The 72,089-nt window shown below is 30.1% G+C and overlaps 5 protein-coding genes and 1 long non-coding RNA gene across 9 annotated transcripts in view; 2 read left to right on the forward strand and 4 right to left on the reverse strand.

The window, feature by feature from the left end:
• Window positions 1–7,320: 7,320 nt before the first annotated feature.
• Window positions 7,321–38,943, reverse strand: LOC132941186 (sodium-dependent serotonin transporter). The gene is made up of 12 exons (XM_061009124.1): window positions 38,783–38,943; window positions 31,012–31,283; window positions 26,903–27,037; window positions 19,696–19,909; window positions 19,358–19,496; window positions 18,350–18,484; window positions 18,053–18,281; window positions 17,892–17,990; window positions 17,516–17,661; window positions 11,694–11,894; window positions 10,411–10,581; window positions 7,321–9,984 (listed from the first exon to the last, which is right to left on the reverse strand). Exons 2-12 carry the CDS (start codon window positions 31,277–31,279, stop codon window positions 9,859–9,861), a joined length of 1,863 nt encoding a protein of 620 aa, XP_060865107.1. The 5' UTR covers window positions 31,280–31,283; window positions 38,783–38,943; the 3' UTR covers window positions 7,321–9,858.
• A 10,276-nt stretch (window positions 38,944–49,219) lies between these two features.
• On the reverse strand, window positions 49,220–53,229 carry LOC132941056 (vacuolar fusion protein CCZ1 homolog). Its single transcript, XM_061008909.1, has 10 exons — window positions 52,959–53,229; window positions 51,685–51,782; window positions 51,507–51,600; window positions 51,206–51,418; window positions 50,909–51,084; window positions 50,377–50,514; window positions 50,134–50,294; window positions 49,780–50,065; window positions 49,560–49,687; window positions 49,220–49,491 (listed from the first exon to the last, which is right to left on the reverse strand). Exons 1-10 carry the CDS (start codon window positions 53,025–53,027, stop codon window positions 49,436–49,438), a joined length of 1,419 nt encoding a protein of 472 aa, XP_060864892.1. The 5' UTR covers window positions 53,028–53,229; the 3' UTR covers window positions 49,220–49,435.
• A 201-nt stretch (window positions 53,230–53,430) lies between these two features.
• Window positions 53,431–63,989, forward strand: LOC132940866 (uncharacterized). Of its 3 annotated transcripts, none has more exons than XM_061008663.1 (11): window positions 53,431–53,628; window positions 53,741–53,832; window positions 55,281–55,519; window positions 55,600–55,817; window positions 55,891–56,083; window positions 56,159–56,345; window positions 56,538–56,713; window positions 60,041–60,352; window positions 60,444–60,676; window positions 60,741–61,010; window positions 62,947–63,989. In XM_061008663.1, exons 3-11 carry the CDS (start codon window positions 55,283–55,285, stop codon window positions 63,746–63,748), a joined length of 2,628 nt encoding a protein of 875 aa, XP_060864646.1. In that variant the 5' UTR covers window positions 53,431–53,628; window positions 53,741–53,832; window positions 55,281–55,282; the 3' UTR covers window positions 63,749–63,989. The 3 variants fall into 3 exon arrangements, with proteins under 3 accessions (XP_060864646.1, XP_060864645.1, XP_060864644.1); XM_061008662.1 differs by having other exon boundaries at window positions 53,781–53,832; XM_061008661.1 differs by having other exon boundaries at window positions 53,431–53,832.
• Window positions 56,762–59,857, reverse strand: LOC132940868 (testis-specific serine/threonine-protein kinase 2-like). Its single transcript, XM_061008666.1, has 3 exons — window positions 59,527–59,857; window positions 57,289–57,674; window positions 56,762–57,208 (listed from the first exon to the last, which is right to left on the reverse strand). The coding sequence occupies exons 1-3, from the start codon at window positions 59,855–59,857 to the stop codon at window positions 56,762–56,764; spliced, it is 1,164 nt and encodes a 387-aa protein (XP_060864649.1).
• Window positions 63,963–72,089, reverse strand: part of LOC132940867 (uncharacterized) — a 9,094-nt gene continuing 967 nt past the window's right edge. For both annotated transcript variants that reach the window (XM_061008664.1, XM_061008665.1), the window contains 10 exons: window positions 71,828–72,030; window positions 71,496–71,649; window positions 70,690–70,725; window positions 70,425–70,598; window positions 69,874–70,056; window positions 68,369–68,497; window positions 67,434–67,547; window positions 64,533–64,643; window positions 64,257–64,466; window positions 63,963–64,188 (listed from right to left, as the gene is read on the reverse strand). In XM_061008664.1, coding sequence (XP_060864647.1) covers window positions 63,986–64,188; window positions 64,257–64,466; window positions 64,533–64,643; window positions 67,434–67,547; window positions 68,369–68,497; window positions 69,874–70,056; window positions 70,425–70,598; window positions 70,690–70,725; window positions 71,496–71,649; window positions 71,828–72,030 — 1,517 coding nt within the window. In that variant the 3' untranslated portion in view covers window positions 63,963–63,985. The remainder of the gene's footprint in view (window positions 64,189–64,256; window positions 64,467–64,532; window positions 64,644–67,433; window positions 67,548–68,368; window positions 68,498–69,873; window positions 70,057–70,424; window positions 70,599–70,689; window positions 70,726–71,495; window positions 71,650–71,827; window positions 72,031–72,089) is intronic.
• The window catches only part of LOC132940869 (uncharacterized), a 3,372-nt gene continuing 365 nt past the window's right edge, over window positions 69,083–72,089 (forward strand). Inside the window, exons 1-2 of the long non-coding RNA XR_009664106.1 lie at window positions 69,083–69,803; window positions 69,870–70,064. This is a non-coding gene — a long non-coding RNA (uncharacterized LOC132940869). The remainder of the gene's footprint in view (window positions 69,804–69,869; window positions 70,065–72,089) is intronic.

A 72,089-nucleotide genomic window follows, 5' to 3' on the forward strand; every position in this document is an offset into this window, starting at 1 on the left:
AATTTTTAAACTAACGGAGCTAAACATGTTCTGTATAATTTGTTATGTTACGCACTTGTAAGACTGAGACAACAAATTTCGGTGTAACGTCCTTTTAAGAGGATGTCAGTGTAATATTTGTTCTCTCTTCAGACCCACGCGTAAAATAGATAAAACTCTTTCACCTAAAATATTTTTTATGATTTTTGAGTACTCTTGGAGTAAAAACACCTAATAAAATAAAATATAATAATATTTTTTAGGGTATAACATTCTGGTTTTACATTTTATTATAATTTGAGTTTGTGATCGACTTTCAAAATAAAAAATGTGGAAGTGATTGTTACTCTGCTGTACAGTATATTACAAGTGACCAATGGATCACTGAAATGGATGGTGTTAAATTTTAATTCAATTATATAATATAATTGTATACGAAAAACGATTCTGAATGAAGACAGTCTGTCAGCCTATAATATTATTGTGAATAAAGTAATCCATTTTGGTATTAGACATTAGTATCTATCTACTACAGTTGGTTAAATTTATTTTTGTCAAAAAAATTACATTTCAAAACATTGTAGGCACCATAATAATATACTCTAAGAGTTTCATGTATCCACGATGAAAAATATTTTTAAAGTTCAACAAAATAACTAAAACCGTTATTCCTAGTTTTAATATGTAATTTCGTCCAAACTTAAACATTTAAATAACTATAAAAAAACTACGTTTATATATTTTTAGATTTTTGGTTACAGTATAGACTACTTACGTGGAACCTTGTATTATATTTTTAATTCTTAGCTATAAAAATTGAACATTTTATACATTTTTAACTGCAAAATAATTTGTAAATGTTGTTAATATGATAAGTTTTGTAAAAATTTAAACTTTATATGCTTGTAAAAAAAATCTTGCATATGTATTTTTAACATTTTTAAACTAATATTGTAACAATTTGTGAGGAACTTTGTATTAAATTTTCACGCTTTTTTACTCAATAAATAAAATGTTATTAAAAACTAAAAAAATTTTAATTTTAAATGGTCCGTAAAGGCGTAAACATCTCAAAACAAGTCAAAATATTTTCAAAATTTAATCAAATATAAGAATTGATAAAATAAAAATATGGTATAAATTTCATGTATCTACAGTTATTGGTTTTTGAATTACACAATTTTTGGTGGTATTTCCTTAACTTTAATTTATGTTTTTCCTTGCGCTTTTGAAAACTACTGGGAATTTTGACTTTTCACCTCTCAATGTACCAACTAAATTAAATTTCCTATCAGAAAAGATGCTGTTGAAGAACGTCTAAGCATGTCCTAAAAGGTGATGACAGACACAAAAAAATAAAATAAAAAAACACACGTAGTTGTAAAATCAATAAATTTATCGCTACGCCCAGAATCTAAAAAAAAAAACTGTAATTTATATGATATCTAAATTGTTTTGAGACAATATTTAGATAAATTGATTAGTCATACTCTCAAAAATATTATACTCTATCGTTTATGTAATGGGTTACTCTAAGATTACTCAAAAACATAAAAAAAAAAATGGTTCTGCGTAAATGCGTTTTTTGTATGTCGTGCGTGGACCGGAGAGAGAAAACAAACAGTGCGCTGACATTCTCTTAAAATATTATGCAGATAACGTGTTTACAGTAGTTCTAGGACAATAATATTAAAAGAAGCGTAATTAATTTTCCAGCGCAAATATTTTTCCAACGATTCTATTGGTAATCTCTGGAAAAATGTTTCCGTGTGTCGACGTATAATAATATTAACTGTTGGTATTTTTCAGTAGCCCTCGGTTAAGTAAATAGCAATACAGAAAATGTCATGCCGTGACAAGTCCATGACAATATTAAGTATTCAATTAAATCAATATTGAAAATAATGTGTATAATATATAGACACCCGCCATCTATAGTTCTCGCTGAAGAAAACATATTTTACCAATTCCAATTTAAATGCGCCGTTTACTGGTAGAGTACTCCACTGGTAGATTATTTAGTAACTCGGTTGCGTTTTTTATATTAAAACCAATGAGAGAAATACAAACCTGGCGTTAATAAAAATGACAATATATTATTTTTTTATTATTGTATTTTATCGTACTGATAAGTAGTGTCAAAATGGAATAATTAATTAACAAACTTTGGCTGTATTTAACGAAATATATAATTGGAAAATAAATGTTTGTTAGGATCGAATACTCAGTGGTTTGCCTTTTTTTAAATATCCACTTCTAAAACGTCAGTGTTTCTGTGTAATGTTCATAAAACAAATTCTCTCCTCAGACCTCAGTTGTTATGTTAATTGTACAAACAATGTCAAAAATACATTAGAATTATCTTCACAATAACTAATAAGCAAATAATATTATAATCAAACCATGGTAGGTATATAAATAAGATATACATAATATATAGCCAAATAACAAATATTATAATATCTGATATTGTATTATTTTATAAATGAACATTATATTTTTGGATATTTTATCACTGCGCGGACAACTCGTACCAGTATCACTTTATATATTGTTATGGCCGTTATGTGAATCCATTTTAATCCATACTAAAATAAATAGCCATCATTTTTATAACTAGTATATACTTATTAGTTGTTATCCTAGTACATATTCCTATAAAAAGAACAGGGGCGGATTTACCCATAGGCCACCAAGGCACGTGCCTAGGGCGCAATATTTTTTGGGGCGCAATTTTTTAGTTAATTTTTACTTTTTAGTTTTTCATAATTTCATAATTATATTTGCCTAAATTTATATTATATATTAATTTTTTTTTGTATACAACTATTGCATGAAACTGGAGAATGGCTCACGAAATCACGTCCCAGGAACGTTTTAATTTATAAGCTTTAATAACCTTGGCGGTTGAGTTGCCGCTAGAGGATCGACATCGACCACTCGACGAGGCAGTCGCCGGCGTTACCTATGTTAATGCATGGGAGGTGGTATACGGGTGTGCGGCTTAAACCCATACAATATTGTGTATGGCGCATGCGCATAACGCCAGCCAAGGCAGTCAAATATACTGCCTCGGGCCACCGCGCCGGGTATATTGTATATAGCCGCTCTACTATAGCTAGGTGGGGAATTAATTCTGGAAATCAGATGTCTTGATAAAGTAATTAATAATAATGAACATTGCGACGTTGGCACTGTCGCCCGTCTCCTGCATATGTGTGCAAAATTGTATTAAGAGGATGTCAGCGCACTATTTATTTTCTCACTCTGACCCACGCACAACGCATAGACAAAACGCATTTGCGCCGAATCGTTTTTCCCATGTTTTTAGGAAAATTTTAGAGTAAAATCACCCATCACAAAAAAGATAGAGGATAATATTTTAGAGGGAATGACACATAGGTTTTATATTTTATTGTTATTTGACTTTGTATTCGACTTTCAAAATAAACAAAAAAATGTTGTAAATTTAAATTATGTTTAAATCGTTTTGAAACAATATTTAGAGCTTAAAATATTATCCTCTATCTTTTTTGTAATGAGTGATTTAACTTTAAGATTACTTAAAAACATAGAAAAAACGATTCTGCGGAAATGCATTTTGTATATGTTGCGCGTGGGCTAGAAAGAGAAAACAAATAGTGCGCTGACATCCTCTTAATATTTATTAGTTTAGTTGGTATGTATAAATATAAAAATGCCTAAATATAATTTTTATAGTTTTGTTTTATTTCACGGAACATTACCCCCCCCCCCCTGTGGGAGCACGCCAATGTACGGGGCACTAGTGTTGTAATGCCTAGGGGTGGACAAATGGTAAGTCCACCCCTGATCATTGTATGTAATTATTTGTTTAGCTAAATCAATTTTATATTATTATTAGCCAATGCGTAATTATTATTATTTTTATTGTTATTAATTAACATCAGCTACAATGGCCATTAGTTACAATTTTTTTTTTTAGATTTTATTATACAGTTTGATTTTTTGTAAGAATGTAAGAATTTGTGTGGTGGTGTCTGCGTCTGGTCCGAGTGCTGCGTCTGTAATTATTATTGTCTGTTAGTATATTGCAATAGATGTTCGTCACAATACTTTAAGGACTACCTAATTTTACTATATTGTTAGTCACCGGAACAAATTTAACCGGAAACCTAAAATCTAATAAATGCATAGGTTTATAAAATATAATATTTCAATATGAAGAATAAATATCTCATGGAATTATTGAACTATTCCAAGTTCTAACTGCAGATAATAGATAAACGATGGCAGGGTAGGTAAAAATAAATTTCAATATAAATCTCTCAATGGGCTCCGACTAAATACAATTTCGTGTCAGAAATCACCCTTGTCCCTTAGAATTTAAGATTGAATCATTTTTTTACTATAAAACTTGTAAGCATACACAAAAAAACACACACCATTGTAAAATCAATACACCCATTGTTTCACTCAGAATCTAAAAGACTTAACGTGAAAGTATAAAATGAGCACTGCAGTTCTGCAGTGTATAATACGAATCGAAACACAAATCCTTGTTCAAATATTATAACTACGCGTATATATCATTAATAATGGTCTTGGAAAAATAAACGGGCCCGAAATCCTAACGATTGTTGATTAGAACACATACTGTGTACCCATCGTCTGGGAAATGTTTGAATTTTTCGAGTAAACTGATTTTGTATCGAACTTTGAGTTCATTTGCAATTAAACGTCTGGCCTGAAAAAGTGAAAACACCAAAATTCGAAATGGCCACCGCTAGTGACTTCGCAGAAGAAATTGTCATGATACATGTTGTTGAACGCGTCGATACATGGATTATGCCAATAGAAGATGAAGAACCACTAACACTAGAAGTCAAAGATTTTGAACCAATACTCGAGGACGATGAGGACGAAGATGCTATACTACAGGACATTATTTGATTATTTGGTGAACATGGCACGGTTGCCGAATGCATCGCGATCGAGGAAGGCAGCGGTGACGCATCAGGCTCCTTCAGCGGGATTACCGGCGCTTGGGTCAGCCAACGTACTGCAGCCGGCCGGCGATAGCGTGCAGGTGGAGCATGAAAAGGCAGACACACAATTCCGTCTGTGGAAGAAATGAGGGACACAACTACACTGAAATGGAAGACAGAACCGGGGACAACCACTGCAGCAGTTCCGAGCAAGACACGTGGTAAGACAAGGCGGTTTTTCGCCACCACGTGGAAGGGCGCAAAGCGCCTACTGCTGTGTGGTTGTTGCCGGAGAGCTTGAAGCCGGCAGTGTAGTACTCCCCTCCCCCCAGATGAAGAGACCTAGACAAGACGGCGGCGACGGGGGAGTGGTACGTGAAAGAGCACTTTACAGTGTCCGGCTGTAAGTCACCCTATACGTTTTCCGGCCACCCACAGAAAGACGAGATCGCAGTTGCCAGCGTCGTGCGCTCGCGGTTGACGACACGCGAGACCATCAAGACGACTCGGCGCGGAGTCGGCTGCTTCAGTCACACCAGGAGCGGTGGTCGACGACGGCGGCGGCGGTGGCTAGCTGTACCGGCGCGGGCAACGATACCGCCCCGACGGTACCACGACGAGGGCAGAGTGCATGAAGACGACTCGCAAAGGCGACGGCGGCGGATACTGCAAAACACAACGGGTGAGCGATACAGCTGAGCTAGGAACAAGGACGTCAGCATCGCCGGACTCGTGGGAACGGATAACGTTTCAGGGTACGGCGATGCGCGACTCCAGGACGGCCACCGGATGGTCGAGTCAGGGCGAAAATCACGTGGAGAGGATCAGGACCTTTGCAGCGCGGTCCGACGATCCACACCCATTTTTGCCCAGTGGCAATGGGTCGAGTCACGTCTCCGGTCGCCGACGGTTCCGTAGCACCAACCGTAGCTGCCTTTGCTCGCTCAGTGTTTTAGGTCTCCGTCGTCACGCATCAGTCGTCTTCAGCACCTGCACATCGTCGATGCGCACAACATCGCACTCTAGCCGCTCGCCGTCAAATCGTCTCATCGCTTCCGTGGCCGTCGCGGTCGGGACTTCACCCGCCGTCTTGATGGTCGTCACTCGCGAGCAAACGCGCTGGCGATTGCAATCGTCCACCTGCGGGATGTGCCGCGAGAACGTATAGAAGAGGTGACCAGTAGCCTTATTATTGCTTTATGCAAGCACCTCGCCATCACGTACCACTCCCCCTGCTTATTGTGTCTTGTCTGGTGTTTCCCATTAGGCCACTTTGAGCCATTTATTATATTTCAAAAATTATAAAAAATTATAAAAAAAAAAACGATAAAAATAATAAAAAAAAAAAATAAATAAAAATGTAAAAAAAGGCCACTTTGAGCCGTCAATCTATTTATTTTTTTGGTTGTACTTAATATAATAAATGTATTCCAAAATTAGATTTGTTGTTTGTTAATACACAATAATAATACCTATAAGAAAACATCAATTACAATATTAAATATTAAACATGGGAGCACGCCAATGTACGGAGCACTAGTGTTTAAATGCCTAGGGGCGGAAAAATGGTAAGTCCGCCCCTGATAAAGAACGTTAAAAATATATATACTTTCAATAGTTTGATATAAATTATGACGTTACTTTTAACAATATCCTAAGTAATGTGATATTTTATTTAGTACAATCATACAATTATCGTAAAGTACCTATAGGTACCTACTTACAATTTCAACTAGTCATAGTATTGATTATAAGATAAAACCAAATCAGATGACGAAAATAGTTTTGAAAACTAAAACATAGTTATATCTTATTCATGTATGAAAAGCAACTAGATGCTATAATAATGCATTTTTTACTAATTTAAGTTATATAAACTTAGAACTTTTGAAGTAGGGTCATTGGACCCCCCCCCCCCTTCTATCACGCCGTCCCATCTTGTATACTTGTATCCCCCATATTACCCATTGTATATATTATTACAGATTGTCTATATTCTTGTCTTATAATAAAAAAGAAAAAAGAAATAAATAAACTTAGAACTTAGTTATAAATTCGTAAAACTCATTTATTTATTTTCTTGTTTAAAATTTAAAAAAACTATTCTAACTATGTGGCTAATAATTGTATTGTTAAAATAAGAGTAAAAATATTATTTAATACAATTTTTGCATTAGATTAATTTATGTATGAATTAATTAAAAATAATATATAATATGTATCATATTATTGGTTCACTACAAAAATGGATTTAACTTATTAGAGTGCAAACGTTAAAAGTAGATATAATATACTATCAAAAATATTTTATATTTTTTCATACATAAGATAACCAAGAAATATCAAGGAACTGAGAAGGATTTTCATTAGAAGACATTTTGAAAACACAATATTAATTTTATTATTATTAGCAATCGGCTATAATCGTTTACAAGCTATTACCAAGCAGTAAAATATTCATGGACTTGGCGATATGATGAAATTATTGTTAATATAATATTAATTAATAATAATAATTATAATAGTTATAATAATAATAAATATTAAGTGTCAGACCATAGTAACATAATTTAATGAGTACCTATCAATTATTATTATTAGTAGTAGTAGTAGTGGTAGTAGTATAATTACTTAAGTACTACGTTTTAATAATATTAATATATTTATAAATGTATATAATTATAAGAGGGTCAAAATGTTACAACATTAGCAGTTTAAAATCTAACATAAGAAGGTAAATCAAAACAAATTCAATAGATTCGTCGTGAACTGTCTAAGAGCGTGGTGTAAAATATAAATACGTTTGATAATTTTATCCTGTCCGTGCGAGAAAAAAAAATTGAACCCAAAATGAGACGATTATTATAATAATTCTAATCTACAATCTAATCTATACTAATCTATAATTCTGTTTTGCTTACTGGAGAAATGTGATTGAACTGGGTATTTATTTATTTATTATTGTTAAATACGGGCTTGGCCCAAAGTACAGTAGTAGGTATTTACAAATAGTATGAGTTCTGCAGTAGAAGTGAAAAGGAACTATAGATTACAAAACCAGATCACAAAAGAAATGAAGGTTGGGTGTTGGTTAGACACATTAATCGGTCAATTGGATTATTCTGACTAATTAGTAGAGCGTTTAGAAATATCAAATGGAGCAATGTATTGAGAAAATGACTCGAAAATGGCAATTGTTTAGCGTATATTATATGAATTGCATTCGATGTGATTTAATATTTATTGAACAATTTATTGATATAATTGTGATTATGCTTAACATAATATATTAATATTAATAAAAATAATAGTAGTGTATTGTGTTACAATATTATGTTTGATAGTGTCAGACCACAAACATACAATATTATAAATAAATTTATATTGTAACCTGTTTTATGTCGCAATAACGATAGTATTAAAGAAATGTAAATTAATTTGGGTATGTTTTAAACTTGATAAAAATACCTGAAATAGGTATCCGATATATAATTTTAAATTATATCGTGTCCGAATCGTGTCTTCTTAACAAACGACTCTGTCGAAAGAAATTCACTATTTTTCGAACACGATTTTATAAAGCTCCTTTCACTACACGGTAACGTTCCGTTTGGACCTAATAATGTACCTATATTTAAGACTTTAAAAACATATTCTACGATACTATGGAAAATACTAATATACACGTTATTATAGTCAAATTGCAGCAGTAAATGTATACACACGTGACTATAATACGATACATTTATGACTAGAAAACAATATACTTGTTACCGCCGTTTGACGATGAAAATATAAAAAAAAATTTAATTTTAGTATCTACCATAATACGATCATATTGTGTATGATCAAGTACTAACATACCTACAGGCATAATTATTATTGATATAATGACCTGGACTAAACGATTACGATTATAATATTCATTGTCTAACGCTTGATAAATTACGTAAAAAATTATACATCACAAAAAGTAAAAAATAATATTATACATAAACTATTATTAATATTATACTCATTTGTACAACACGTCAGATGGTAATAATATAATTTGATCAGAACATTTTGTTTCATAAGACTTAAAATAATTATACAATATTTTGTTATTAACATTATAATAATAATATAATATAGTACCTACGACTATGTTCTATAATAAATAATTAATAACTGTATAATAATAATATTTTGTATTGTAATAAAAACGCACTAGAACTACGCCGTGTGTCAGCAGCACGCATAGTTTCCTAAAAATATGACCAGACATCATATCAGCACTACATTTACGCACGTCTCGTCTCGTCCACGGCTAATTATTATCATTATAATACTATTATCTCACACTGCTAAATTATGTGTCTACCGCGGGTTCGTCACCACGTCTACATACCTAAAACAAACCGCTTAAATCGCGGTCATCGTCCTACAACTACATCTGTTTCACACTCTATGACTACGTTACAATAATAATACTATTTATTAATAACACTAAATTTAGAGCACTAGCTGCTATATTATATTATAATATTATTGTACTACACTACGTACACGGTGGATCGCCACCTGTCGAGTCGCACACGACTCGTCTTCGTCTGTCGTCGTCGTCATATATTATTATTGACCGCGCGGTGGTAATGATATGATACGATTATTGTGATAATAGTCGTCGTATCCTACGGGACAAGCCATATCCGGTATACTTCCGGTGGCAGACGTCACCGACTGTTTATACTTATTTTATATGATAATTATTTTATTAATATTATAACATATTAATATTTATGCGACAGAAATAACCCGACTTGACGTCGCATTTCGGTTGGCCACGACTTTTGCGGCTGTTGATTTTTTATTGTTGTTGTTGTTGTTGTTGTTGTCGTCGTGGTCGGCCGGGTCAGACGAGCCATTCCAATCAGACGTGCGTGCCGCCGCCGCCCCCGCCGCTGCCGCTACCGCCTCCGTGCACAGCCGACGCGATTGCCACGATGCCCCGGTCGTCCGGTTCCGGATCTTCCGGTTTCATGGCCAATCTGATCCTCTGAAAGAGTCAACGGAAAGACAGATTTATTCGATTATCAATATTTATGACTAATATTATTATTGGTGTTGTTAATGCTACAACGTGAATTTAATTTTCAGAAGAAAAAAATCCGCTGACAAATAATACGTATGTTTTAAACATTTATTACTAAATAAGCATCTACTTCAAAATAATATAACGAAAAAATGACAATAACGGCTAATGCTATTGTGTGACGTTGAATTAATATCCGTACAAAATATAAATTTTAAAACTGAATACACCAAAAATATATTAAAAATAAAACAATATACATATACATATTATATAACAACAGAAAATAATTAATTACTAACTAAACAACATTAACCAATATAATTTCATTATCAATGAATCCTGTTTAGTATTTAGTATTTTCCGCGTGAAAATAATTAAATAACGAACCTGCATGAATGAACCCGGTGTCTTGCACACTTTGTAAATGAAGTAAGCAGGTATGCAACTGATCGAAGAAGCAGTCATCAACCATCCCAAATTAATGCTCCAATCCGGGTAAACGTACGAACCACCAGCCATCATGTCTTTGTATCCCAATATTGAGAACACAAAAATTATCTGAAAAATGTATATTATATAAGTACTTATTGTCTTATAAATATATAAGATATTTTATAAAATCGTTTTCTTTTTTTTTTTCAAAGTTAGATTTTAAGAATTAATTTTATTGTAATTTTATTCATAAAGAATACAAATATTATCTTAAAACCCAATTAATATAAGATAGATTAATATTCCAATAATATTTAATTTAAACTTTTTATTACACTTAAGATATTCGATTTTAAGAAACAAATAAATTATGCTTAACCTAATCACTTTTTTTATTCATGTTAAAAAAAAATGAATAGTAGGTATATGAATAATGAACAATAGTATATAGGGTACCTCTACATTGGATCAGATTTTTAAATACATAAATAGCTATAAATGTCAAGAAGTTATATCGAAATGCATTAATAATGTGTTAATGTATAAGTGTTAAAATTTCAACAACATCACACCAATTAATTATATAACTTTATCCATTGAAATAGGCAAGTCAGATTTTCTTAATAGTGACATTACTACTATATTATATTCAACTGATTCAATACCGAAATAAATCTATTTCAATAAAATGTTCACTTCTCTAGGAATCAAAAAATTAATTTTCGATTACTTTCTTTTATTTTTGTTGTAATTTACATACAAATTATCATTGAAAAAATTTGGTGTTTTGGAAAAACAGTCATTAATTAAAATTTAATAAATCAACCACGAGCCACTAAATCGTGTTTAAGGGACGATATTAACCCACTATCAAATGTTAAGTGAACGTTAATACAAGCCAATGCATTATATTATTGTAATAATAAATTTGTTAAGTCGATTTTAATAGTTAACCAATCCTAAAAGTAATCAGTCAAATTTATATTTAAGGAAAAATAACTTAAAAAATGTGAATTCCCAATAAATAACGATTTTTATCGGGAAAAATGTTCGTACAAAAAAATTTTCCAATAGTATACAATTTAATAAACCTGTCAACGAATTCATTATGAACTCGATGAACATCTTAATAACCGGACAGCCGAACATCTGTGAAGACGTGTTTGAAAATTAAAATTAACCGAATGAAAAATGTATTAACTTACTGTAGGTACCTACCATTAGAGTAACGGACTTACCAACAAGAACGCTGGACTTATGTAGCACCAACACAATCTCCAGAACATTCCAGGCCTGTGTCCTATCATCATTTCGATATCGTTTGCGAACCGGTCCACCCCATACACCCAACAGACAGCTGCTGCCTCGACAAACACAACGAACAGTATGGCGATTCCAGGTCCGAATACGTTCAGCAATGTGATCAAATAAACTCCACCCTGTAATGTATTATTAGTGTGATTATTCAAGTGTTAATATATTTTATACACGTTAACGACATATATATATATAAATTATAACTTAATTATAAATTAATGACGTTTACGCAAAACGTCCGAATTATATTTTGTACCACTGGAAGGTCACGATAACGCACATTAATCAGAAGCAACACTCTTGAAGAAAATTAACAGTTTTCTAATTATTGTTTTCAATTAAATTCCTTTTCAACTTTCGAGCTTAAATATTGAAACGATCTCAAGTAGGACCGACGCCGAAAATGAAATTCGTATTCAAACATGTTTTTATATGAGGCACGTCGATGATATTATAATCTTGTGAATTAAGAATTAATTATTATTAAATTTAACGGTTTACAGTGGATCTTAATTAAAACGGAATTCCGTCTCTAAAAACAAGTTTTCGGAAAAAACCACGGACTAAGAATCACCAAAATTAAATTTGTTCGGTTACTTACGCATCCGATTCGAACAATTATTATTTTATTCGTGTAATTTTACCATTAATACATTCACTTTGTTTTATACATCTTTATTTTCGGGACAATGATTTTCTACTTTGAAATGTATAATAGATAGGTCGGTACTAAAATGCCCCCAAATTATCAATGTTTAAGTGTTTGATTTGTAAAATGAAATACTGAAATCGAATAGGAGAACCTATACAGTGAAATAACTTACAGCTAATTGTAATTCTATTGTAGACAGTAGATTAGATATTTTTAATAGGTAGATACGTCAAAGTTAAAAAATACGTTGCTACATAATAATATCTTTTTGCAACAATAAATTATTATTGGCACCTTGAGTTCAAACATTCGAAATAAAATAATATGTACAAGTACATAATATAATATCGTGTCATTTTGCAATATATTTTAGAAAAACAGCAAAACTAAATGTCCATATAAAACAATTTTTTCTAAGAACGTTTGAAAAAAATAAAAACAATAAACGTCATTTGGAATATTTTATGACGTCGACAACAATCTAAAAAATAACTTCAGACACACATTCTCACGGTCACCGTGAAATTTGTAACTGTTTTTTTTTCGGGTGAAAGAATATCATAATAATATTATACGAGTACCTACATCGATATCGGTAAATTATTATACTTTGTCATTATTATTTTCCCCGTCGCCCCCCCCCCCCCTCACTCCCACGACCAGACCACTACGACCGGTTAATATCCGATAATATAATATGACGTATACCGCAGCCGTGTTCAATATAAACGTTTTATAATAAAATAATAATATATTGTATTCGTTGAGCACTCGCAGTATATGGCATCGATGGCAAATCACGCGCGTCCTGCAATCCCCCCTCCTGCAGCAGTTTGAGTCCTTTCGCATATTATACGTTACACACTCGGGGACGGTGTGCATGTATGACTGTGCTCAACACCGTCGTATTATATATATTATTATTATATTAAGCATTCAGCAGGAGTGTATATGTCTAATGCCGGCCATTAGCGAATCGGTCGAGTACGCGCGCGTTCGGTGGAAATTAATGACCGGCCGCCACTAACTTTTGACCTATCAAATTGGATTCAACGAGCCCCCCCGATCTCTCGGCGGCGGCCGCGAGATACACGACATTCGTTTTATTGCTCTCGCCACTTCTCCGTTAAAAGCATTCCCAAAGTCTGGCTAGCGTATAATGACGCGTACGGCGGGCAGTGCAGCGCCTCCCACTCCCCCCCCCCCTCCTCCTCGGCCCCGCCGGACACGGATTCGCCGATAGAATAAACGGACGATTAGAGCGGCGGCAAAAGGTTTTTCGGACGGGATCGCGCCATGTATATCGTAGGTATATATAACGTACGATATCGATATACTATTACTATTTTGTTGCATCCGATCGAACAACACCTTTTTAAAACACCAATATAACGATAATTGACGACTGCCGTGGATTTCCCCGGGGGGCTGTCCCCACCGATGTGGTCTGCACGGGGCAAACACTTACGCGTCAAAACTGAAAACCCGAAATCCTTCGAGACGGGTGTAAATAAGTAATCCTTGAAATCGCCCCGAGACCCGCGATGGTGTATATCTATATTATATAGTGCACAGGGTATATAGTGTATGATGGGTACCTATACCGGTTAAAGGTAAACAGTAAGACGAATAATCAATATAAGGTTACCGTATATTGATAAAAGCTCATAAATGTACAATAGAATACGTTTCTGTCGTCGTCGTTTCTCGAGTATTTAAATGTATTTTCATGCCAAGACCTCTTATACGGCAGAAACGCCACCGTAAGTACGAAAAGAGGAGAACTTCATAAAACGTTTCAAACGATGGCGTAACGTGTTAGCATAGCTTTGGATTGAATCCAGAATCCCGTGTAAATTTTCATTTTTATGTGTACAACATAAATATTGTTGTAAAATATTTTTGATTGTTTATTTATTTAATAATATTATGTACACCTCTAAAAACAAACACTTATCTTAAATATCATTCGATAATATATATTGTCTATTGATATAAATATTATTCATTTGTTTGGGGGACGGAGTGGCCGAGCGGACTAAGGCATCGGCCGCGACGCAGCCGACCCGGGTTCGATCCTCGGTCATGGGCGGCATTTTTCTTCGGACAAGTCACGGTGTCCGGAGAACAAGTGCCGCCATACCCCACCCGGGCATGGCAGATACCTACGGGTGCCCAAATCAAAAATTCTGCCAAAATTAACACACACGTGTTCCTCCCCCAACCGACATAAAAACCTACAAAACAAAAATAGCTAATGGCCTTAGTGGCCGAGCTCAAGATCAATTTAAAAAAAATATTCATTTGTTCATGACATTTGGTAAAGTTTTTTTTTATTTTTATTAAAATAAGTTATTATTAATAACAAACAAATTGCATTGGACGTGTTTATGTATAGTAGGAATGCAGTCAATATGAGTCTAACGAAAATACATTAAATTAAATAAAACGATTTATCGGTGAATCATATAATAAAAATATATAAAATTATAATAATATACTTATACTATATAAGACCAAATTAACTATTATAAGCTCAAAATTCATTAAAGCTTATTGCGACCAATGTGTACATACGAATAATATACGATTAACGGGTATTATATGTGATAAATTTGCCATGACCAAATGTGTATGACCATTTGTGATACATTCGTATAATGACTTACTAATTAATGTATTTTTTTTTGTCGATTTTATCATCGTATATTTAATATAATGCTTTATAAAGTTAAAACATCAAACATTGTATCTGTAATAAAATACACACTTTTATAGTTTACCTATTATATTCGATTTAAATTAACTACACTAAACTACCCCTTTATTGTTTGCCTTACTAAATCCTTTTTTCCAAATGGTCAATTAACGGTCGGTCCGTGTGAAATTGACCGATAATAAATAAGGACAACCCATTGTTAATTGTTTTCCTCTATAGAGTTCTTTGTTTAATAATAAATTCTGCAATAATATTATATATTATGAAAATAATTTTTCATTGAATTTAATCATAGAAAGTACTTTTATCAAGCTAAGTGTCGTCAACGGGTGGCTTCTTACTCAAAATGTCTATTCATTGTAATACTCTTATCATATAAGCTTATTGTCCATACAAATGTATAGATTGTTTATTTCAAATAAAAAAAAAATAAAAAAGATAGCACTTAAGAATCTAATGAATATATTGTATTAATCATTGTTTGCGTAAAGTGTAAATTTTAATGTTTTAACGTAAGATAAGACAATATTATTATAATATTACGCGTTTTATAAAAATTAATTCACAAGACTGAAAATTATAAATATATAGTCCCTAAGTATATTATATTAAATGTAATAAGAATGCGACAATACGTTTCAGATAAACTAACATTCAATTATAAATCATTTACAAACATTTCTAACTTAACATTTTTTTACGGAAATCAAAAACAGCTCACCTAACATTTTAAAAAAGTACGGTTAAAATCAAATCAGCATTTAAATACCTAGATATAATGTAAAAGTAGTCAGTATTGTGTAAGATAATTAAAACATAAGTTATTATCAATTTAAAATATAGTTTTATACTAGGTAGTACAGTACTACAGTTGTAACTTGTAGTACATACATAATATATTTCATTATAATAATATTATTATTAATGGAAAAGATTTTCAAAGTTTATGAAGTTATATTTAAAATGGCTAGCACGAGGAAATATTCTATTTGATCAAACAATAATCGAACATTAATTAACTTAGCCACTCAGGCACCACGTAAAGTTTTTTTTCTAAATTGGTTGAATAGCCAAATGTCATATTGTTTGGCGTTTGCTGACAATAAACAATTTCATTTTAGTAAACTAGTGGTTTGCTGATAAACACTGTACTGTTAATTTAGAATCATTTAATTGTGATTTGGTAGACAATTTATAGTCTATTAAGTGTTTGGAAAAAAAATAAAACAAAAATAAATTAAATATTTTAGTACAAAATCATTCATTATATTTGGCTTAGTTAAAATTAACATAGATTTAAAATCAGTTAATTGTTTTTGATTCTTATCTGAGATTATAATATGTATAATGATAAAATGCGTAATATTTGAATAATATTATAATTCAAACCCACTACGTCGTAGTCATCTATGTACGCTCAATAAAACATATTCCGCGAAAAATACGAATAAACTGAAAATTAAAAAATAGCTACGAGATAAAAAATAATACAGTTAGTCGTATTTAAAAGACTTTAAACAAGAATCTTTCATCAACTCGTAAAATCAAAATAAACTATTTAGTATTTATTAACAATTTGTGAAATTGTAGCTTTGATAGTCTTCAAATTATGTAAAATAATGTAAAATACACGGTTTATTGAAATATACATTTAAGTAACTTAAATGTCAACTGTTGACAACAGACTTATTCATAAATATCATTAAATTCCCGTCGAATGTTTTTAACGAGCAACGATAATCCGTATATTATTATAATTTATAATATCATTATTAAATATTAATATTATGATAACTACAGGTTAAAAAAAAAACCAATCAATTACCTACTGATAAGGTATTTGTTTGGCGTTGTTATTTTTTATTGGCACCTAATAAGCCAATTCAATGTTCAAAATGTAACGTTTTGTGAAAACATGGAAAAGGTAACAGCTTATCATTTTTGGTAATTTAAAAACATGACTGAGTTCATGTAGTGGTTTTCAAAACATTCTTACCCGAATATAATTTAATTTAAACTTTGAGAACTGTATATTTCTTTTGACTCTCACCAAATTACGAATGATAAAGTAAGAGATGTTTTTCAAATGGAAAGAGTTTTTTTTTTGTAACACTTTTTTTTCAAGACGAAAATATATATTATATTATACAGACATCATCCTATATAGTATCAAAAATACACATAATAATATTAGTATTTCAGTATTTCTAAGCTGTTAGCTCACTACGAAGACAAATATTCATATTATAATATTAATGTGTACTGTAAATAAAATTAAGTACGAAAGCTATGTAACGATAACTTTTTATTTATGTAAGTAAATTTATATAATTCATAAGTATAAAATATAACATAAAAATAGTGTTTCTTACGTATGTAGTAGTTGGCAATGATAGTATATAAATCACTGCTACTAAACCAGCAACAAACAATTCTCTGTGTCGCTTTAATACATTCGGATATTCGTCACAGAGACCGGTTATGATTGCCTCCAAACCACCGAATGTACTGTCCAAACCTATATCCAAATAAATATTATATACCAGTCAGTCTATACTTGAACATAAAAGTACACAATGTTCGTAATAATTTTTGTAATTTTTAAAAAAAGTATTAAATATTAATAGAATTTATACCGAATGAAATAAATCACGAAGTTCAACAAAATTCATAAAAATTAAAACTGACTAACACACACACACACACATCATTAACAGGAACAAAATACTAAATTTAAAATCATAATACCTAATGTGATGAGTAACAAAAAGAATATTAGGGCCCACATGACTGAACCGGTCATCATGGCGATTGCTTCCGGGTACACGATGAATACCAAACCCGGTCCTGTAAGTCAAAAGAAATTAAGTAAACAATATATGTTATAGACTTAACATCCCGAGACTTACCTTCGGTTCCCACTTCGGATATACTCTTGTTTTGTACGTGTGCCATGTAACCGAGCATGGTGAATATGACAAACCCGGCAAGGAAACTGGTGAGAAAGTTTATCGAACTGGTGAGTATGGCGTCCCAATAACAGTTGTTGTTGAACTTGTTGTAGCTGGACAGGGCGAGGAGAGTACCGAATCCCGGACCCAGCGAGAAGAAGACTTGAGACGCCGCGTCTATCCACACCTGATGAAAATGAGGATGAAAAAAAAGAAAAACCCTCTTTGCGCTTTATAATTAATATTATTTCGCACCTTCGTGTTAACTAGCTTGTGCCACTGCGGCGTCAGATAGTATCGTATGCCCTCGCCGGCGCCTGGTAACGAGATACCTTGGAACAGCAACATGAACAATACAACGTACGGGGCGAGAGACGTGACCCATACAGCCTGAACAAAGAAAAGAAAACACAGTCATTCATCGACATAATCACCTATGCATTATACACATATATATTGATATAGTACGAATATAAAGTACACGCTATAGTGAATACATAATATTACTATAGTTCATTATGTGTCTTCCGCGACCGATTCGTCATAGGTAGGTATAGTTGGCGTGGGTGGTCATGTACTTTATCGGCCGTAGCGATAATATACGCTGTGGTGTCCGACTACGTATTTAATCAAAAGTCTGCTGACCGATCCAGCCCGTCGAGGAAAATAAAGAGGGAAAAATCACAACGGTTCAATCTATAATTCATTAGACGTCAAAGAGATAAAAACACGAGTAATAAAGGGAGTAGTAGATGCGAAACGGCGTTCAGTCACACTGCACTCTCTCTCTCTAGCCGGTCAGTCTCGACCGTATATAAGGGGCAGATGATTTTAAAAACAGTGAGCATTATATACGATAACGCATTCCTTTTCGTCCCCACGCCATACCGTATTATACACACCATATACCTCTACACGTACCATACACTTATCGGTAATGAACCGAGCTCGCTGCATATATAATAACACAAGTCCTTCGCCGACTACTTAGGCTGATTGACTGCGCGCCACGCTCGCGCCAACATATTATTACACTTAGTATTTTTTTTCCATTTCTCTTCTTTTCTTCTTTTTAACTTCGCAACTAATAAACTATATAGTACAGGTACGTAATGTATACGCACCAATATACGGTATATACATACAAGACCACAAATCGTGTGGTGACCGCGGGATCACCAGTCGTTTGTATCTGTGTCCACGCGGGCGTTTGGGTGAAACATTTTTAAACGACAACACCATAATAATATACAATATACTTACCATACCCGTACTTCTCACTCCCTTCCACAGAGAGAAATACACCAATAGGAACACGGCCAACAAGCACAACGCCAACGACCACTTTATCGGACCGATTCTATCCAACCCATCGGCTCTGTGTTGTTCCAAAACGCTCCTCCTGCAAATAGTTTTCACACGTCATACACTATGTATATAATATATACCTATAATTATAAAATAGATACACGCGAAAGGTGATAATTCCACCCATTCGTGGACGTGCGCATGCCGCATAGTACATGTTATTTAAAATGTCACGTTTAAAATTCAACATTATTACAACGATAATTGTTATTAATAAAAGTAAATTAGGTTACTCGAAAAATTCTTTAGCTGGACTCGTCGAAACGTTGGTTAATGCCGATAAATTGGTCACCGGAGTGCAGTTCAACGTGTTCCACGGGTTGTCGCAACTGGTCCAGGGCAGTTCAGATCTCATCGACGAAAACAGATAATATAGCGCCCAACTGATCACCGTGTTATAATACATGCCCATATACATATCGATTAGGCAAATTGCATATCCAACACCTGACAAAGAAATAACATCAGTATAATATTGTTCAGCAATAATAAATAATACGTATTTTCCGCATGTCGAGTTTCTGAAAACCAATACCTACTTTAGAAAATTAAAATATTTCATTTCTTGTCTTAATCGAACAAAACCAAAACCATTGTTTCGGTATTTTTTTTTTTTGGTAACCCCAATAATATGATTAAAATTTTTAAAAATAATTTCGAACAAATAATTAAAATTACACAATTATAATACTTATTATGTGTGCTAGTAATAAATTAATGACTAGCTGACTTTAATCGTTTATACAACTGTACAACCATCGTATATTTATGATCTAATTCATTGCCGTATTTATGTAGAACCATGACGTGTCGATAGTTAATAATTGTTTGTGTCGGTTTTATTTATTTAAAATACAGAAACATTACAAACATATTGAATAAATCACAACAAACCCTATACCTATAGTTTCAAATTAAATCTTCAGTAAAATGTAATGATAATATATTTCGCAAAATAGTGTCAATAATAAATCATAACCGGAAGGGATATTATAATTTATAATAGACTATGCGCCTGTACATATTATATTATACACGCCGTATACGATGTATGAAATTATTAGATTAATTTATAAAGAAATCAAATCTATCCCAATTTATTATTATTATAAGCATATTATAAAATAGTGTCACTGGAAAAGTAAAATATGATCAGAGTTAAATGTTCGCCCCCCTCACCACGGCCAATGCCGAATTTACCGCGATGGTTTCAAATGTGATTCGATTTAACCGCTTCCATAGCTAAAATAAAACTTAACACTATGAAAAAAATGAAAACGTTTCATACTCCCCCGCCCAATATTTTACTTAATGTCACGCGGAATGGTGGAATTAAAATACTGAGTCGCGACGTATAAAGCTGAGAAAAGGAACGATTTCACACGCGTTTTCCCCGCTGTATACCTATACATACATACTGGAGTTGTAGTGCCTGCGCTTAATAATATTCCGTGTAATCAATAAGTATTAAATGTTATTTACATTTTCGAAAATGACTGCTGTATAGAACGATATACGTTTCAAAGTGTATATATTGAAATGACGGTTTGTGTATAATGATATGAAATCCAACGTTAAATGTGAGACCGACTGTGCTAATAGTTCACATGCGCGACGACGAAGTTGTACAGTATAGTTGCAGTGTGCGGCGAAATTCAATTTTGATTGATTTTTCGAACAATGTTTCAAATTGACATCTTCAGCCGGCCGATATAGCTGCCTCGCCGTATTCGTTGTAAGGGACTTGTTTGTGAATAGTGTCATTAATTGCAAATACTTATTAGGTAAACACAAGAGATACGGCCGCCTTCGCTATAGTATCGAATTAATAGTTAGTGATGAATATAATATGCGACGCGCGTTCGAAAATATGACTTAAAGATTGAATTACGGGCCTAAATGGTGTATCGTCAGTTGACTAATTTCGCGACATTTATTCGATTCCAGATTTTAAACAAAACGCTACAACTCGAGAACGAATGTTTCCTCTTAAATTTATCAGACATTAATATTAAAATGTATTTAGAAAGTTCAAACTAACATACTGAAATATAAAACAAACGTGATTATTACATTGAAATATAAAATTAAAGAAAACACTCAAGTTTTTCACTGTCCATATTTACACTTTAATGAAATATAAAAAATAATATAATATATATTTTAAGAAAAATACCATTAATTACTAATATATTCAGAATTTCAATGTTTTTTTTTGTTTTTATTAAAATGTTAAATACTTTTTGAAAATATGATCAGGGTTAAAACAAATATTAAAAAATATCAACATTCTTCACAAGTTTAAATCACTCGAAAATGTTTCGTTATTTTCAATACAACGTTAATTTTGAATTTCACGGTAACACTTACTATACAGTATTTAAAACTATTACCTAGAAATTATGGTTTTAAATGTTAAAACAAACAATTACTTATTTGAACTGACTTAGTAACAAATTCAAACGTTCTGAAAATGTCATTGTAATATGTTAACTTTGAATAGTGTATTACTATATAACTAAACACTTAAACCCAAATGCTGTACACAGTATACCACCTAATATACTTTTATACAGTTTGATCTATTTATTTAAAGAGATTTTTAGTACCATTTGTCTTTTTTAAACCTAAAATATTTAATAACAGGTGAACTGGAAAAAACCCAACAAAACTCTAAAAATCTAAGATAGATTAGAATTAAAACTAATTTTATTCAACACTCACCTTTTTTATATCAAATTAAAAAGAAGCCAAACAATATTGATGGAAATATCATATTATAATAATTATTAATAAATCCACATAATATACACAAATAACTGTTATTATTAAATTTTAATACAAAAATTAATTAATTTAATCAATATAAAGTAAGGGGCTGGTGGACAAAAGCTTATTGTATCAATTAGTATTATACATTTAAAAGCAATCAATAATAATCTCGAATTAAAAATGTAATTAATATCTGTAAAAATAATAAACAGTCGTATGTTATTACTGTGAATAACAATCTATATGAACAATTATGCTTTATGTAAAATAATTCATTATTTCACCTAATCGTCGTAGTGTATATTATGTAGTAAAATACCTGTGGACTGTGCGTTTGAATACAAAATACAAAAGGAAGTCCGAGAAACAAAATTATGAAATTCAACACCAAACACAATTATTATAATGGTATTATAACTTAGAACAGTTGACAATCTATGTACCAAATTGTTTAAGAATCAAAATAATAAATAAAATGTAAATAACTTAAGTATATAGGATTATATACTATTTACTAAATGATTTAATACCGTTATATTCTTTTAATTAACTTTTGATTAAATATTTCATTTTTTAATTTAAATGGAATAGTTATAAACTAAAAATAATAATTATATGTTTACAAGTATATTCACGTGCAGATTTAACCCCGAATTAAACTAACAGCATTTCTAAAACACTGATATTACTTATTACTATGGATAGTGCGTAATCCTTATAGTGATTTTATGGAGTCATTATGAAGGGTTTAGAAGGGTATAAAATGGATTACGCAACACCTGCTGAATGGGTAAGAAAACTTAAAACAACAGATGCCGCAAGACTACATAAATCGGACCACGGATCTTGAATTAAATTGTTCCGAATAATATAGATAAGCTATTCCTAATAATTATAGCTTATCTGCCACACGTCATAAACCACGATTTACTTGGTCTGAAAAAATTATATTCTCGTGCAAAATAGAGGAAAACTTACTTATTACAGTATTCCTTTATAGAAAAAACTGTATTATGATAATTACCAAATAAAAAAAATAAAAACGTTTTTTTGGATTCATATCTTTTCAATAAATAATTGAGTGTATATTATCCAGTGAATAAATAAGATATCAAAAGCTTGATACATTTTATGATATATCATTATGAGCTCAAAACTTTGTAACATTCTTAAGGATAAAAAGGTTTTTGTAGTTTTAAACTGCATAATTTTCAAAAAGTTTTCTGCAGGATATGGGTGTGCCACTGTTACTAGGACAGATGTCTTTAAATTTGAAAGCGATGATAAATCATTTCATCTGAAAAATGATTCTGATCATACCTCACTGATTATTAGAAAAATAGTCAAGTTTTTTTTTAAAGAACTGGTATTGCTTAGGTGCCTATATTACATTCGTCATTTGTGTCTTGTTATTTTTTCAATATTTTTTCATACACTATTAAAATACCTAAAAGTTAACTTTTTTAAGTACATATAGGTACTTATAATAATGTATACATGACTTAGGTTAACGAAATAGGAACGAAATAAGAATAGTGTAAAATGTTTTACGCTTTGTATTGACTGTATAAGTGTCTATCTGAACACTTTAAGAGTAAACCATTTTTTTTTAATGTTCATTTTAACTATAATTACTTGACGTCATATAATTTTGTTATGGCCGGTATTGGCTGCAGTAAAAAAGTATTTAACAAAAATATATTGTGCGTGGGAATACCGGTCTTTTTTTACGTTGTTTTATACTTTGATTTTTATGAACAAGTTTTGTTTTAACCCAACAATTATGTACTAATATAGTACCGTTACCAATGGATTTCTTCCTCAATCCGACATTCATGTAATTTTATTTTTGTAATATCATATTTACTTATTGTAATAGTTTTGTACAGATAAACTGCACTATAAAAAAGTTTTCTCACCGGACGCGAAATTAAGGGTTAAAATCTCAATTTTTTAATTACCTAATTATAACACCACGTAAATCGTTATACAGAATAATTATATCAAAGCGTTGTTACGAGCTTGTATATTTTTACATTTGGAAAACGATTTTAATTTAGATTAGGCGATATAAGAAAAAACATAATTAAATAATTAAAAAGAAATACAAACGCTGCAGGCTTTTACATATTAATATTATTTAAAGAACTTAATATACAAATATTGTTGTTTAAACGTTAAAATATGTTTAGAGAGAAATAATCATCAATTGGTTTAAAAGCCAGACTGACGCGGCGGCCCTTAGTTTATCCTATCAAAACGACAAAGTAAATTAACGCTAAAACTGTTTTAACACGTCCGTAAAGTTTTTTTGAAATCCGATTGTCATTATATTATACCATACGTCGTAGCCCGTAGGTATAGAAATAATATATTTTTCTCGGTGCAGCAAATATCATAAATCGCTCCGATACGGTTCGCTAACGGCGAAAGGCAAAAATTGATGATCCGAATAAAATCGGCAAAAACCCATATACGCGACTATACGACAATTTTTTTTCCCCCGACCTCTCATTATTGGCCAAATCATTACTTTGTCTCGTGCCACCGACAACGCACGTTTGCGCCTCTGCAGCCTACGGTGCAGCACAGCAAAAATTACGTACGGGCACGTAGCAGAGCACACGACGGTATAATGATGCGAGAGAATGGCGAGTATACACGAAAACAAAATTTATTGCAATAAAACAAACCCGATTTTTTTTTTTTTTTTTGGAGAATCAAGAGGGGTTGTCAACTAGCTGTGTTTACAATGACAGCCGCGATTGCGCATTATAATATTATGGCCCAAACTGTTTGCTGCTGTTTAATTATAATAATATATTATTATATTTTCGTCCGTTTCACCGAATATCGTTTTGACTATAACGTTAAGCGCCATCGTGGCTTAAGTGATGGTGTGTAAATATTTGTCGTGAGGGTAGCAGCAGCAGTCGATCGCGGCGACGGTCACGACGACGGTCATAATATACAAAACAGTTGTTATAGAGCGAACGTCAATATTGACAATGGCAAATTGCTTAAGGCCAGAGACCGCGTGGTCCTACATCATGGTTCGGTTTTTTTATTCTCATCGTGTAGCTATTATAGCAAAAATTCAAAACAACGACAATTTTTTTATGTCTTAATCACATGTCGTGTGACATGTAACATTATCCCCGTCCACAGTTCGACCTACTCGTGCGTTAATTCCACCCGAAGAGCACTACACAATAAAAATAAAAACGTTTAAATAAGTCGATAATATCGATTAAATTGCAGTATATAATATTATAATTATTTATATTTTATATTGCTTATACTGGACTGCTCCCTCTACAGTTAAATAAATTATAATAATTATTATTGTAAATCATTTTCTCAACTGCACTACGCGACTTCGATAAAGGCGAAGACAATTCTGATAATATTATTGTAGACAAACATAATGTCGATTACGATTTAAATAATTAGGTATATACGCCTGTTACTCTATTATCTAGTAAATAAGTTAAATATGTATACCTAATTATAAATAATTACTTTTATTCGTAAAGCAGATTTTTTTGACAAAGCAAATCTTTACCTATATTTTTGTTTTGATTGCCTAGATGTATTAAACATATTTAAACCATTAATCGTAACAACCAACGGAGATGAACTTTTGTTATTTATCTATTTAAATCTATTTATTTGTCTATTTAAATGAATAATATCGATCAAAATTCCAGACAACAATAGAATAAAATGTAAGCTAGTCAGTAAAATTTACTGTAGACATATTATGTATTTATGTGTTAGACTATTTAATATTAAAAATATACAACTACAACTAATCATAATGAACAACTCGTATAAAATATCACTGCGTAAGCCATACTAAAAAAACCAAGATTTTAAGATCATTGAATTGTCAATAACAACCAATGCTAAGATTAATATTATCAATATTTTAAAATATGTCTCAGTTTTATTTACGAGCCGATTATTTGTTCGGGTGTTTAGGAGTGAATGTATTTTTCTTTTTCAATTATTGAAACTCGGAATACAATGGCTATTGAAAAACTCTTACTAGGGATATTACAGGGAAAAAAACTAAACGAATACAAACAACATAGTAAAGTAACCAAATATTTGAAGCAACCATATAATATTTCCCTATTGGCCAATAATTTATTACTCGATACCGCGCCGTTTTAAATAAGCTCTATCGTTTTATTTGTTTCACGTTTTTGCATTTAATGTATAATTCAAAGGCTCGATGTTTGTCGTAGACTTGAAAATGCTCTCAGGAATCAATTGTTTTTCGTTCTCTCCCAGCGTCCTTGTATTCTCTTTTCTTTATTTTTTAATTTCCTAGTTACTCTTTTGTGCAGCTACTGATAATGCAACTGAAAACAAGAGAATAAAAAACAAAAGTTCCGGCCAATACAGCAGATCATCTTCCAATTATCATAAAAGACCGGATATTCATCCTAAGTATTTTCGATTCTTGAAACCTTTTTATTTTTTTCCCCGTTTCCCTCCTCTTTCACCATTGATTTAAGACGTGCATTATTGCTGGCTGCCCCTATTTCTAGATTTATAATTCTCCAAGCAAATTGTTTCGTTATAGAACATTCCTTTACTGCACGCGTTCAAAGCATTCCACGAGTTGTTTTTGACAATGTGGAAATTTAAATACCCTACCTTTAAGAGCCGGGCAAATCTTCTTCCACACTGTGAGACATCCACATCGATGGAACTGTCCCAGTGCCAATTCCATGTAAAACAAAGGCAAGCCACCAAATACCAACATCACCACGTACGGTATAAGGAACGCACCTATAATCAAATAAATTACATTATTTTATTTTTTAATAATAACGAGGACATTACAATATATTTAACACAAAAACATATTTTATACTAAAATGATTTTAAAGCATTTCCGGTCATATTTATAATTGGAGGCACATTTTTTTCACTTAAGTCATCTGTACATCTATAATATATTTATTTTGATTATTATTACGACATTGTACCTAATAATTGAAACATTTAATAATATAACATATTACATTATTATATAGTAATAGTAGGATTTAAGGACAATTGTTTGCATGTTACAATTGGTATTTTTTCTCAAACGTTGCACTCAGTCTCAACGTATAATATCCCGTCGAGATTTACTTATTTTTTCGTATAAAACTACTTCGCGTATAAAGTGTCCGCGTTTCGCATTTTTTACAATACATCGTACAGAGTAACCAGCTTGCTTGAACCGATTATGAACTATATTTTCAACGTGTGAATTACACTATGAAAGTAAATGCATTTGGTCTTTAGAACTTCGAGCCGTGCACCATATATGTATAAATCTCAAATACTAAAATACATATAGACACATCGTCGTCACAATGGAAACTGCGACAGCAGAAATACTATTATTTCCTTTTAAATGTAATGGGGTTGGGCGAATTGATGCGGTTTACCGAGTCGGGAAAACCCGGGTGAATTGATTTCACATCAATCACTACATCCGTGTTCGTTCTGAGATTTATCATCGAATAGTTTCAAACCTGTACAAGACTACACAATATTATTAGTTTATTATCGAAACAATGTTTAATTTCCATGCAGACAAAGTACCGCATAAAAATAACATCTATTTATTATATTATTTAAGTATGACTATCGGTTCTAGATGTTGTTGGAACCCTATATTATATTACCTTTATTTAATATTATATTTTTTGCATTTCCCGTCCCCGCGAAAAATGTTAATTAAATATTTATACAACATATTGAATTCTTTAGTTAAATAATGTATACATTAGTATTACAATAACAATACGAGTTTAGGGTGGTTTTTTATGTTCCAAATGTTTCTACTTATGGACGTCGGAGCCCGTGCATTTTTTATAGAACAAAAACTTGTCTTATAAGAAAAACACTCACACCCTGTAGAATAATCAGAATTGGTTAGTTTTTTTTTATTTAAATATAAGAGAACATTTTGCAGGTTATATTACAGCCCGATTTTCAAAACTATAATTAAAGAAGCTAAAATATGCATTTGAATAATGCACAATATTTGTTTTTTTTTTCTACCACTATTTAAAGTAAAATGAAAATTCAGCCTTTGATCCGACCTGAAAAATGTTCTCTTTTTTAAATTAAAAAAAAAATTTAACGAAATCCGACTATTCTACAGGGCGTGAGGGTTTTTCCTGTGAAGCCATTTTTGTTGATATAATACATCGTATCAACCTCCGGGTAAATAGGTATCGAGCTGTAGATTAGTGGGAATATAATTAAGGAAGTACCTAACTTAAATATAAAATATTATTTTCAAATTTTATAGAATTTCAGAAAATTTGAAAAATCGGCACCGACACTCTTAAGACAAGTATTACATATTTTATTAACGACGAAAAATGAATAAGACTTTTCAATCATCATAGTAGCACACAAATGAATAATCAACTTACTAGTAATTATTCAAAATATAGAAAAAATTAATTTTCATCAACTTGTTTTATAACACATAAACTCACGTAACAATAATATTCTGTGGTAGGTAGTATATAAATAAAGGTATACCATATATTGTCTACTTTATGCCCAAAAATCAATCACACAACAGAAAAATTTTTAAACCGATTTTAAATGGTATTATAAATCATAGTTCCAAGTTCTGCACGATAATATTATTAGTACTCTTGTTGGCTGTCGCTAACAAAACGAAAATTGTAACTTAATAAATTCATTTTTGTATACGGAATACGGATGTATGTATTGCGTTTTAATGTTTAATTTGTTTAACATGTATAATGTAGATAGACGAATAATAATAATAAGATAATTACTAAGTACTAACTGAAACAAATCATGCATCAAATGAATAAATTACTTATCACTTATTAGTATAATTAATAATTTGGAACCTCGGCCAACTAATAATTATATTTTTGACAAACACCATGTCAAAACTGGTATTGTCCAGTTGACCTATAGAGAACAGGCTAAAACTGATGTATTTTATATTTACTGCTGGTAGCCAGAAAAAAAAATTATTATTATTATTATTATTACAATAACAATGTATACGGTTTACCAATTTGTCTCAGTAATATTATGATTTCTTAATATTTCTACAGTAGCAATCAATTAAACATTTATATTGGGTTTGAAACTACTTTACTACCTCCATCAAAACGTTTTGCTTTTTTGTACACGAATTTCCACTTATTACAAACTGCCAGAAACCGTATTTATTGGACTATTTCAAATTCAATTATTAATTTTAATAAAAATTACAGAGCTTACAACGAAACCATAATTTTGTAAAAGGGGATTCTACAACCTACTACATGACGTTTTCCCTCGGTAAAGAGTTGTTTACCAAATAATGTGTACTAAAAAAATGTAGCTCTACATATTCGATTGAGCACGCAGCACGAATGGTATGAATACTACACGTCTAGACATAATAAAAAAAAAATTGATAAATTTTAAATCTTATAATACCTATCACAAAGATAAATTAACCATAAATATAAACAAAAAAAACAAATAAACTGATAAAAACCACGTACAATAAATAATAATTATTAATATTTACGTGAGTATAAATGTATGCAGCTCATACCTGTTTTGTTTCAACTAACCTTAAATGCATTTAGTACCTATATTCTATTTTAACGTTGAAAGTTAAAATTATCTTTTTAATACAATATCTGTATGAAGATAACATGAATAAATTAGTCAGATATTAAAACAATTGTAAGTTTGTATTTTTGACAAATGTTTTAACATTAGTTCCTTTGACAAATCTATTAGAAGGTTAGGAGTTATAGTTTAATTTCGTACGTTTTTAATGGTTGAAGTTCACACCAAACTTAAGTGAGGACTCAAAAAGTTGTTATATAATTTATTTTAATATTTCTATTTTATACATAACTATAGATCATAGATCAAACGCACTCAATTTAAACATCTAAAGTCAAGTTTTTTTTTTTTTTTTTAATTTATTTAAGCATATTTACAATCTATACAATTTGTACAATAAGTAAATTTGATAACATAGGTAATATTAAAATGACATGAATGTCTTGAGGGGGAAAAACCGTCCATCAACAGTACCTCCTATTTAATTTGATGGGTTCATATAATATGGAGACCGTTAGGCAAGAGCGTCTCTTGGCCATTTTCTTTTTAACCTCCTCGGAGGATTGTTGGGGATGGTTATAGAGGACATGCGGGAAATTAAAGGGTTTTGGTTCGAGTGCGGTTTGGAGTGAAACTTTTTGTAATGACGAGTTGCTATTTCGTTGACTGTTGGGATTTGGAGATCTTTATGTAATGCGTCGTTGGTCATATACCATGGGGCTCCAGTTATTTGTCTAAGACATATAGACGGGAAAGCTTGTATGGGTCTTATATTGGATGGTTTGGCTTGGCCCCAGATTTGGATACCATATAAAGTCAAGTTAAAATCATTAAATTGTTAAATATAACAAAATGAACCGATAAATAACTTATCAATACATTTAGGAGTTGATAAAAAAAACAAAACAATTATATTTACTAATACAATTAATGTTTTAATAATGTAATTCTTTAATAAAACTCTAATAATGATATACCTAATGTATATTATATTATATGTTTCGACTCTTCGTTGTTTAAAATAGAAACAATTCATCGGAAAATGTACCTAAATGGCTAAATCGTTCTTAATATACCTGGTTATTGGTATACCTATTACAGAACTTAAATCTAAAAAGTATTAAAAAATAAAAAATAATAATTACCTCCGCCATTCTGATAACAGATGTAAGGAAATCTCCACACATTGCCCAAATCGACAGCAAAACCGACTACTGCCAACAAGAATTCGATTTTCTTCTTCCACGTCTCCCGGGGTGGCAGAGGTCTCCTGATTTTCTTGCACTTGTTATTACCACAAAACGTTGTAGGTGGACCCATCATTGCTACTAACTCTTCATCGCCGTCTTCCACACACTCGTCGTTCCCGCCACCCCCGCCTTCCATTTCACCATCACCCTCACCCATCACCATGTCACTGAAATCAACATGAACATTAAGATTTAAGATTTATGCATATACATTTATATAGCTAATCGTTTGAACGTATCATTGAACGTATTACAATAAAAAACCATAAAACGTCAATATCCGATTTTGGTATACATGAAAATAATAATTATATTATTCTATTATTGTTTTTATTTTTTTAGCTGTTTTTTACTGTTATATCTGTTGTATGCTCTAAGGATTTGTACAGATAATTCCTGCAAATAAATTACAGACACATGTTTTCCACGGAATTTAAATATACCTTATATGATATTATTATATTTAAAACTGCAGCAATGGTGTTGCCATAATTTATTATTTGGTGATTTTCAACACACACTGCAACAGCTGAGATGTAAACATCTACAGAATATTTGAATATTCTGGTTTTAGTAAAATAGTGAAAAATGTTTTAACATTTATTTCGGTTTCCATTTCGTGTTCGTCGATGACATTCAAACCGACCGAATTATACAAATCTATAATATACATAGTACGAGTATATTAAATATTATACGATTGCAGGCTGTTGAAAACACTTGTTATTTATGCGCTGGTAAAAATCTGATTTATTGTCGCGAGTAAAACATAAAAAAAATACATAAATAGATCATCGATCATTCGAATTATAATACGTGCGCGTATCAAAGGTTTGTAAAATAAGTATAATAATAATAATAATAGTTATCATTTGTAAAAGGCGAGTGATTGATTTTTACGTCGGTAAATATTTCGGTGCAGTGCTCGTTTGTCGGTTGTCCGGCGGCGACTATGCGGTGGCGGTGGAGGACATTCGATCGAGCTGAGGGGACGGGGACGTTTCTACGAATATTTTTCGCGAGCAAACGTCTGCAGATCGCATTTGCGTCGTTAATGAAATATCGTCGGGCATTATTTTATCGTCGTTTTCAAAATCTGTTTTCCCCTGTACGTAATAATAATAATAATAATATGGGCAAATACCCGCGTGGCAGGTCCCGGGCGCAGGGTGAGGATGTATACTCGGATAAATAGTCCTTAGAAGTCGTCGTATCGCGCGAGTATAATGTTTGTGTGTGTGTGTGTTTGTTTGTGTGTATATGATGTATAATACAGACGGTGGAGGTAAAGGTAGATCGTTTGTCACTCACAGGGCTCATAACTGGTGCTGCTTTGGCTGTTGTTGACTGGCGCGGCCGCAGGAATGACGAGGACCTCGCCCCGCGCCGTGGTCGGAGCGCTCGGCAGCATCATATATAATATACGTCGGTATGTATATAATAATATTACATTTTGATCGTCGAAATCGACTATGAATCTGTTATCAGCAGTGACGCCTGACTTACGCATTACAATATTATATTATTACGTGTACATAATATTATGTATACTATATTTATTATTAAATATAGAAGCACCAGAATAATAATAATAACAAGTACAAGTAGTACAACAACATAGCCGCGGTATGCAGGTACATAATATTGTGTACACGTGTATGTAGGAGTAAATTCGTTGTAAGCCCCGAAATGACAGAGCGATGACGCGTGCGATAACCCGCCCGACCACCGCCGCCGACTCGTGTCTCGTCCAAAACTTTGAAACGGCCGTCGAAATAACTATACAGCTACGTCGTCGTCGTACGCGCGTTTGTATTGTTATGTACCTACCTTCTATTATATTATCATTGTTGTTGTTGTGTTGCACGCGGTTAGGTTTCCCGCAGCTACCGCCGTTGTTTGTTTTCGTATTTTACATTATTATGTACCATTTACCGATGCGCCGCTGGGTCCTATACTCATGTACAAAGTCCAACTTGAAGAGCAAATGCCAAAATATTTTGCAATCCGAATTTCGGTATTTATTTTTACTCACAATTTTCAGAAATAATAATTTTGAGAATTTAACGGAAAAGGCATTGATGATAAATACAAAGATTTGTCAAAAAATCGTTATCTTTGTTCACCATATTTTATGTCTATTAAGTTCGCTAAGCTTTCATTGATTTCAACATTCAACTTCGAGCTGCATGTGTATGCATGTGTGTATAGTGTGAGTGTGCGACCAAGTTAAGACGATGACCAGTTAACATGAGACCAAACTGGTTTTAGACGGTTATCTGATAATCGTCTGAACTTGGTCACACTATAATACAAGAATGCAGGATATACCTCCATATACCTTACTCATAAGGTATTTAGATGTATCTGATTATAGGGTTTTTTTTAAAACATTTAAAACTTGACGATTTGACGCTTCGTCGTGCCAAACAACAATTTTTTCAGTGGGTACAATTAATATTCAATATTGTAATGTCTTATAAGTTATACAAGAGAGTTACACACATAGAGTAGGTATTCCTAAATAACGCACCATTCAACAACACATTGAACATAAATTTTCGGTATTTTCATAGGAATTTACTGACATATTTAAAGTTAACCCTCAAAACTCCCAAATCTGGTAAAAAGGTTTTAATTTAATTTAAAATATTTTTGTGGAGAAAAATGAAAGGAAACAATAACATAATACGTCAAACCCATAACACAAATGTCAAAGAGGCAACAAATATTATAAAAATGTCATCAACAATAATGACCTTTGATCGGATACAGATAGTATTGATACTATTTTTGTCATAATAGTCCAATATTATACAGAGAGTAATAAATCGCGTTTTTTCAATAACTATTTTTCATCTATACATGTTACAATGAACGCAACATTTTAAAAATAGAATCAGAAAATATCAAGACAATTCAATTAACAACACTAAAAAATAAACATTATAATATTATATCAATTATTATTATACATTTTTAAATCATTTTTAACTATCAAACAAACTATAAAACGATTTAACAAAAAAAAGACAAATAACTAAATACGCTTTCCATAGGTAGTTCAATGATTATAATAACTTTACAGTTAATTATAAGCGGAAATCGTAAAAGTATGTAAACAACTTTTCTAATGAATTAATAATAACAACATTAAGTACTAATTAATCATTAGACTAAGAAAATCTCGACGAGCTAACTTGCACTATCATTTTTCTAATATATATTATGATTGGAGTGCCTTCGAGGTTATCTCAACTCTCAAGGAGCGTCAGTCCATAAATTTAAGTTCTTTAAAGTTATTATTTTTTTGTTTTTATTTTTTAGCTGTTTATAAAATGGTTTTGATACAGTATTAAATTTTAATTAAATATGTTTTAATTTCATCAGACACTAAATTATTATTTGAATTAAACTAAATTACTTTTATTACTTTTATTACTTAGATTTTTGTTTAATAAGACCCAATGGTTTGAAAATTAATTGAAATTAGCTAACCGATGAATAATATTTCCTTTGGACTAAAAAGTTTATTTGTTGACACATAATACTAACGGGGGTATAGTTGAACTCTAAATCACATATGTTTACAAAACAACGTAAAGCCTTTCATGCAAGTGGTTCACGATTTTCCTAATTTGAAAAAACTGGAATCAATTACGAACTTTTCAGAATAAAAAACTTTTACAAAAAACAATTTGAATTATCTCGTGGGTTATAAATGTTTAAAACATTTCTTACTCAACATTCTTCTTTTGTAACACATTTAACTCGGCTCCTTGGGTATAAGTACATTTTATTTTCGGCTATTGTTGGTATTCGATTAATTATTTGTCACGCATTGCGTAAAACGCAAAAACGGAGTCCTTAATTTCAGGGATACTTGTACACAACATGGGAAACTTTGGAGTACTATCGTCTAATTACATACAAATTTGTCATCAGTATTAGAATGGTCGCTTCATGATACGATCGGTGTATAAATAGACGGGTTATTTGTTGACAGCATAAACTTTTAAATTTGAATCCAAATGAACATTAGTGGATTTGAGTTTTAAATATTTAAAGCTAATAACGAACCAAGACATATTATTTACTAGGAACTTAAGACAATGCAGCGCAGTATTTGTTTTCTCTCTCTGACCCATGAATGTCATAGCAAATTTTACGTTCAAAATAATGATTATAATCATATTAATTTCTCAAATTAGAGTGAAATTACCTCTTATAAAATTTAAATATGATTATAAAGATTATTGTGAACGTAAAATGTACTATATTGCGCGTGGCTCAGAGAGAAAACAAATAGTGCGCTAACATCCTCTTAAAAATAAAAAATTACTGCGTTTTTATAGTGAAAGAAAATTGATTAAAAAATGTTTAAGTTAATATTTCTAATTGTTAGCTGCAGGCTTAATGACATTGTCTTGAGAACTTTTATTATTTTTAACTAAGGAAATACTCAATACAAATTATCATTTCTCAACAATTACAAAGTTAAATACATCTGTGTTTAAAGAGATAAAATAGGTATACAAAGTTAACAATTATTATTTCCTATTATCTCCATTATTTATAGACAAGATGAGCATTGTTTAAAGACAATGATTATTGTTGGCCTAAATGGTAATTATTTCTTTATTTAAAACATAAATATATTTATTTGTTTTCGAAATCAAATAAGAACAAAGTTTTATTGAAAATTCGCCGAAAACCTCAAATTATTATAAAAACATAGACATAATAATTCAAATCGAGTATTTGAAACATATACCTATATTGATGGAGGTAATCATATTCATTTCTAAAATGTACCTTAGTGTTCGTAAAAGAATAAATTTAAGTTTAGAAGGTATCTCGGCGAACCGCAACAGATTCGTGCGATCCATCAACCGATGGAATGCGATGCGTACCTTACCTATTGCATTTTCATTGCGCCGCAAATACGTTGTTTATGATGTATATACATAGGTAATATATACGACGAAAGAATTAATAAGGTTTATACAATGATTATAATTTAAAATAGTTCCTATTAAGAACTGCGGCGGCCACTTTGCAAAGACTTCAAAAATAAATAAATTCATGAGGTCGGCGTAAAATGCCGCACCCAAGCGTTATAATATATTATATTTTACTCCGACCAGCTTTCGTGAACATAAAGGAGACGCTATTTTCATCTCACGGCTATTTAAATCACACAAAATTCATTACACGACGACGGTATTATCTATTAATATCATATTAATATAACAATATGTAACACGCGATATACCTTTGGAGGTGGGATAAAAGAGCGTAAAAAAATGCGTATATAAACCTACATACCACTGCTAAATGCTAATCGATATTTTCTAATTCAATTCTTATAGGTATACGTGGTGGTCGTCCCCGTGTTAACCGCAGGCTGCAAGTTGTATTATAAGCCCGTTACCACGACTGTCGCCAAGGCCAATGACACGGGACCCGCAGTGACTTACATTTTCACAACAATATACATATATAATATGATATATAACATACAATAATATAATAGTATTAGGCAGTGTTATGGACGACGGGCGTGATATTTCCGAAAAAAAACGTCCCTAAAAGCCGCGACTTTTATCCGTTTGATGAGAAAAATATGTATATAAAAAATAAACGTTATTATAGCCGATATTCGTGTCTTATAATATCACAAAAAAACAAGTGGATCTGTTGAACGAGTGCCTTGATCTTTCATATGTTTGAATTCCGTGGCTCATCGAGGAAACTTTTGTTAGGAGAGACTAATAAAATAATTATTATGCGTAAATAAATGGAGGGTACTAATTCGTCTATATATAGGAATCGGAAGTTGACAGCGATGTGACCACCAATAATAACTGTCGGATTCGCAACCGAATCGGGAGAGCTCAGAGCTGCAGCACAAAGACGATCAGAGTGAACTATATTATTGTTTTTCGTTCGTTTATATTATTACATTCGACGCTTTGCTTTTAAAGACGATTGACGAAATTGATTGTTTGTTTTAGTATGGTTTTTCCAAGAATATAATAATATATAGGTACCTACACAGAATAATATTCCTGAATTAAATTAAACCAACCATACTTACGGGGGTTCTAAAAATTATAGAAAATACACTCGATCGTCGGATCGTCAGTCGTAAATCCTAACTTAATGCAAGTTCGTTTTGTCACTTGTCAGTATTATAAATTGTAGCTTATAAACCAAAAATGTACTAAATTCATTCTATAATGTTATTTGAATTCAAAATTATCAGTTATTGAAAATACCCATTGCATTTTTATGAGACGAAATACAATAATTTATTTACTATACTCTGATACTCAGTGGCCAGCAGTATGATACTTCTAAAAATTTGTACTTGGAAAAATAAACAAATTTTCACAAAATAATTATTCATAGATTTATTTTGAAAACTTAAAATTGTATTGCATTGGTGTACCTATAAATTAAATAATTTACTAATATGTACTTGATATCATTTTAAGATTCGTAGAAAGTTATTACTACTTACTTGAAAAAATCTAAATACGTTTTGTTCAAAAGACAGAAAATACAAAAAAAAACAACATAAAGTATTATTATGAACACGTACAATAAACTAATTCTACCGAAAATCGGTTTTTTGCTAAAATAATTTAATGTTAATATCTAGATATTATCATTGAAAACTGGGGACCGAGGTTTTTATGATAAAAAAAAAACCAGTAGGTACTATGAAATTAAAATTAATAATACAATGCACTGTTTTTTTTTTCTGCAACCAAAGTAAAACGAACCCATACGCAGTATCTTAAATAAGAGATAATTAAATTATAATATTATATGTAGACAATTATAGAGTAATTATATAAAACAATTTTGTTCTTCATAATAATAATTACAGTTATTATTTTGATGAATTAAAAAATTAATACATTTTTTATACATTACCTAAAAAACTGTGAAATTATGAAACCGTCATTATAATTAATAATCACGCGATCAAATTGTACCTAATGAATAGTATTTATATACATAGACAATTATTGTCAAAATCACATTTGGATGTTGACAAATATTTCTTACCTAAGAAAAAACTGTAGAGTAAAACAACAAATCACAATAATATGGACAATTGTTTTATTTTAGTAATTCTAAAAAAAAAACCTAAAATATTGTAAACATTTATTTTCTTTAACTTGATTTAACTAGTAGGTACTCTCAGTAGTCACGAATTAAATTAAATGTATGATTTCTCTATTCGTGTTATTCCACGATAATTTTAAGTGACCGCTCAAATAATTATTGTTAAAAATCAGTTTTTATTCGATAAAATAAAAAAAGTTAAGTTAAAATATTTTATAACTATAACTGATTCAGTGGTTTGGAACAGTGGATTAAAAAAATGTCCATTAAACACCTTTAAATAACGTTAAAATAATAAAAATATTTAATCATAAAAGGAAATAAAAAAAAAAAAAAAATGTATAAATATTTTTCAATCAAATACGGTACACCACAATACTATAACACTGTAGACAATATGATATCGACATAATAAACCCACCCAACGTTCACACTGTATAGTTAAAATATATTTACGAAATACAATTAAAACGATGTGGAAAAAATAATAATATACGAAAAATGAACTACGTAAGTAAAATATTACCTGTTGGCGGTCGAGTTGGCGAGAAGTGACGACCAAGGAGTGCATGGCGCGTGCCGCCGGTGCAGTAGTGCGGCTGTAACCGGCGCGCTAAATACACTGCGACCAAACTCAAATCACCCAAAAACCGTTAAAGCCCTTCCGGACAATATCATTCCCTACAGCAGTCGCTCGGTGTCCCGTGTAATGCATGGAAGTTTAAAAGAAAGGAGGGAGGTCATTTACGTTTTAAAACAGCATGCGCACAACCAGATGTCCGTAAACATTTTGCAATTTTAACCTTGTTAGTGGTCGTGTAGGTATATACCGGCGGAAAACTATGCGGCGGTACAAACTTCATTAATCAAGATATATTATATTTTATTGTTTTCGACGAAATAAAAATACGTTTGCAATAATATGTGGTGTACCCTATACGAATCACGCACATTTAACTTTAACGAAATCGGAAATACGCGTATTTGTTATGTTGATCGTATAAGAAGGTGTTATCGACTGTATTGATGAATTTTATACTTTAAACAACGCATTTAATAGAAAATCGACAACAAATAATATTATATAAAGTAACACGATCTAAAAAACAGCATTCGAGTTGAATCAATAACTATTATTTATACAGTATATACCTAAAATTATAGTTGTATCTATAATACTTACAAATTTTAGAATGTTAGGTAAATATATTTAAAATACTATTAATATACTATACCTAAAAAAATTAGTAAACACCTGTATTGAAAATATATAATTCAAGACAATATTAGGTATACCTACTATAAAAATATATGCTCATAATCAACATTATATTTCTGAATCTTTAGAAGATTTAAAATATAATTTGTTTTAATGACTTTGGAGCATCTGTTTACATTTTTAACCCAATTAAATTTAGTAGAATAATTTAATATGAAGTAGCAAGTTTGTGACCATTCATATTTTTCAAGCTATTGTACAACTTAGAACTTGTTGATTACGAATGGTTATGGTTTATAGTATACTTTATGACATACAGCATTACAGCATACTATCGTACATGCGTATATTGCTTATTCTAAATTATTAATAAGTATAGGTACATATGACTATTTAATTTTCTGATTAAAATTATTAACTTTATTTTATTAGTGGTGGGTGGTACCGGTTATGGAATTTTTACAATAATCAGTAAATAATTTAAAAAAAACATAATAATATAATATGTGTAGTGCACAGAAATTATGATCAGAGATTTATTTGGTAGTACCTATGACATGACGTGGTGCCTGGTGTGTATAACACCGTTTCCATATGAAAGAACGATCGGGTATGGGTTATTGAAAATTGTACATTGTATATACGAGTCATATATATACGCGAATGTGATATATAATATATTTCCAGCTATACATCTCTGTCTAGTTTCTATGAATTGTTTAATTGTTCGACTGGTTTAAGACATTATAAATTAATAACAACAATTGGCTTTCATTCAATATAATTAATATTATAAGAAAATGCATGTATTGTTAAAAAATAAAAAGCAGATAAACGGATGTTGCTCTGCTGTACAGTGGGTTACAAGTGGGTCACTGTATAATGGATGGTATTATATTTGAATTCAATAATATCATATCATTGTATACGAAAAACGATTCTGAACAGAGACGGTTTGTCAGTCTGGATATTTTATATTGTTATTATATTTTATTACATCCTGTAAGTTGAATTAATATTATAAATTACAACAAAATAACTAAAAACTTTATTTTAAATTTTTTTTTTTTAGATTCTGAGTGAAACGATGAATGTATTGATTTTACAATGATGTGTGTTTTTTTTTTATTTTTTTTTATTTTTTTTTTTATTTTTTTTTTTATTTTTTTATTTTTGTGTCTGTGTACACGATAAGTAGTCGAAATAATGCTTCGATTTTCGACTTCAGTATCTTGTTCGATGGGAAAGTGAATATCGTTGGTGCATTGGGGAGGTCAAAATTTTAATTTCCCAGTAGTTTTCAAAAGCGATGTGAAAAACAAAAGAAAAATTAAGGAAAAACGGGAATTTTTACGCAAAATCGATTTTTAACAAAATCGATTTTGGTTATTGGTGTAACTCTAAAACAAATGACCGTAGATGCATGAAATTTTCACTGGTTGTTTATATTTGCATTTTCTATACACAATACAATTTTGAAAATAATTTGACTTTTTTTGAACTGTTTACGGACATTGTCAGTTTTCAGTTTTTTTTAATTTTTTTTCTATAAATATCAATAAAATTTTATTTGTTGGGTAAAAAAGCTTGAAAATTTAATAGAAGGCTCCTAGGTTATTGTTTCAAAGGCAGATGAAAAAAATTAAAAATCCTTAGTCACAGTTTTTTTTTATACACGTTTAAAGTTCAAATCTTGAAAAAATACGGAAAAATCACAAAAATTTGCAAATTATTTTGAGTTAGAAATTCATAAAAAATTTTCTTTTTAAATCTAAGATTTTAAAATCTAATACAAGATTCCTCATAAGTTTGTCTAACTTTATCAAAAAAAAAATTTCTACAAGAAAGTCAAATTAAATTTTTATTAGCGTTTTAAATTCATATTTTTACAACATTAGATATTCACTCGATTTCTCATGTACCGATTTCCTTATTTTCTTGTAATTCAAAAACGAATAACTGTAGATACATGAAAATTTCACTGAATGTTTATATTAGCATTTCCTATACACCGTACAATTTTGAAAATATTTTGACTCTTTTTGAGCTGTTTACGGACATTGTCAGTTTTCAATTTTTTTAGTTTTTTTTTCTATAAATATCAATAAATTTTTATTTGTTGGGTAAAAAAGCGTGAAAATTTGATATAAGGCTCCTGATATATCGTTCTAATAGCAGTTGAAAAATATTAAAAATACATAGGCACAATTTTTTTTTATAAGCATTTAAAGTTCAAATTTTGACAACATTTATCAAATTTATAATTTATTAATTATTTTGTGGTTAAAAATGTATAAAATGTTTAACTTTTATGGCTAAAGATTGAAAATTTAAAACAAGGCTCCGAGTAAATAGGTTATATATAAATTACTTTATTCACAATAATATCATCAAATATACTTGGTAAAATCATAGGCTGACTGACCGTTTTCGCTCAGAATCGTTTTTCTTATACAATGATATTATATCATTGAATTCAAATTTAACACCATCCATTACAGTGACCCACTTGTAACCTACTGTACAGCAGAGCGACATCCACTTATCCACCTTTTTATTATTTGTTTCTATGGTGATAAACGGAGCGTTAGAAATTAAAATCCCATTTTTAGCGGTTTTTTTGTAATTTGTCGGTGGTTTTTCCCATGGAGTTAAATAACTATTGAGGAAATCGAAAAATGATCTCTTTAAAGTACCATCTCGATCCGATTTGCTAAGAGAAAAGATACTATCTATATGTTGAAATCGAAGCACTCCTTCTGGTAGAAATTTTGTATACAGGATAAAAAAAAATAAACACCATTGTAAAACCAATAGATCCCTCGCTCCGCTCAAAATTACAAACGTCAATATTTATTACAAAGATAATCAATATTAGTTTAACTATAAATAAATAATGTTATAGTTTTATTATTTTATGTAGAAAAATCCCATTGCAAAAACCCATGATAAACTACTATCCAAATATTAATATTAGGTAGGTATTCCTAAAATTAATAGGTAACAAATTATCTATTTTCCCGTTGTTAAAAAATTATCGCGAATACGAAGAACCCTAAATCCGGCCCTGATCAAGGGAATTTATTTAGATTTATATTTTAAGGTATCATTTAAGTATAGTAAGATTAACATTGGCGTAAAATAATAAATATACTAATTATAAATTAATAACTTTTTAAACATTAATATTTATAGGATAAAAATATACATAATATATGATATAATATTATATGATTATACCAAATAATACTTAATTTATCTATCTATATTCGTATTTCACATTGATGTATATTGAACTGGAATTCCTTTTCAAGTAAAACTATATTGATAAATATTAAATTATTCATTATATATTAAGGTATTTTATTTATCTTTAACGGCATAAAAAACAATTGGTTTATATAAATATTTTTTTTTCAGTGCGAGACGTGAACCGTAAAATCAGAATTTAATTATTATTTTACGCGATTTGTATTTTTTAAACTATGCATATATATCTAATACCAATGTATAATAGTATTATAAATGATTAATTATTTAAGAGTCCATTGCCTGTAAATTATATCATACTAATTTATTGTTTTAAGTGAATAAAAGCTTTTATTTACTTTGAACAATACGTGGTATAGGCTATAGCCGAATAGATATCACTGCAATAATAAATATTCCAATATTGTTTTAAAACAATTATCATCGCGCAATTACTACTTAATTATAAGAAGACAATTTATTGTAAATCATAATTCATTAGTTTTTAATACTTTATTTTTATTTTAATAATATAAACGCAAAGTCGACAGATATTTACATATTTTTAAGTGATAACATTATTATAACAATAAATTAATCGTATTACATAAGTACATAACATACATATACTATGTATATGATCGAACGTGTCCTGAGTCCTGACTGACTGACTGATCAATGTAGAGCCTAAGCTGTGATACCTAAAGACTTTAAATTTGCATGGTACCTTCCAGTGGCGTATCAGTGGGGGGAGGGGTCATATCCCTCCCGATACCAAATTTTGTACACTATACAACATGTATATTATTATAATATGAATATATGTGTATACTGAATATGTCTATTAAAATCTTTATATTCCACTCTCCATGAAAAAATTTCTGGTACCTTCGCGTATACCGCCATTTAGGAAAAAAGGAAAGAAAGAATTTTTCAACATTTGCATTTTAAACAGGTGCTCACACAAGAATTTTGATATTCGCGGTGGAATCCAAAATGCCATTAGTTACTCGAGCAGATTAACTGTAAAATCCTGCATCAAATCGTCACGTTTATGGCCTCGAATACAGAAATTTAATCTTAAAACAAATATGAGGGTTGAATGTATGTTTAAAGCTTAGGTACATATATTACTCAAAAATGCTCTACTCGGCCGATTTTAATGGACATTTCAATTTGTTCTTAGAGTTATCAGAAAAGTTTTAGAGAGTATATTTTGACCCCACGTTCGAAAATATATCAAGTGCTATATGCCTATATCCAGTCCACTACAGGCAAATTATCCATCTCAGTCGAATTAATTCACAAATCGAGGTACACCTACGCCGATTTTCCCGTGAACCGAGGTACACAAAAATCAAAATACACCTATATAGCGCTATGTTTTCATTTTTCACGGGTGACGCTAATGTGGGTCGCCAAAAAATGTTCTGAAAAGAGTCAATGGGTCGTACCTCATAAAGTTTTAGAACCTCTGCCCTAAAGCCTTTTCCGCCTAACTGCTGAAATTTGGAGTAGGTATAGTATCACAACGACATCATTGCATTACAGAATACGGGAGATGCATTATTTAATTTTTATAATTGTGTTACAATCAGATGTGGTCATCTGTGGTGTATCGGTTGTTTCGCTATTATTGTGAAGGATCCTTTTCGAAAATGAGCCTTGTGAAGACAAAAATGCGTTCAACAATGATTCAAGAACGACTGGACGCTCTGTAATTATAGATGTTTATTAAACAATAAGTTACAAAATATTCAGTAAACTACGATGAAGTTATTGGAAAGTTGCTATCAAAGCTTTAATAGCTGGACAACGAAGATTAATTATTTAAAGTTTAAATAAATGTAATATTTTAAATAACTTTTGTTTATCGATACATTAAGGGAAATTTTCATTTTCTGTTTAAGTATGTTTTATTTATGATTTTTTTAGCACTTACACCTACTTGGGGGGGGGGGGAGTGTGAAGGGGCGGGTGGTCAAAAAAATAGTTATCACAATATCTATTTCATAAGTCTTTTTAGGCTATAATAGCATATTAACGTACATACTACCAAGGTACGAGTATAAGTTATTCACCAATTAAAATGGAGCTAAAACAATTATTTTTTTTAATTTATTTTATTTTTACATAACTTTAAATTGGCAAGTCAAATCCATCTTCAGTTCAACCATGATGGGGATGGAACCTAACTCCTAATAGTTAAATCGCGTAAAACAGTAGAGTAGGTATAATATGATGCCGCGACTGTATACGATATATGTGATTATTATTATTATTATTATTTTAAGGGAAGGTGGTTGGTATAGGGTAGAGAGTATATAATATTATAATAGACAGGTCAAACCATTATAAATTATAATATTATACAGAAACGCTTGCTAATACATCGCGTCCAGAGATTACGTCAAAGTATCATGTTTTATTCAAAGGCATGGTTAATACACTAGTACACCACACACACACACACACACACACACACACACACACTGAAATAGAATACGGTAAGTGATGAGCATAAGACAATAAATATTCACCGTCCGAGAGATAGTGTCACTTTGACTTTTGCAGAAAGGGCTCGCCGCCGATTATTGTGGTAATACAAAGGCACGAATCCGATTATTATTATTGTTACGTGGAGAGACCGCAATCACCGCTGCAGAGATATAATAATTAAACTAGGTACCAATACTTACTTAGAAAGATCAAAATCCATTGGCTGTAATATACGAGCTATTATTTTTGTACGACCTGTGGATGATGCCAATGATGGTAAATATATACCTAATGTCCTAATCTATACGCAAAGTCCCGTTCGATTATATATTATATATTATGCTTCCCCGCCATGTTGTTTCTTAAATGACAAATTATAATGTAAAGTACAAGAATATAGGAAACAATAGGTACCTTATAAAATATGGAAAAATAAACTATATTGAAATTATCAATTTTAACTTGAAAAAGTTGTAAAACTTAATTTTAAAGTAAATAAAATCGAAACGACTTGTTTACAATATGCATTTAATATTTATCTATTTACACGTACATAGATAATTAATTACTTATAATTACTTATCATTAGATATTTTCCACTGTGGACGTCATGTCACATTCAGTTTATGACTTAAATTTCAAAACAATATATTAAGCTACTTTCATCAAACATGCCACCTGGACATGGTACCTACCTAATCTATGACCGTGTAATTTTGTGCAGATTTTGGTGAAGTTCTAGTTACCTAGAATAAGTATAAGTCGAAAACCAAAGTGCCTAACTTTTTCGTTAGCCGTTACATCAGAGTTCATGAACAGATTTACGGCCAAAAAATATTATAGTTAGGTCTAGTTTATTAGTTTTCGTACAAAATCTTTATTTTATAGTTTTACATAACCATAATCGGAGGAATAAAAGTCCGTGAATTTAGTTCTCTAATTTTACTTAATTACGATATAAAAAAACTAAAATACTAAAATAACTACTAATATAGGGGAACACGGGGCAAGGCGAGACACTTAATGTTTAACTCGTTCATCGTAGTAGTATGTTGAATTTTTCAGAAAAATTCTAGATTTATGTACCCACCATTTATAATTCAACGTTCTTTAGCTTTAATATTGCTCACTTTAAAATATTTAAAAACATTATTAAAATCAAAAAATTAAGTAAATAAAACCGGAATAATTCGTCCCACATTTCCCACACAACCACGGCGTAAGAGACAAATAAATAATAAGCCAATAGATATGTTTTTTTCAAATATATCAACATAGGAACTTGCTTATAAGAATTTTACAAAAAAAAACACATAAATATTAAACAAACATTTTATTTTATAGCCGGACTTTCGTAATACTTTAACAGAACCCCACATTAATATTGTCTCATTATGCCCCATATAGACTAATTATGTACAATTGAACCTAAACTATTAAATATAGAAATATATAAGAATAGTATTCGTTAAGAATTAATAAATTATTCTTGCCTTAAAATAGAGAACCTTTAACGAAATAAATCATTTAGAGACGAAAATAAAAAAATACTGATATTATGCCACATCCACCATGTAGAGAAGATTTTCCCAATCCTTGGTCATCGCATCACTTGAGAACACATTTACCGATTCGGCAGATTTTGCCAGGACAAGGTTTATATGAAAGACATTTTTAGGAATATGTCAAAAATACAATAGCGGCGCCATCTGCCCAGCAAGAGAATATAATAAATAATAATGATCGTAAATCCATGGTATAGAACAAGACACGGAACACCCACCTGAACTGCCAAAGCTGCCCATATTCCTGTTCGAAAGAAGGCATTCTGTCGGCAAATCCAAATGCTATTGAAGTAGTAATGCCCGGAATACGCGAGGCTAGTTTTTCAACCTTGGATAGCAAGCTAGGTATTCCCAGCGCCTATCCTGGCTTGGAACAATACTAGCTCAAAAGAATAAAATGCAATCCTATTAAACTAGCCTTGCTTATAGTAAGCTACCATATCCACTAGCTTGCTAGCTTGAAACGAAGCTAGCTCTGTTTTCACGAAGCTAAAATCACTAGCATACCTTGCTAGCTTACCTCGCTATCCTAGCTTGAAAAATTAGCCTCGTGTATTCCGGGCATAAGATTCTGGTCAAGAATAATCTAAAACTAAAACAAACCTACCAACCCTGACCAATATTATATTGTTACCATAAAGGTATAATTCTATTTATATTATTTTTATTTTATTACTATTTGTTCGTATTCATCTAATTTTTATTTATTACTATTTGTTCGTATTCATCTAATTGTGGTTGTATGACACGAAATAATAATAACCTTTTAACGTTCTAACCTTCTAACGTTTCAAACAATTATAAAATCACATAAGCTCCTCAAATATAATATTGTTCTATTACTATTTTATTGGAAAAATCTTACTGATAATATACAGTAGGACGAGTCAAATTTAAACTGCAGGTTTCGTGATAAATCCAAAACAAGTGATGAATTGACTACTGAGCAAATACCTATACTGCAGGTGATGGATATAATGCATGAAGTCTTGAAATCTGCTGCATCTTATGTAATTATGTTATTCATTCCAGGCCATTCCCTCGGTTATTAACCTTGATTCCACACGTGTCATACAGTTTATTTGTTTCCTAATCATTTGAACACCTTCGTCATCTCAGACACGTAGGAACGATTCAATTTTAATGACATCTTATGTTTGGATTCTATTTTGCCGATATTCTAATATCTTAATACCAGTTGTTGACATTTTAAACACTTTATAACGTACCTATGCATTACTTTCCACCAGCTATAAGTGACCTCAGCCACCTTAGTAGGCGATGTGCGAAAATTGAATTTGATGCATGCTTGTACCTGTGATCTGTCCGGATAACCAATAGCAACCAATAATAAATAAATACTAATTTCTACTAATTATTTCTCCTATATAGGCTATAATCAATAGCAACAATTTATAAAAAAAAATTTCCACCGTAAATCTCAAAATCCATGTTTGAACACCTCCCCGGGTTGGGCCTACCGGGTCCAATGTGAATCTTAATTCTTAACCATTCAAGGACCCACCCAAGCACACACAAAAAATGTCATCAAAATCGGTGCCACCATGTAGGATGAGTTTGAATACTTACACACGGACAGAAGTAACAATATATAGGTATATACTATATATCAAGATAAGATAGATAGTTTTTGTGATTTGTATAATGTACTATGTAAGAAATATTTCTATAGTAATTTTAATTCAACACTTAACTAAGTAGAGGTGTTCAATATACTTGCTACTAGTTTTAAGTTAAAATTTGTTTTTTTTTATGTTTCATTATTATGATTATTGTCATGAAATTTCAGAACCCTTACTTAATTAACAAATTGTGGCTATAAGGTATTACGAATAGAATTAAGTACCAGATTAAGAGGAAATTTATCAATATATCATGCATGACTACATGTTATCTTCGTCTTTACAAGTGCGTAACATAGAACATTTGACTTTATTAGTTTTAGTATCGGATGAATTTACCTGTTACTAGACATTTTCTATAGTTTTTTTGGTATTGTGATTTTTTAAAGTGAGTAATGAATATTTTTACATTTTATGATTTTAAGCACATGCCTAACTAGGGTCAAAATTAAATATCAAAAAAAAAATCACTTTCAACAAAGCAAAGAAATTATACTACCTTTGTGTTTAATTATTGGTAAATTCACTCTAATATTAAAACTAACAGAGCCTAAAAAAAATGAGAATTACTGAAAGTAAATTTGCTTGCTGCAAATTGTACTTGTAAGACGGGGACAACACATGCAGAAGAAATGTCCTTTTAAATAGAAGTCTTACTGGTCTTTTGGTACTCAGAAGAAATATTCTAAGCTTGGCAACCTAAAATATCATCTAAAATTAATTTTAAAAATCTCATTTTTGTTTTAATTATCACAATAATAGTACTTTAAGTGTTACAATTATAATAATTCAATCTAAAAAAATATATGTATATTTAATATAATACATAGAAGTTTTATAACAATAATATATTTTACATTTTCATTAAGTTAACAAAAATAAAATAATGATTACGTTGATAAGAAACATTTTAAAATAAAAATTGTTCTTGTGAAAACTGAAATGAATAATAATATTTTATAATTTGAGGTAGTCAATCTGCTACTTATGTAAGCTATAGCTTATTAATCATAAAAAAATATTGTCCCAAATTCCTGAGCACAAAGACTTTGAATTTCAGCTGGAAATAAAAATAAGTTTTTTAAATTTTTGTATCATCTAAATTGAGATAGAAATATATATACTTACAATCTACATCATATAACTTGGTCAACTTTTGATTCAACACTATATAAATTTCTCGCGAATTACATAATCTACCAGCTACCCAATTATCATTAGATGTTTTTATCATAACAGAATAAGTTGGGTGCATACTGAAATAAAATAGATAATGCAATAGATACATACATAATAAATGAGTATTCGATTCATATAATATTTTTTTTTTAATCAGAAACATACGCACCAAGATTGTTGGCTGCTAATATCCACTAACACTCGTAATGCATCCGGACTAAGATTAAATTCAGATGGTCTATTAGTTGTAGCTGCTGTGTTTGAATGCTTAATTGAATTTTTAATAGCTAAATTCATACCATTAAAATATACAAATTTAGCAGGTCTTTCAGTATACAATTTAGAAGCCAATGTCTTTTCAACTGTATTTTTCATCTTTTCTGATAACAAATGTAATTTTGTCCCAAGAAACTGATCTAATGAGTTGTATAAATCTGCCGTTAAAGGATTTTCCACTGAAATTAATTATCACTATCAGAAAATGAATTTGTTACAGCATATATTCATATTTTATGATACTTACTTTTAATAAACATACATACAATTGAGTGATGAGCTCTATACATAACTAGCCTATAGCTTTTGAATGTTTCGTCGTTTTCATCATTTAACCTTAAAATAGGAACCTTACCCAAATCACTAATCCAACTATCTGTTTTAACTGCCCAAACATTTGTTATAAACCTATTCAAAAAGTCACACTAAAGGAGTTAATATTTTAAAATATAACAATAGTCAATACATTAATGAGTTCAATTATTTATACCTTCCAACTAATTGATTAGGCAAACATTGTTGAACTGAATTTCCTTTGACTAAATTGTCTTTCTTTGAAATTTCTGGTAAAACCCACATTAAAATATAGGAATACACAAGTTGAGTTTGACGTTTATTGAGACCACTCCTAAACAAAAGACAAACAATTAAAAAAAAAAAAAAATCAAAACCAATTTACAGAGAGATTTGGAAATTATGCCAAACCATTGTTCCACAATCCACATAAATCATTGCTAATTCAACTTAATCTAAATTAAAATGCATTAAGTACTTTTATTTGTACCTGGAAAAACTGATACTACAACTGGAGCCTGTACAAATATTAAAACTCTATAAATGAGTACACAATTTTGTTATAGCTCTTATTGCCAGACTCCAGGTCTATGTATTTTAAGAAAACTTTAAACATATTAATATTAAAATACTTAGTAATTAATATTGATTTATAAAATGTAAAATTTACAATGGCATACAATCTAATTTTTAAATGATTATGAAATGTAATAAATGTAATACATTACCAAACAAGTGAATCATTATAAAGTAACATTGTAAAATGTACTTGTTGAAAAGTGTTTTCAATAATATTTAGAAAACTCTGCGCGTTCAAATGAATGGCATTGTCTAAGGGAAGAAAACTGATGCCTTGAAACATATCCATAAATGTGTGACTCGATACATCAGTACTCTGTAAATACTAAGAACAAAACACATACATAAATGTTAATAACAAAATTAAACTATATTAAACAGATTTGAATTGCATTAGTATTGATCAATAAATAAACAATATGTAATCAATTGTTATAAAAGCTAACCTTGCTATAAAATTTGTTAAGCATAAGTCTGAGATAATCTGGATCATTATCGTTCATTAGATTAGTCATACTGCCCACAGTCATTTGAAACGTATGATACCAGTGTTTCAAGACAGCCAAATAGATTGGTTCTTGGAGATTATCCGTGCAATATACAGGTTCATCTGGGGACTCTGAAGACTTTTGTTTAGATTTACATTGTGCTGACACAGTCTACTAAACATAATGTACCAATTACTAAGATAATTTTGAAAAAATCTAGATTGAAAAAATTAATTAAAAAAACTAGTAATAATATTACAATAACTATCCAAAAATCTGGCTCTGCATTGAACAACACTTGCAATGATTTTTCAGTACGCAATGATTCACATGACTCAGTTGCATTAAAGTTCCTGTAATATTAGTACATCAATTTAAATATTTACCTAAATAGTAAATAATAATAATACGTATGATAATGAAATGTACTGGCATACCGTGCAAAACAGATTACAGCTTCAATGTGACCGATATTGAGAACTTTTTTGTTCTCATCCTCATGTTCTGGATAATAAAATAATATTTTTTTAGCTCCCTGTAATACAAAAAAAAAAATTAATATACAGCGAAGAATATTACAAGTACTAAGTATTAAGAGGATGTAACACATTTGTTGTATCCGTCTTACAAGTGTGCAGTGGTCGAGACGCTACAGCTACTCCCCCCCAAAATAGTAGCTCGCTACCGCTATTGCTACTTTTTTTTAAATATAGTGCTCTGCTTCTAACGCTATTGTTGAAATGTAGCGTGCAACATTTTCGCTACATTTTTAAAAATGTTCTTATTTAAAACTAGTGTTTGTAGTTTGTATTGATTTGACATTTGGTCACTGGACAGGACCCAGGACAAAAACTTAACTAATACAATAATCATTATCATAATATAAATAAACAAATATAATCATAATTGATTTTTTAATAATCACCAATTAGATTGTAGGTAGCGACAAAATAATGATAATTTTTGCTACGCTAACCGGAAATGTTTAGGGCGCTATAGTATTTTGCTATCTAAGGCATAATGTAGCGATGCAACGTCAATCGCCACAAATAAAGTACTCCCAACCACTGCAAGTGTGTAACAAAACAAATTTATGCTCAGCAGATCTCATTTAGTTTTGTTAGTTTAAAAATTTGAATGAACCGACCTATTATGAAACTTGATGGTAAGAACATTATCTGTGTTTATATGAGAATTTTTTATGATAACTTAGTTTTTAAGTGAGTTATGAGCATTTTTAATTTACTCTGTATTATAAAATACACAATACTTGAAAAAAAAATTGAACTTTCGTAAAAAGCCCACTTACAGATACAAACACAGATAATGTTCTTACCAACAAGTTTCATAATAGGTCGATTCACTCTAATTTTTAAACCAACGATACTAAATGTGATCTGCCGAGTGTAAATTTGCTATGTTGAGCACTTATAAGACAGAAACAACAAATGGATGTGAAGCGTCATCTTAAGCAAACCAATTTTTAATGAGAAAGATGCTTCCTATAATTTATTATAATTATATTATTATTGATCCTAATTACAATTTTGGCTATTAATTAAATTTTAAATTATTAAAACAAAATATTTTTTTGTACTTGAACTTAAACGAGGAAGGTAGCTTTGGACAGCCTAACGTGCCCATTGAAAAATTAGTATTTAATTTTTAAAGACTATTTTGGCAGTAAAAATATGTACACAAACAAACTTACATCGTCCTCGGTATTCGATAATGTAGAGTTAAAAATGTACAAATTCTGTACAGTGACTTCAGTCGGCATTTTTTTTCTCTGATCCGTGTGCCCTCGTTTACATGATACAGAATCGAATATGAATTGGAATTTCGAACACAAACCGATAGCAAGTGTGAATTATTGTAACCGCAATCGTCGTAAATTGTTTTATAGATCAACAACAAAATAAATAATGAAAAATTAAATTACAGCTATGAGTATGACTCTGTAGTCTGTAATGTTGTAAACTGTGGTCTGTGAGCAATCAGTTATCAAAATCAAACAACAAACAGACGATGTGATAACGGTTATCAGAGGCGACCGTCTGAGAAAAACTACCTCCATAGAATCAAGGTGGATCAAAATAAAAAAAAAACATTATTTTATCATGCAAAATACAACACAACACAAAGTGCAATCAAATATGATTATAATATTATTATGATCATTATCAGTGGATGATGTTATGTATTATTATTATTATTTATTTATTTATTAATTAATTATTATTATTAATCGTAGTTACTATATAGTACGTAGTGTACTGCATGACAAAATAGATCTATTTTGTCATGGTGTACAGTGTTATTAGTATATATACATAATATCTATAGGCTATAGGTAAATCACCAAATATCGTTCTAAATTGGTAAGTGTTCCCGAAATGCCTTTCACGACGTACCAAAAACGAACCGAACCTAGGAGTTTATGAATTAGAATTATTTCGTAGGATCTCAATTTTGAATTTCTGTCCTATATAGTTCTATTACGTATCCAGTAATATTGATTGCGTTTTTCTAGACGAGAAAAAAGGTACACGGACTACGATTATTTACGAAAAATAAAAACTTCGGTAAGTACCTAGTTTGAATAATTTGCGTAATGCCATGTAACTATATCAATGGTGGTCAGTAATTGTATATTAAAATTGTTTTTAAATATTTACTATCAATTGTATCAAAGGATAACAGACAATGTTATTACATTGGTCATTCAGTTTTAGAATTAAAATTTTCCAAAATATTTTTAGTATTATTGTATAAATATGAATGTAAATATTATAAAGAATTTCAGCATTTATTTAAAAAATAAATGAAGACTCGGGGGTTAATGGATAAATATTATTTGTTGCAAATACATCCGTTTGTTTGTTTTTTGCTCCAGGCTAGCTGCTATATAGATAGATAGTGTCATAAATTATAGATTTGTACATCATATTGAAATTCGTATTTTGTCATTTTGGTATATCACAATTTCAATATGATGTACAAATCTATAATTTATGATTCTATCTATCTATATAGGTTAGGTATCCTAACAGCCATATGGCTGTCGATACCTATAACATTAGCCATTAGATATCTATCATATAGTTAACAATATTATATCTATATGAATCTTCTTCACCATAAAACCGTTTTTTTTTTTTTTTAATTTTTTCACTGCTACACTATTTAAACTCTGTAACATGTACGCGTGTATGCTACATAAAATAAAATATTTTTTATTTTTATTTCATTTATTTATTTTTATTTAATTTTTAATTTTTTTAATTTAAATTTTGTTCTCTATATGATTTAATTATTTAAGTTTAAAATAATGGGACCCAGGGTTTTCTAAAGTTGTACGGTTACTGGCAAATAATTATTTGATTATAAAACTACCTATATAGTATATATTTGAAGGGTCTTATATTTTTATATTATACTTGTAAGAAGTGATTCCCTAGGCTACCTGGCTACCTGTATATAACATATTATATTACGTGGTACCTGAAGTCATGAATAGTAAACCCAAAATTATAAAAGAAAACTAATAATTTTCAGTTGGCTATTTTTGATCCAATCTTCCATTAATTTTATGACCCTGGTGACCACCGATATTTTTTGGAACCTCACAAATTATATCCAAACTAAAAATGAAGAATTTAATGTACTCGTTAACAAACAAAATTTACAAAAGTAAAATAAGTAGTTTTAATCAAATCAATCAAAATGTATTTACTATTTAATGATGTATTTCCAATAGTAACAATTTTAAATGTAAATACTGAATATGATTGTACAAGAATGAAACAATTTTCAAAAAAATACCTTATCTTTGAACTAATGCAATAATCAACTTGTGTTTACAATAATTGGTAATAACTGTAACAAGTAATATAATAATATAGATTATAAGCAAATGATAAATTACAATTTTAGTATCATAACCTGACATATTGTGCAATTTGAAACTTTTGAACTATTATTAATTTGGAAAAACATTAAATGATCTGAATAAATTATTAAATTATTTAAGGGATGGATTCGGTGACATCAGCACTTGCAAATGTGGCTGCTAATAAAGGTGGTATTTATGGAAGTCTAGTTTATTTACGTTCCGAAATGGCAAAAAAAAATGGAGCATTAAAAGAATTTCAAGAATATGGTGGTGTCAAAATATTGAGCAGATTACTACAACAAGTCAACCCTAAAATAACATCATTAGTTTTAAGCATTCTTGGAGACTACAGTATGAATTCAGAGTGTCGTGAGGAAGTAATTATAATTCCTTTATTAAACAAATAAAAATCACTTTTAGATATAAATATTTATGTATTAACGCATTGTTCTTGCAGTTACTTGATTATGGTGTTCTCAAAGACCTTAGTTTCATAATGAAAAATATAAATGTTGATTCGATTCACTATCGCATATTTAGGTTGATCGCTAATCTAGCTAAATCTGAAGCCCATATTCAGGCCATGTACAAACATAATATTCATAGTATAACTATACAAATATTATCAAATACTGATAGTGATCTTACCAGATATACAGCAATTCGAGCTCTTAGGTAAAACTTGGTTAACTTTGTCATACTTTACCTAAAAAATTTGTTACTTTCAATATTATTTTTAATGATTTAGAAAAATATGGGAAAATTCATCAAAAATTGGTTGTTCAGAAATGTTAAAGTTACGAGCTGTTAAAATAATCTCAGATTCCTTAAAATCAGAATGTAAGGAAATAGTTATGGCTGTTCTACGAGCCCAAACTGCCATTTTGTATCGAGTTTTAGAGTTAAAACATGCAAAAAATAGTTTGGATGCTGTTGTACAGGTAATAATGGTGTATAATTTATAAAAATGATAATCATGAACACTAAAAAAAATGTCTTATTAATTATTATTATAGATTTTAGGAAATAGTGAAGAAAAAAGTATTGATAACATATGTATTTTAGTGAATTTATTACCAGAACAACCATTAGTTTCCAAAATAATATACGCAATGTGTAAAATTCGAGACGCTTTAGGATATTTACATCAATCACGTTTGATCGTGCATATCACTGAAATTTTAAAAAAAGAAGATAACCATTGTAAGTTGCATATAATTTTATAACAACAATCAATATGCTAAATTTAAATTAATTGTTTAGTACTAACATTAAATCGTCAATGCATTTTTACAATAACAAGGATCCTTTATACTTTGTAGCTTAAACATTTACTTGTCTATTTAATGTACCTATACTGTTTTTAATAATACATTTTTTTATTCTAAATTATAGATTTAACATTATCAATGTGTCTTTTATTGCAATGTCCACTCAACCGTATTAGATTTGTTGGTATACAAGACTGGCAAAGCCTATTTTTGGGCTTAATCACCAGTACAAATCATACTTATATTGATATAGCAATTAATACTCTACCACATTTTCAATATTGCAACGTTACAATAAAAGTATGTATCACTCGAATAACTTATTTGTTATTATGATATTTTTAATTTTTAATTTTTTGTCAAGTCATTTTTGTTATCCAATGTATTATTAGTGTGAACAATACGTTGTGAACGTTTTAACATGTATTTAGATGTATTTCTATCATTTGTTTCTCTATTTGAACTAGATATTGATTCCAATTGTTGTGCTATACTAAAAAATCTTGGAGATCTCTTGCCCAATATCTGTTGAGTGTCTGACCTATCTGCTTTTATCTTTTTTAAGTGTTTTTGATATACTGTTTTATCTTGGTTTAGGGCTTCAACAAGAGCAAATGACTCTTGTTCAGTCATGTTAACCAATCTACGATTCATTTTTATCCAATCACTATCCAATATTTGATCAATTGTCCAACGCTTTCTAGGCTCTGGTTGTAAAATATTGTCTATACACAATTTCACATTCTCACTTATTATTTTCTCTACAGAAGGTTGATGTTCCCAATCTCGTTTGACCTTCAAATATTTTAATCGAAAAGAAAAGAAAATTTTAATATATATAAAATATACATGGTATATTATGAGTGATAATATACTTGTTGCTTGTACATTAACTTCATGTTTTTTCTATTGAAAGGCATTTTCTTGTTAAGCATGACATATAATACCACACCAAGTGACCATATGTCAGATGTTTTACCATCATATGGACGTGTAGTCAATATTTCTGGTGGTGCATAACCCAATGAACAACAATAAGTACTACAGTTCAGTCTTTTAGAACTTACAAATTTTGAAAAACCAAAATCTGTTAACTTGACCGTATAATGCTCGGTAATGAGAATATTTTCACATTTTATATCTCGATGTACTATTTCCATTGTGTGTAAATATTGCACCGCTAATGCTACCTGTCTAAACCATATACGAGCTTGTTTTTCTTTTAATGCCCCATGATCGATAATATACTGCAAAAGATCACCTTAGAAATATAGAAACTCATTTTTGTTATTCATGATTTTAATAAACTATATTTTGTACAAAAAAGTCAAATTTAAGAGTGTAAAAAAATAAGAACTGGATACACTAATGAAATGAATGTATTGATGTACTATTAAATTTTAGTGTTGGTTATTGTATCCAGATAGTTTGTCAAAAGAAACTATTCTTGAAAAAAGACAATTCATAAAAATATAATATATATTTATTGGTCTAATCCATAATTCAGAAAATATACAGTGTTCAAATGATACTTATTTTTGGTACATTTTGAAATTTCCTAATTAGTGTTTATATTCAATAGAGAACAATATAAAACGGTTCTTTTATCTTCAAAATATCATAAACTATATAGCCATAGTGGCACCGGCTCGTCATTGTGGTCATGATAAATATATATTGACCTAACTGCTGTATTGTATGGTATTATTGTAATGATATAAGTTAAAAGCATTTATATTTTAGATTCTGAGTGGAGTCTTGATTTTACAATGATGTGTATTTATTTTTTTTGTTTCTGCACACTAAGTAATAGAAAACATGCTTTAATTTTAAGCTTTGAAAGTGGTTTTTGATAGACAATTGGATCTAGTTGGTACTTTTGAGAGGACAAAATGAAAATTCCCAGTGTTCTTCTTTATTATTGAGAATAACAACAACAAAAAAGGCGGGGAAAAGTGGGTCGCTGTGATGGATTGTGTTAAATTTGAATTCAATGATATAATATCATTGTATAAGAAAAACGATTCTGAGCAAAGAATCTCATTCCTAGAAATGTCTAGCCTATGATATTACTAAGTATATTTAATGATATTATTGTGAATAAAGTAATTTATATATAACCCATTTACATAGAACCTTGTTGTAAATTTTCAATCCTTAGATACAAAATTTAAACATTTTATAAATTTTTAACTACAAAATAATTATTAAACTCTAAATACTTATAAAAAGAACTGTGCCTATGTTTTTTTTCATATTTTTCAACTGCTATTGTAACAATATATCAGGAGCCTTGTGTTTAATTTTCAAGCATTAATAACATTTTATTGACAGTCTGAAAGAAAACTAAAAAAATTGAAAACTGACAATGTCTGTAAACAGCTCAAAAAGAGTCAAAATATTTTTAAAATATTATGGTGTATAAAAAATAAAAATATTAACATTCAGTGAAATTTTCATGTATCTACAGTTATTCATTTTAGAATTACAACAAAATAACAAATTCGCTACATGAGAAATCGAGTGAATATCCAACCATGTAGAAATATGAACTACAAACGCTCATAAAAATTTCAATTGATATGCTTGTAGACATTTTTTTTTTTTTTTTGATAAAGATAGACAAACTTATGAGGAATCTTGTGTTACATTTTAAATTCTCAGATTTAAAAAAAAAAATTTGAATTTCATACTCAAAAAAATTTGCACATTTTTGTGATTTTTATGTATTTTGTAACGAATTTCGAACTTTATATGCCTATAAAAATAATTAACTTTTAACTTTTAACTTTTTTTTTAAATAATGAGTGGTTTAACAAGTAGTTATGATTACAGAAAACAATTATACTATATTTATTTATAATGTAAACATTTGTAAGAAAATTATTGATGTCTATTATTTTAAAAACATATTTTTTTTATTCCTTGATTTGATTTTAGTGCAATATATAAAAAAACTTATTTGAAATAAGTAGACAACATATTTTTAATAATGTAAAATACTTTGGAAAAAAGTGTTACTGACTAATTATTTTTGATGAACTATCCTAGATCTGCTTTTATATTGTTACCTATATATTTTAGTTAATTAATAATAATAATGATTTTTGTACCTCTTTCTGCAAATGCCATAAAAACAAATAATACCGCTTTCTTTTGTAAAATACTGTGTGTATATATTATATATGGATGATTAATTTGACGTATAATATCTAGCTCTCGAGGCAAAAACTTAGAAACATAATCCTTGCTCGTCTGTCTTGTGTCAATTATTTTCACTACCAAATTTAATTCGTTATCTTCTTGTATATATTTAACATGGCGTACTTCACCGTAACTTCCATTTGATATATGATCTAATATAATGTATCCGTCAGACTTAAGAATGTTTGTTTTTGATAACTCTTTATTTGATTTTGTAGTTTTATTATTAAATAAAAACATTATTGGTAAAAACAGTTGTAAAAAAATATATTTATTTAAATAATTTAATTTTTAGTGAGGTAAAATAATAATTCTTCCATAGTAATAGAATATAAGAATGATAATAATATTTATTAGCCAAGGCGGTAATTACAATAATAATATAGTATGCTATAATTTACATTAATATTTGTTTAATTGCAGAAAATGGTAGAAAAAGGTTTGATTCCTATGTTGATCAAGCTTTTATCTTTGTACATAAAAACAAATAAAATGCCTCATATGTGTCCATTGGAGATGAAAGCTAAATCATTAGATTCTTCGACATTTGTTAACTGTGCCTCTCCAACAACTACGTATGATCATGATGCAAGCCCTATTTGGACACCGCCTAAAGATGATAACATAGCCACAGATTCGCATTCTCCATATTATTCCCCAGTTTGTGAATCTTTTGATATTGAGTCTGTGAACGCAGACGATTCAAAATCTGATGTCAGTGACTTTGAAGAAAAGGTCAAATAAAATTCACAATACTTCCACTAAACAACTATTATCAATATAACTTATTTTAATATCTAATATAAATGTATAAATCACATTTTAGGACGATGAAATTATAGAACATTCATCTCCAGATGAAATTGTAGAACATTCATCTCTAGAAGATACAACAGTGTGTAAAATAATACAGTTCCTAACACATGTAATGTACATAGAAAAAGTTGTGTTATTAATGGCTGATAAAAATGTGTGGGAGACAATTTTAGATTATATGCAATATATTGAAAATGGACATAACAATTCAAACGCATTAAAGATATTAGAGTTTATTACTCGGTACGTTTTTCTTTTTTGTTCAGTTTCACAATAAATTATTACATTGTATGTTTTTATTTTATAGTGAAGTTCTGAACTTAAATAGCATTCTCACTGAAGAGTTAATTTTAACAACACATCGAAGGCTATGTAGACCTATTCACGAACTCGAGTTGTGCAAGTATTGTATGATCCGAAACAAATTGGGTATGAAAATCACCAAAAATACTCAATCATTTTCATCAAAGTTTGGAGAAGGTATGATGACTGGTATAATGGATGAACCAGATACACCAGATGCTAAACTAAAACTTAAAATATTAGTGTCTGTTCATATCCCTCTTGTCATTCAAAGGTAAGTTGTATGTTATAGTTTTATCACCAACAATTTTTATATTATAAATAATGAACTATAATGACTACGGATAAGACCATTGATTACAAATTTAATGGTTTAGAATTTTGATACGTTTAAAATAAATTAGAAAATTCTAAAAAGCGTAATTTGAAGATGAATATAGATTAACCATTACAAATTTACAAAAACTTTTTACAAATTAGTTTTTTCTATACTCTATATTTCTATTCAAATTTTAAAAACACCTGGATGAAACCAGGTTTTGGTTAGGTAACACTCACCTGTTGCCCATTTAGCCTACTAAGTGCTTTTTATAGTATCATAGTTTCTAGATATTGAGCATAAATTGTACTTAGAGGTAATTTTTTAATTTTTCAATTTCTTAATTGTTTTCATTAAAACAGAAAAAATTGATGGCAGATATATTTAATGAAGTGTCAATTTATTTTAAATACACAATTTATTGAAAATCATTAAATAGTGGTAGTTTGAAAAATAAGCACTGAGAACATATAAAGAACATATAAAAATATTGAATTATCTGTTAATGCATTTATGTATTATAATAATTACCTACTTATAAGCATTGTTAAAAATGATTTTTTGTTGGTTATACAATGAGAAAAAAAAAATTTTTGTGGAATAGGTACTTAACGATTAATTGAGCATCATCCATATAAAAAGTATTTATTATCAATAGTGGATTTTAGTTAGAAATGATAGTCAGCAAACACATAAGAAGTGCCTCTTGTCGAGCTTATCCATGAGCCCCTGACATACCTATCTATAACAAACTCTTTTCGCTGTAATTTAGGTAATCCCTAGAACAAAATATAGGGAGTTTCATCGGTATTTCCCTAATAAACAACTGTTAACTTTGCCAACGTTCATTATTAAAGTTAGAAACTTACTGTACTAAAAGTCCTTAAAATATGCAACTAAAATTGATTTTATTAATAAAAAAAAACCATAGTATATATATAAAAATGTTAAAACATCAAAAATAATTAATAATTTATGAATTAATAATTACTTAACCTCATCTAACTCAGATATTTCTAATGATTATACGACTGAATATTTATTATTTTAGGCATATTTAAACAAAATACAACAATGTAGTTGAAAATAAAAATTATGTTGGTAGTCAAATAAGTAGTTAAAATTTCCTAGTAATACGATTCCATACTTCATATTCCGATACAAAATAATGATCACCACGATACATGAACGTCCGGAACACATACTGATGTTTAATTATTTGTACAATGTAGAATCTATATCTCATTAAGTTTCTAATTGTCAATAGCAATGTTGTTTATTAGTTGACAAAGATACTTTTTAAGTAAAGATAATTTATTTTGGGAATTTCGTTTCCCAAAATGATGTCCAAACACAACATTGACCGACAATACTAAATTATAAATTATAAAAATAATTAAATGCAAAAAATTCACTAATATGCTAACAAATTTTTCAAATATACCATTTTCCAAAAACAATTTACTTGACAAAATAATCAAAATTATACATAGTCAAATGTTGTATTATTAAATATATTTCACAAAAAATGTATATCTTACCCAAAGTCTAAAATAATATATGAACACCACAAACTGCGAGAAATCCTGAACACTATTCCATAATAAATAAATTGAAAATTACATAAACAACTTCGGCTAATAGCTCTACTGGTAATTGGTATAATATTATATTTTTTGAGATATTCTTATTTTTTTTTTAATCTTATTCAACTATTACGTGGTCGCCAGGAACTATATTTTTTCATTTACCTTGTACCATGTACCATATTGAATCTATATAAAATATTTTTATACTATAAATCATAGATTATTGTATACTAATTACTTATATCTTCTTTCATCAACAAACTTTATTTAAATCAATTGATCAATATAATTGTATTTTTCAGCAATCCCAAACTATTGATTCTACTGTTATCTCGTTACAAAGTATATTACATGTTGTGTAATATAATTAAAGATGACCAAAATCCATCATTTGATGATGCTATTGGAGCTTTAATAGCTTTATTTGATAAAGTAAAAATTACTTTTAAAAAATCAGAAATACAATATTGTCAAACCCGAGATTGCAATAAAAGTATTGTACAAAAAGAAACTACTGTAACAATAGAGATGGATGATGGTGTATTAATAAATGCAAATAAATCCTTATTATCGTTAAAATCTCCAATGTTTGAGGCCATGTTTCGATGCGGAGGTTTTAAGGAAGCATACCAAAATACTGTACGTTTAAATGATGTAAGTTCTGATTGTATCAAATCATTTTTACTTCTACTTGAAGTATATTGTGATTGTCTTTTGCCCGAAAATATCAATGTTCTCTTAGAATTAATAACAATCACAGATCAATACATGTCAAATGAATTATCTGAAAAAATTATTGTGTTTATGATAAACTCTATTTCGGTTGATAATTGTGATATAATTTATGGATGGGCAAAAGATTTTGGTCATCAGTTAAGACTCGGAGCTAATGTGGATTTAGATGTTGTCAAATATTTATTTACTTCAAATTCAAGATTCCCTGACCGTGTAAAAAGTATCAAAAAAATCAGTAGAAGTAGTTACGGAAAACTTTTTATTGAAGATTTAACAACCTTAATAAAACGTGGATTGTCGAGTATAATAACTTTTGATGATAAAACATCATTATTTTATCTGAACAAATTACATAGTGGACTAGATTAATCTAGTAACATGAGTACATGATTAAATAGTGTACAGTGCTCACTAATTAAAAATTGTGTGATTATGAAATCACCATTTTTCGACCGCATTAAATTAGTACAATTAGTGGGACACTATATACCTATTAAATATAATATACTATATTGTATGATATTTATGTTTTGTGATTTTTTTTTCATATTAGTTTTATCGTTGTAAAATATTAATAAAGACTAATTATGGTCAAAACATAATTACTTAATACTGATTTTTTATTGTTAATGTCCTTAATGAATACATTTTATTCAAACAACATCTATTCATACTGTTAATGTCTAATGCTAGGATATGATAACTCCCTTGACTACAACATAAACAATGAGGAAACAAATTATTATTTTCTGTTGAATGTATATTTGATGTTGTTTGGTTATCGTTAACATGTAATATCCGACTGTTATCTGAAATCAGGTGAATCCAAGTTAAGCTAAAAGTATTGTATTTTGTATAATAACACGAGAAAATTTACCATTTGATTCCACATCCATTAGGTCCGTTTTTAGATTGTCATGTTTATTTTTCATTGAGTTCTTGTACATTTTTATTGCTTCTTCATAATTTGGAGGCGCCTCGTAATCTGGTGGTGGTTCATATGCTGGTGGCTCGTCAATTAAATAATTTGAATTCACCCTTCCTATTTCTGAAGTCAGACTGTTGTCTTCTAATTGAATTCCTTCCACTTAAAAACACAATGATGGTTTAACTTCATGTTAAAATGTAATAATGTTATATTAATTGTACTCACAAAGTAGCTGACTGATGGATATAAGTCGATTTTGAAAATCTGTCTGAATGTGGTAACTTGTAGCAATTTTATATACTACCATTAGAACTATTATGAAAAATATTATGAAACCTGCAATGACAAAAATAAGTATAGATAAAGGTACATGTTATGGGTACGATTCACATTAGTTAAGTACAATAAAAAACTTTTATTATCCATCATAGCTTTTAAACCTTTAACCTTGTTAGTGTTCTATCTCTTCAGTGGTAATCGGTCAAAGAGTTAATTTGAAAAAGTAGACAAAAACCCCGTAACACATTTTTATTGTCAGACAAAAAATCCGAAAATAGAAAATATTCTATTCAATTTGCATTTATAATTATATTAATAATTAATAATACATATAATATATTATACCTATTCATTTAAAAAATGTTATTAATTTTCTTATTCAATGTTAATAATATGTTGTATTTGATTTACTTGCCTTATACTTATTATTCAAAATAATGGTCAATATATAAGTTAAAAAATATATAAGAAAAAATCAGACTTGGGTAAAATACTTTATGATAATAATATTCCTAAATATTTGGAATACTTCACAAAAATTAAATATTACATTTAAAATGTAATGTTAAATGGTACATTTAACGGACAACAAAGTGAACTGGATCAGCTAGTATATTATATAATTATATTAATGAAAATGTAATAAAATATTTTAGTATGTCGGACTATCGGACTTTTTATCTGAAAATAAAAAAATGCATGGACATTTTGCCCAACTTTTTAAAACGAACTTTTCATACGGGATTCCATTTCAAATCTTATTTGAATAAACAGTAATTAATTTCCAGTTGAAAGTTTATATTTGATATTTAAATATACCTACATTCTACAGGGCTATCAAAAGTATAGCCACATATTATGACTGAGAGTAAATAAATAGATATTATATCAACAGATTATAAAATCGAGGTAATTTATCCTTAATATAAATTGGTTAGGTTAACCTAACCGTGAAACATCGAACACATAAGATGTCATGAGATATATCATTATAACATTATGACTGTAGAATAGATCTTCTATATATTATTATCATGTATTGAACAGTTGAATGTAACATTGTAACCTAATATATTTTCTTAAGAGAATGTCATCGCACCATTTGTTTTCTCACTTGCATTTTTTTTGTTTATTTTGAAAGTCGAATACAAAGTCAAATAACAATAAAATATAAAATCGATGTGTCATTCCCTCAAAAATATTATTTTCTATCTTTTTTGTAATGGGGGATTTTACCCTAAGATTACTCAAAAACATAGAAAAAATGATTCTGCGTTAATGCGTTTTGTCTATGTTGCGCGTGGTACAGAGAGAGAAAACAAATAGTGCGCTGACATCCTCTTAAAGTATAGCCTCGAACCCGTCAGATAGGAAATTATTTATCTCTAATGTTTGGTTTCGTGACCCAGTTTGGCCGGGCTGTACCGGACCGGTTTTGAATACAATACGTCCCGTTGTCCCAGAATCGAACTTCAATCATTTATGTTAGCAATTTGTCATTTTGTATTTTAATGAACATTTCTAGTAGTTATAGCCAGGTACAAGGCCGGATTGGAAAATCTCAGTGGGCCGCTTAAAGTTTGGGCCGGTCGTGTGAGTGAAATGAGTGAAAATAAATTCATGTTTAAAATACGATTGGCCACGTATAAGCTCGTAATAATTATAGACGTAATTTTGGCTCACGGAATATGTAAATGGGCCGCTTATAGAAGTGAAAATCTCGATGGGCCGATACATACCAATCCGGTCCTGGCCAGGTAGGTAAAATAGAAAACATTATTGTTTTGATAAATGGTATTTATCAATTTTAAAATTATTTTCCGGCTCGGTGACGAGGACGACAATCATTACTGAATGATAGGTATCTATAACCTATGTTCGTCGTTTTCCTGCATCTCCTAGAAAATTTTTGTTATCCATTGTCGCTAATTAATAATTTCCTCGGTTATTCACTTCGATTTGTAACGGTGAGTTAGTTATTTCCTTACCAACGTGTGAATGCTGACCGTTGTGAGTGGTATTCTAGTAGGTAATAAATTTTAAAAAATAGTGTGTAAAACTGATTGATTGGGGAGGACTGGTATATTAAATTTTAAGGAAAAAATACAAATTTTTGTCCCGGTTTAAGTAGGTAAAATAAAATATGGCAACTCATTAATTTAATAAGTGAAATTTATTTATGATTGTTCATTAAAATTTGTAAATTGTACAACTTTTCATTTTAAGAGGGACATTTTATTCTAGTCGCATTGTAGTTAAATAACGCCAGAAAAATACCTACTCAATAATGTGTACTATTTAGATTTTAGATCAGTCATCACCGACTGGTTAATAGTTCACAAACTACGGTACAGTTGGTTTTAAAAATAAAATAGTTCAAGTTTTTACGGCACATCCTTTGGGAAACACTGTTTTAGACTTTAACACAAATTATAAAAATAAATTTTTTTAAATCAGAGATATTATTGGGACTTTGGTACCTACATATAAAGTTTTCATCATTCAAATAAAGAAAAAAAAAGATACAAATCTAACTATTTTGGTAATGTAGGTAATGAAAGATACTTGTATGTTATTTAAAGTTTACATAAGTATATTCTTAACTAAGTAGACTTACCTACCTAATATTTAGTTTTAACTATTTAATTATTGTAATATTATGACAATTTGATGAAAATTTTAATTTATTGTATTAGATGTTTTAATTTGATTTGAGCTTATACCCCCTTGCTTAATATTTCTGCGGGTTCCCTGTTGTCTGTTATTATTAGCTATTAGGTACCTACATGACTACATATAGAATGTAGGTACCAAATATTTATTATATATGCTACTATTGCTACTCACCAATAAAACATCCCAAAAGGATATGATATCTTTTTGAATATAAAGTGTTGTTCGGGAAATAATAGTTTGACTTGTATGCATACCAACTCTTGTCCATGTAATCCGATTGAGTGTCTACAAAATAAAAAAAAACATTAGACTCTTGTCCTTATTGGTACCTATATCATTATAACAATATATTATAATATCATGTCTTCTGCAATAGCTGCATCGGGAGACAGATAGCGTAAGGCACACCCATAGGCGGAGATGGGGGTTTACGGGGACTTAGCCCCTCAAAAGTCCATCAAGCCCCCTCCTTTATTAGCTGTGTGGAATCGACCCCCCCCCCCCCCACCCCACTCACATTCATGTTAATAATGTTAGCACCCTCCGAAATGTTAATGGATTTCCACCTATGGGCACACCTCTCCAAACATGTATATTAACCCACTCAATCAGCTTTCGGTTAAAGAATATTTTATTTTTGGTTCAGTCTTCTGTATAGCCAAGAGTAAAAGTAAAAACTAAAAGCTTATGGTAGGTACTTAATTTAATTTGTGGAAGGTACCTACTAGGTAGTACCTATTCAGAATATACACTAGGCAGAGGAACTAAAACACGTCAAGCTCGCGAATGTACCCCATACTACACCCCATCATCATCACCCTCCCATTTCGTAAACTAGTGTTATAGGTAGGTACTGTTATTCTGAATAGACTAGTGTGTAGTTTTTTCTAACTACTTTCCCGAATTACCTTCTCTTATAGCTTTTACTTTTTAGTCTTGGATAGAGAAAATCCGTGGACGTCGTGTCAATAAGCCAATAATAGTTAATAGTTCTACCTATTTATAGTTTAAGAGACGTGCACGGTACACACAAACAGAACAAAAGTAGGTATAATAAATATACAAATAACAAGTAACAATAACGTAAAATTATATATTATACGTACCATGGGCTTCAAAACAATGGTGAGATTCGTCACTGTTGTCACCGCAATGGTCAAAACCATCACATTCTAATCTGCTCGGTATGCAGCGTCCATTTGTACAAGCGAATTCATTTGCAACACTGCATGCCCCTTAATTTTTTATTTAATTTCGGTAAACGCACTCAACTTATTATAATATACATGTAAGTATACTGCTAGGTGGCTATATTAACATTACCTAAATACCCAAAATGTATTAATGTCTTAGATTCTGAGCGGAGCGTTTTACAATGGTGTATATTTTATTTTTATTTTTTTTTTATATCCTGTATACAAAATGTTTACCAGAAGAAGTGCTTCGATTTCCACATATAGTATCTTATATTTTAGAAAATTGGATCAAGTTGGTACTTTAAAGATGTCATTTTTTGATTTTCTTAACAGTTATTTAACGCCACGAGAAAAACTACCGACAAATTACGAAAAACCGCTAAAAAAAAATGTTTATTTTTAACGTTTTGAGTATCACTATAGAAACGAATAAAAAATAATAATATTATAATATTAATTCAACTTACAGGCTATAATTAATAATAATATAAAATATCCAGACTGACAAACCGTCTCCGCTCAGAATCGTTTTTCTTATACAATGATATTATATCATTGAATTCAAGTTTAATATAATCCATTATACAATGACCCACTTGTAATCTACTGTACAGCAGAGCGACATCCACTTACCCACTTCTTTAAAATATTTTATTTAATGATATTTTTCTGGGATTTTTGATGCAGGTACTTTAGAGTATAGGTACCAAATCCAAATTTCGAATGAATAGATTATTAGTTAAGTAAGACACCTAAAAGTACTTAAAGTTTTAATAATACAAGTGAATGGAGTGAGTGGATTTTTATAGAATACCAGCTACTTATGCAATTAAACCATGTAAAGTTAAAAAATGCAGCTAGAAAAAAAGAGGTTAGAAATACATACCGCTTAACATTTTTATTATTTGAATTTGAAATACATCTTGAATACAGAATACTACATTACCTAGTACCTACCTGGCTACCTAGGTTAATATTAAATATGCGTAATTCCAAATTTCAGTAGATAATTTAACTGGATAGATAAAACTAGGTACCTATATTATAGTTATATATTATATATTAAGTACCTAAGACCTAAGTAACTAACTACAAACTACCCAGAAGGCTAGAACCCTATAGGTAATAAAGTATATTATAATAGTTTAACCTATATTCTAGGATAGTAGGATATAATATTGTTTTAAAATTAATTTTTTGTTAGTCAGACATTATACAGTGACCCAGATTGGGTTTGACCAACCCTTTCAAATATGTAGTCGGATCGGTCAGGGGCACTGATGGGCAGCAAGAGCACACCCTGCTGCCACTGTACGCACGCATATATGGGCGATACATTATAAAGGTATATAGTATATATTATCAGTGGCGTGACACTGTGTACGTTATATTTAACAGATATTGTGTGTAGTTACTAGACTGAGCAAAGGCTGAGTAGGCGATTTCTAGCCGAGAACTGGAATTGAAAGTTCCCGTCAGTCTGACATAATAGCCGACTTCGATAGCTACGTCTAAGTCCGTACAACGGGATCCGTTAAACCATTGCAATAAACGCCCGTTGGAGGTGCGCCCTTCTCTGATGACCAAATTGCTCTCGACTATAAAGGTACATGTAAAAACGTAATATCGTGGCTTATTATTATTGAACTGAAATTAATCTCCTGAACACAAACCAAAAAATAATAATATAATATGCGTATACCAGTGACGTAGACGGGAATTTTGTATGGCGGTACATATAATTGATATTTATCATTTAAAAATAAAAACTGTAATAGATATATTATACGTCTTATATGAGACATTTGTGATATTATTTACTCCATTAAAAAATTTTTAAGTGCATGCGGGATTTTTTGAACACTATAAAAGTCTAAACCTACGTCTCTACTATCTGCTATACCTATGTGTACGCATATTAATATTTATTATCATACTATACACTCAATCTAATTTACGTGCTTACCTAGATGTTTCAACGTTATGACTTTCATATAAAGATGCTGTGACTTCAGATTATAATGTTTGTGCGATATTCGAAATAACCATATACAGTCAAACTGCACATCTGGTTCGAACTCTTCGACCATTTGCATCATTGTAATAGCTCCACCTTTATTTTCCACGAATCCACCACAATCTTAATAATATTATATCAATAGGTTATAATATATAAATTATAAACTTAACATTCAAATACTGTATACGAATCGTATTCTGTAGTCACTTACTCGTATTTGGTTTTAAAATAGAACTCTTGACGTTTCCTGATAGGTATAAAACACATAAAACAATTATTTACAAAAATTATAATATAAATCACAGGTCTATAAATAGGTAGGTAAAAAAATATGAAAAATAAATATTTTTTGTGTAGGTTGGCGTATATACTTATCCAGGGTATCGAATTATTTTAACAATAACTATACCTATAATAGCCTATAGGCAGAAAGTAATTTAATAAAAAAAATTCCGAAGTGTGGAAATGCGCAAACTTGCGGCCTGAAAAAGTGGAAACACTAAGTCCGACCGAAACATTCTGATTGTTCTTAACTCATTAAAATATAAAGGTTTCCAAAAAAACATTTCAAAACCTATAACCGCATTTATGCCACAAAATAGTAGTTATACCTTACATTTTAAGAAATAACCTTTTTTGGGAAGCGGCCAATTATGTTGTCCCGGGGTGCAAAATGTTCAAATACGGCCCTGAGGACGGTGACATATCACAATAATATATATACGATATTTTTGGCAACAGGGGTAATTACTGAATCTATGGTATACTGGAATTCTCAAATATACTGGATACCAATGTAACTCACTAGTCACTAGGTACCCGTATAGTGTATACCGAAAATACTGCCAGCCCTAACTATATTATAATACCTATGCGTTTGTGTCTATTGTTCTATAGTCTATACGTGTATAAATTAAACATGTACCTGGGTTTAATTTCTATTTTTGACTGTGATTAATATTATAAATGACAAACAAATATAGGCGTAATTCGCACAAATAAAAATACTATACTAACCTCTGACGAAGGAATATTGTGCCTTGTACCCAATCGAAGATCCAGCATTAGCAAAGAATTTAATATACAACACTGGCCCAGAAGATATAATCACTGGTGGTCTGAATGTTATACCTCCAACTATTCCTAATCTCTTTCTATTCGAATCGTAAAACTAAACGTATAGATATAATTAAAACAAAATACTACATTATAATCAATAATCAATGGTTTTATGTAGGTACCGCGTAAAATGACAGTATATAGGTACTTATTAAAGTTTAAATGCTAATCTGAGATTATAATCGTTTACGACATGGTAATGAAAGTATTATTATTTAACATTTACTTACCTCAACAATTGACTCTTCGGAAATTTGAAAATCCACGAAAATTAAATGTATCAGACACTCGTTATATGCCTTACAATTGATCACCTGTTCGAATGTCAAATCGTCTGGATAAGACATCGGAAAGAATGGCGTACTAATGTATCCACCGAATAAAATATCTGCCAAGTTGAATTCTGGTTTTATTTCCGCCAACTGAATATTTCCTACGATAGGATATATTATTTAATAATTTACACGTTTGATATACCTACCTACGTTTGTT

This window comes from Metopolophium dirhodum, chromosome 3 (genome assembly GCF_019925205.1).
Source record: "Metopolophium dirhodum isolate CAU chromosome 3, ASM1992520v1, whole genome shotgun sequence".
Lineage (NCBI taxonomy): Eukaryota > Metazoa > Arthropoda > Insecta > Hemiptera > Aphididae > Metopolophium > Metopolophium dirhodum.

Coding starts and splice junctions, on each gene's coding strand:
- LOC132941056 (XM_061008909.1), bottom strand. CDS start 53,027: ATGCCGACTGAAGTCACTGTACAGAATTTGTACATTTTTAACTCTACA. Junction 51,601..51,684: donor GCTGTAATCTGTTTTGCACG/GTATGCCAGTAC, acceptor CTAATATTACAG/GAACTTTAATGCAACTGAGT. Junction 50,066..50,133: donor TGTATGTATGTTTATTAAAA/GTAAGTATCATA, acceptor AATTAATTTCAG/TGGAAAATCCTTTAACGGCA.
- LOC132940868 (XM_061008666.1), bottom strand. CDS start 59,857: ATGTTTTTATTTAATAATAAAACTACAAAATCAAATAAAGAGTTATCA. Junction 57,675..59,526: donor TATGGCATTTGCAGAAAGAG/GTACAAAAATCA, acceptor TATATTTCTAAG/GTGATCTTTTGCAGTATATT. Junction 57,209..57,288: donor AGTTAATGTACAAGCAACAA/GTATATTATCAC, acceptor AAATATTTGAAG/GTCAAACGAGATTGGGAACA.
- LOC132940866 (XM_061008661.1), top strand. CDS start 55,283: ATGGATTCGGTGACATCAGCACTTGCAAATGTGGCTGCTAATAAAGGT. Junction 55,520..55,599: donor ATTCAGAGTGTCGTGAGGAA/GTAATTATAATT, acceptor TTGTTCTTGCAG/TTACTTGATTATGGTGTTCT. Junction 56,714..60,040: donor ATTGCAACGTTACAATAAAA/GTATGTATCACT, acceptor GTTTAATTGCAG/AAAATGGTAGAAAAAGGTTT.
- LOC132941186 (XM_061009124.1), bottom strand. CDS start 31,279: ATGGTGATGGGTGAGGGTGATGGTGAAATGGAAGGCGGGGGTGGCGGG. Junction 19,497..19,695: donor CCAGCTAAAGAATTTTTCGA/GTAACCTAATTT, acceptor AACTATTTGCAG/GAGGAGCGTTTTGGAACAAC. Junction 17,991..18,052: donor ATCCGAAGTGGGAACCGAAG/GTAAGTCTCGGG, acceptor TTTGACTTACAG/GACCGGGTTTGGTATTCATC.